The following is a 72,089-nucleotide window of genomic DNA, read 5'->3' on the forward strand; positions in this document are numbered from 1 at the left end:
TCTGTGGCACCCCACTAGTTACAGCTTGCCATCCAGAAAAAGACCCATTTATCCCGACTCTCTGCTTTCTGTTGGTTAGCCAATCCTCTATCCAAGCTAATATATTACCCCTAACTCCGTGTGATCTTATCTTGTGCATTAATCTTTTGTGTGACATCTTATCAAAGGCCTTCTGGAAGTCCAGATATACTACATCTACAGGATCCCCATTATCCACTTTGTTTGTCACATCTTCAAACAACTCTAGCAAATTAGTCAAACATGATTTACTCTTCATAGAACCATGCTGACTCTGATGGATTGCATTTTGACTTTCCAAATGCCCCATTACCACTTTCTTAATAATGGATTCTAACAATTTCCCAACGACAGATGTTAAACTAATTGGTATATAGTTTCCTACTTTCTACCTCCCCCCTTTTTGAATAAGGGTATTATATTAGCATTTTCCCAATCCACTGGAACCTTTCCAGAATCCAGGGAATTTTGGAATATTTTAGTCAATGCATCCACTATCTCCGCTGCCACTTCCTTTAAGTCCCTGGGATGTAGGCCATCAGGTCCTGAGGACTTGTCAGCCTTTAACCCCAATAGTTTACTCAGTACTTTTTCTCTAGTGATGATGATTGTTCTAAGTTCCTCCTTCTCTATACCCTCAGCACTGCCTGTTTCTATTGGGCTGGTACTAGTGTCCTCCACCGTGAAAACTGAGGCAAAATATTGATTAAGCGTTTCTGCCATTTCTGCATTCCCTACTATTAACTCTCCAGACTCATCCTCCAAGGGACCAACATTCACTTTAGCTACTCTCTTTCCTTTTATATACTTGTAGAAGCTTTTGCTATCAGTTTTTACGTTTTGCGCTAGTTTTCTTTTATAATTTACCTTTGATCATTTTATTATTTTTTTAGTAACTCTTTTTTGATCTTTAAAAGTTTCCCAATCTTCCAGCCTGCCACTGACCTTTGCAATTTGGTCTGCCTTAGTTTTTGCCTTTATGTTATCTTTAGCTTCCTTGCTTAGCCATGGATGCTTTTTCCCCTTCTTACCATCTTTCTTCCTCTTTGGAATATATTTTGCTTGGGAGGAATTGAATATCTCTTTAAATATTTGCCATAGTTCATCAACTGTCCTACTGTCCAGTCCACTAGGGCCAAATCTGCCCTCATGCTTATGTAGTTATGTTTGTTTAACACCAGTACACTAGTATGGGAATCAGGTTTCTCGTTCTCAAACTTAACTTGAAATTCTAGCATGCTATGATCACTCTTCCTTAGAGGATCCTTTACTGTGAGATCATTAATTAATCCCATCTCATTACACAAAAACAAATCCAGAATATCCTGCTCCCTGGTTGGTTCCACAACATATTGCTCCAAGAAACAATCTCTAATACACTCTATGAACTCTCCCTCGAGGCTACCCTTGCCAATTTGATTACTCCAGTCCATATGAGTATTAAAATCACCCATGATTATTGCCATGCCTTTCTTACAGGCTCCCAGTATTTCCTGGTTTATACTGTGCCCTACTGCTGAACTACTGTTCGTGGACCTATAGATTACACCCACCAGGGACTTCTTTCCCTTGCTATTTTGTATTTCTATCCAGACTAACTCTACATCTTAAACAAAAACAGAATTACCTGGAAAAACTCAGCAGGTCTGGCAGCATCGGCGGAGAAGAAAAGAGTTGACGTTTCAAGTCCTCATGACCCTTCGACAGAACTTGCCAACATCTTGCTCTGCAGTGACTATACCATTCTTCACTATAGCACTGATCTCTTCCTTTACTAACAAAGCGACACCACCTCCTTTTCCTTCCTGCCTAGCCTTCTGAAACACTGAGTACCCTTGGATATTCAACTCTCAAACCTTTTTTCCCTGTAACCATGTCTCAGTAATCGCCACCAAATCATACCTATTTATCTCTATTTGTGCTGTTAACTCATTAGTTTTATTCCAAGTGCTACACGCATTCAGATACAAAGCCTTTAAGTTTGCCCTATTGTCAATTTTTCCTACTCTTATATGATTCTTTGGTGTAATATGGCATTCACACACTCTGTCCCTTCCTTTCACTTTTTGGTAACAATCAGCCTCGTCACTAACCTGCACTCTTACCCTCTCAAACTTTGATTTTTTATATTTCCATGCAACTGAACCGTCCCCCCAACTATTTAGTTTAAAGCCCTATCTACAAACCAAGTTATGCGATTCACCAGGACACTGGTCCCAGCATGATTCAAGTGGAGCCTGTCTGAATGGATTAGCTCCATTTTTTCCCCATACTGGTGCCAATTTCCCATGAATTCGAATCCATTTCTCCCACACCATTCTTTGAGCCACACATTTACCTTTTTAATATTTTTGATCCTGCGCCAATTAGCTCGTGGCTCAGGTAGTAATCCGGAGATTATTACCTTTTTGGTTCTGCTTTTTAATTTAGCCCCTACTGCTCATATTCCCTCAGCAGAACCTTTTTCCCTGTTTTACCTATATCATTGGTATCTATGTGGACCACGACAACTGGATCTTTCCCCTCCCACTCCAAGTTCCTCTGCAGCCCAGATGAGATATCATTAACCCTGGCACCAGGTAGGCAACACAGCCTCTGGGACTCTCGAGCCTGGCTACAGGGAACAGTATCTATTCCCCTAACTATACTATCCCCGATTACAATTACATTTCTCTTTTCTCCCCCTACTTGACCATACTTGATCCCTGTACCACAGTGCTATGATCAGTTTGCTCATCTTCACTACATTCCCTGCTCTTGTCCACACAGAGAGCAAGAATCTCAAACCTGTTGGATAAGGGCAAGGGCTGAGGCTCCTGCAGTGCTACTCCCTGGATCCCTCTACCTGCCTCACTCATAGTCACATACCCCTATCCCTGACCACTGGCCAAATTTAAGGTAGTTAATCTAAGGGGTGTGACTGTCTCCTGAAACACAGCGTCCAGGTAACTCTCCCCCTCCCTAATATGTCCAAAGCTCAGACTCCAACTCATCAACTCTGAGCAGGAGTTCCTCGAGCAACGAACATTTGCTATAGATGTGGTCACTAGGAACCACAATGGGGTCCACCAGCTCCCACATCGTGCAGCTACAACACATCACCTGGCCCTTCATCTCTATTTTATTTAATTAGTTTTTCAATTTGTTTTTAAATTTCCTACTGATTTTTAGTTTAATAATCTGTAAAATATTTCTCCTATTTACCTTTAATCTGAAAGCAGGTTAGAATAGACATTCAAAATACACTTTTTAAAATCAACTGGATCTCACTCACTCTTCTGAGTTGAAGCTGAAGTGTTAGGACTCCGATCCTGGGCTCCAGTAGTCACTGGTAAACAGAAATCAACTTAGAATATGTAGTTCAAACTCATTTGGATCTCTAGTTTGGATTTAATAGCATATCAATGCTTTCAAAGAGCATTAACTGACCAGCACAGTGGTCATCTTCTCTGGCCAAGATGCTTCCAGGTCCACTCAAGTCATTAACCAAAATCACTACTTTATTTCTATACAAGATATTTGTAAAAAGCTGACTAAATGATACCAGCTCCAGGTGGAATTTTAATGATAGACGTTCAGAAAACTGAACCATCAGATTCTCTGTAGCAGATTGACCTAATTGGAAGTTAAGATACAATTAAATGTATTATTTGAATGACAAGAGAGAATGCATTAGAATTAAAGTGTTGGTGTTCATCCTGATGGAACAAGAGACAAAGATATCACATTATGGCTCATATTGTTCCTTGTGATATAAATTATCTCAGTTTGCTCCAGAATGCAATGCTATCTATATGTAAATTTGTGTCATTTTGTGCTGCGGGTCGAGCCCAAAAGCTGTTAATAAGAAGTTGTGCACTTAGTTGGAGGCAGTTGGAGGCAGTGTAGGCATGGCTTGAATAGAACCAGTTCAGGTTTAACTTATTAAAAAAAATAATTCGCAAACTGTATACTAAGATTGATGATTCAATGTTTATCTGTGAAATTAAGGGCAAAGCTTTCTAGATGTAAGAAATTACAAGACTATCACTGGGTATTGATTGATGATGTTTTAACCTTCAAACAACATGCTGAATATGTTGAGAAAAAAGGAAATGTCAGAGGTTATATCTGTTTGATTAGATAAGGCGCTACCTCCCTCTCAGTTAGACAAAGATCTTCTCTAATACACATGTGTCATCCATCTTCACATACAACATATCTACGTAAGGGATCTTCAGCAACATACAACTTAAAGAACACCAGGGGTCCTGGTGCTGTACAATACAGATATAAATCACCAACACTTTGAAATGTTTACACAATGTTTGAGGCAATATTTGACCATGGGGAAAGTGCTGAAGTCTGACTTTGTTTAGAAAATGCCATCAAAACAGGCCATGACAATAAGGAAACAACACTGCAAAATCTAAGCATCGAACATGAAGCCAATCATATGTCTGAACATGTAGTGCTGAAGTTCAGATCAAAATTAGAACACATTAATTTCTCTAAGGGTAAATTCATACTACAACTGCAGCTTCTGCACAAAACAATTTTGCACCTCATCAGTGCTGCATTTGGAGTCTAAATAAAGCCTGGATCCTGAGTCAGGACCCATCCTAACACTGAAACTCCCTACGTTGATCACTGAAGGGAGTTTAAAACTACTTTATACAGAAGTATAATAGTGTGAATGCCTCATATGTTATGAATGATGAACTTTATGAGGTAGTTATGTTTTAAAATGTCTCCTTTTAATTTATCATGTCTCCTTATAGAAAGGGTGATGGTGAGATCATTCTAAATACCTCCTCTCAGAAACAGGCTTATGAGAAAAGCTCCAACAGAAACTTACTAAAATACTAAGTAAAGGTTTCCACACCTTTCCACAGTGACTGACAGGAACAAGACAGCTGCTTTGTGAGACACAGGGGGAGAGAGAGAGACAAATCAACTATTGACGTGTGGAGAAAAAGAGCAGCTAATGCTGTGAAGGTAGGGAAGGACTGTTTTGTGTTAACAAACAAGCAGGATGCTGGTGAGAGTTTTTTTTCTATTCAAAAGGAAGGGAGAAGAACAGATGGGGCTCTTGGAGTCTTAAGGAACAGGAAGGTGTCATGGTGGGTCTTGCTCAGTCTCTGACAACTGCTATTACGACTGTAAAGTGCTGGCACCAGTATGTGGATGTCTTAGAGCCAAGTTGCGCATACCCACTGTCTCTGTACTGGTGCTAGGTGCTGCACAGGGATGTGATGCGAAACCCACTAAGGCTCCATCCTCCTCTTCCTCAGAGGTTAACGTTGCTCCCTCAGAGCTGGTGGCTGCAGCTGACAATGATTCACCTGTGGGAGAAGCAAACAAGGAGAATGAAGACCACCATCCTCATTTGAGATGACTTCAGGTAGACATGATTCCTAAAAACACACACTCGTGGCATTGGGAGATGGTAATCAGGCTTTGAACCCTAGGATTTCAACACTGAAGCACAAATCCTCCCTGAATTCTGCAAGCCTCTAACGTCAAAAGCAATCAGCGTTACCCCAGCCACCTGCCCCAGTTTCCAACTCCCCCAATCCCACCCCTTCCTTCGGCACTGTTTGCAGGAGAGAGCTATGCACTCTTGGAATCTTACCATCCTGGGGCTGTCATCCAACTTTGCCTAGCCCAGTGGTGCCACTGCACTGATTCGCTGCCAACTCCAGCACTTCCTCCTATTGGGGGGTGAAAATTTCCAATTTAGATTGATCAAATTGGGTCCTGATCCTCTCTCTGACAAAGTGTGCCCTCTTCTGCTCTTCTCCTACAAATAAAAAGAGACGTAATAAATCGCCAGTGCAAAAATAAAGCTTTCAAATGTGTGGCCAAATGTGCTGCCATGCACTAATTATCTCTGCTTTGGTTCACTGGGAGCTCTGCCAAATGACTGACTCCCTCAGCTAACCAATCCCTCAGCTCCATCCAGGTCCTCACCTCCAGCAAAAAGGACACTTCCTCCATTGAAGAGCTGGAAATAATGAGCCTGAAAGACCCATCACAGCGCTTACCCACACCCTCCACCAGCACAGAGACATGCACCTTGGTGGGACCTAGCCTATAGCAGGTTTGGATTCACAAACCTGGTAGTTAGTATACTGCTAAGTGTCCACAGCAGAAGGAGGCAGGTTCAGCCTAGCTACCTGGACATTGAAGGACTGCTGGGGAAGAGGCATCTGTGAGGTTCGCATCAGATGATGAGCTCTGGATTCGGCCTTCCAGCTCATCGTGGAGAGTCAGCAGAAGGCTAGGGAACATCAGACAGAGCAGTTGGAAGCCCTCAATAAAGTGGCATGTGAGTCGGAGGAGCCCATACGCCTGCTCTCTGATGAAGTGGTGCCCACATGTGCTCATATAGAATCTCCATGGGGAGGATGGCAGATGCCATGGAGATCCTGACCCTGCAGAACATAAGATGCCCGCAGACCTGCACTCCATGGTGTTAGCCATGGGTGAGTTCCTACAGTGGCAAAGTGATGAAGAAATGAGGCACCCCGATATCCCTCAAGGTGCTCCTTCTCCTCAAGGAGTCAAGTCAGGGCCCTCGGGCACCAGAAGTGAGGAGGAGCAGCAGCTGGGCACCCCCTAGGTCTTTCACTCAGGAATCTCAGAGATTATCCAGTATCTCCGAGTCCCCTTTGCCTGTGACCCCCTCAACATCCTCCTCTGTCACCACAGAGGGAGCAACTGGCCCACAAGAGGACAGCCAAAGCAAGCTAGGATCCTTAAGACCTCAGGTCTCCAGAGCACACACGCTAAAGTCATCGGAAGCAACAGGGCCAACCACTATTCAGGCTATCTCCACCCTTGCTGCAGATGTCAGGGCAGCACCTAGAAGACATGGTAGGCCTAGAAAAATTAAGAAATTTTGATCACAAGTGGTTGCACAGGTGAACATATTTTGTTACTTTATAATCTGAAAACATATTCATTAATGAATAATGTGTAATGTTGTCTTTCATTTACAAGCTTTGCGTGTCTTTTCCCTGCATCCCCGTCCCCCCATGCTAGCAGTTCACCTGCATGCAGCCAGACCAGGATTGAATGTGGAGGGAGAATTGTGTGTGCGGCGGGGCTTTTCGGAACCTCATACAAGCATTCTCCCAAGCACGCAGAGCCTTCCTCCATCACGCTGATCTCAATGCCCAAACATTTTCGATGCTGCCTGCTGGGGTTCTCTTTCAGTTGTCCCTCTGAGCTGAGCTGCATCTCCGCCCACCCACTGATCACACTCCCATGCAGCACCTTGGTCTGTCCAACATGAGGCTCCGCTCACTTATGATTTCTGCGAAATGGTAGTTGTCAATTCTGAGATAAGCTCCCCTGTCCTTTTTCCTCCCCCAGTCGCCCATGTCTTTTCCCCCATCACAGTGCACCACCCATCATCACCTTTGACCTCCCCGGTATTACCCTATATTCCAAACCCTTCTCCTTCACGAATATCCAGGTAAACATGCATGTTCCCTTCCTTTCTGAACATCCCAACCGCATTACATTAACCTCCCCGACCTCCTCCTTCCCACCCATAGTGTCCACATTTGCCTCTGTGTCCTCACCACCCCTTTTACCGGAGCTGATGCACCATCATGCTTCCACCCTACTGGCTCCCTCTGCCCCCTCTCACACTCTCAATTCCATCCTACCACATCCAGCCTGAGTTGGCTCCCCAGGAGGCAGTCATTTACTCTACAGACCCCTCACTTGCACATTCACCTGGACATTCCACCCCACGCCCAATAACTTCCTCAATCCTTACTCCTTCTTGCCCTGTACTCCATCCTCTCTCCAGACACCTTCCACCCTCCAGACTCCTTCATCCCCCAGACACTTTGCCACCTCCGGACTTCTTCCTCCCTGCTGACACTTTGCCACCTCTGGACTCTCTCCTCCCCCAGGACAACTTCCTCCCCTCTGAACGCTCTCCTCTCCCCGGATACCTTCCCACACTCTGAACACCCACCCTTGCATGTTCCTCCCCTCTTACACCTACCTCCCCAGTTGCACCAATCTCTCCCATTACACCATCCTCACCCTGTACTCCCTCCTGCCTTGACACTCTCTGAAGCATCAACGGAGGCCATGGAAAATGGTGCGAGCCAATGGCGAAGTCTGTGAAGCTCCAAAGCCTCAGTGAAGTCAAAACTGGAGACCTCCCACCTTCCGAGAACAGCTCCGAGGTGGAGCCATGTCCATGATGATCTGCCCAGCATGCAATGCATGTGTTCCTCCAGGGTCTGGTAGCTATAGGCCTCCAGCATCTTCTTCTCCTTGGATGTCTGCAATCTGAACAAGGCCCTAAAGCTAAGTCCCGACTGCTGCATGTTATGCTTGTCCAGATGTGTTCTGCACTGGTGAGTTTTCCCGCCAGTGTATCAGTAAATCGGGCATGGGGGGGATGATTCTGGTTGGGCCTAAGACTACATCCTATTAGTGGGATGCAAATTTGGTTCACACCGGCCTCCAGGGGAATTTGGACAGCATCAGGTGATCCCGCTGAGATTTCATACTGGCGTGAAATGAATTTCTGCCCCTCCCACCAAATTCTTCCCCCCCTGCCCGCCATGAGGCCCGTCACAAACAGGAGTGGATGATTCCATCCAAACCCTTCATCCCAGGAATCAGCCTAGTGAACTTAATAGAAAGATCTGGTGCATACAGTGTTAAAGTGAGACTGAATACAGTACAATCTACACAGTGATGCAAGAAGTGCCTGTGTGGTGTTGGCCAGAAACGTGGTAAGACCTACAGTATAGTTGTATATAGTTGCAGGTAGTTAATAAAGACTTGGTGTTAACATACAGAAGACTATGAAGACCTCTAACAGGCATGTTCTGCAACCAACACGATCCCAACATGAACCTCCTCTGAACTGCTTTCAATGCAACTATATCCATCCTTAAGTAAGGAGACCAAAACTGTACACACTACTCCAGGTGTAGTCTCACCAATATCCTGTACAGTTGTAGCAAAATTTCCTTACTTTTATGCTCCATCTCCCTTGAAAGGCCAAAATTCATCTTCCTGATCACTTGCTTACCTCTATGCAAACTTCTTTAATTCATGTACAAGGACATCCAGGTCCCTTTGTGCTGCAGCATTCTATAGTCTCTCTCTTTCTATGTAAATAATTTAATTTAATTTAAATAATTTAAATAATGTGCTGCTTTACCATTCATCCTACATTTTCCTACATTATATCCCATCTGCCAAATTTTTGTCCACTCACCTAACCTATCTATATCCCTTTGTTGACTCTTTGTATCCCCTTCACACCTTGCTTTCCTACCTATCTTTGTAACATCAGTACATCTGGCTACAATACAGTTGGTCCCTTCATCTAATCCATTAATATAGATCATAAATAGTTGCAGGCCCCCACAAAGGGTTAACATCAGAAGCATACATGATGCTGATGTAATAATGATGTCAGATCACATGACTGAGAAGTAAGAGAGATTTAGAAGGAGGAGAAACTCCAAGTGTGTAAATAGCTGTTGTAAATAAAAAGTAACGGGTTTGAGAAACTACAGATTTGAGCAGCATACTTTGGGAGAATAGACAATCACCAAATCCCCCGTCCAGACCCCAACCACAAAATAAGACATGGTGGAAGCGATTAAACGACACAGCAGACCTTAAAAAGATACAGGGCTGGCAAGCAAAGAGATCCTCAAAGGAAGGACAAAAGAAACAAAAAATTAAGACTCAACAAGATGTTGGAATATCGCAGGAACAACAGATACAAGTTCAGACCACAGACTCAGAAACCGGAGAGCACTGAGCACAGACCCAAAGCAGCAAGCAAGAGGTCAACTCCAGGGCTCAGCAGAAGCACCAATCCAAACTACCGCCTCCCAAAACATTTCAGATTGCAGAAGGCGCGCAACAGGACCAGAACTGGGACAACAGGAGAGAGCAGATCATAAGGCATGGAACTGCTTCAGGGCTACACAAAAAAGATCAAAAAGACCAGATTGGTACACTACTTTATGCAGTAGGGTCTATTGCTGATAATACGATAGCAAGGCAGAGGGTTGACAAGATATTAACCTCTTATAAAGAAGTCCTACAGACTTTTGACTCTTACGAGCATACAGATATACAAAATAGGAGCAGAAGCAGCCATTTGGCCCCTCAAGCCTGCTCTGCCTTTCAATTAGATCATGGCTGATCTGTTTGTGTTTTGAATTCCACATTCCTATATACACCCTGGAACCTTTGATTCTCTTGCCACCGAGAATGTATTTCCCTCTGCCTTAAAAATATTCAATGACCCTGCCTCTACCTGCTTCTGAGGCAGAATGTTCGAAAGTCACACAACCCCCAAGAGAAAAGAATTTTCCTCATCTCTGTCCTACAATGGCAATCCCAAATTTTAAAAGAGTGCCCATTAGTTCTGGACTCACCCACAAGAGGAAACATCCTTTCCACATCCACCTTGTCAAGACCGTTCAGGACCTTATCAACTTTAATCAAGCTATCCCTCACTCTTCTAAACTCCAGTGGAAACAAGCCCAGACTGTCCAACCTATCCTCATAGGATAACCTGCTCAATCCAGGTATCAATCTAGTAAACCTCCTTTGATCCACCTCCAACGCATTTACATCCTTCCCTAAATAAGGAGACCAAAATTGTCCAAAGCATTCGAGGTATGGTCTCACCAAAGCCCTGTATAACTGAAGCATAACATTCTTACTTTTATGTTCAATTCCTCTCATAATAAAGGATAGCATTCCATTAGCCTTCTTGATTATATGGTGTACCTGCATACTAACTTTTTGTGACTTATGCGCTGGAGCACCTTGATCTCTCTGCATTTTTATTCTTCTTGCCAAAGTGAACAAATTCACATTTTCCCACATTATATTTTATCTGCTAGATCTTTGCCCACTCACTATAGGCAGTGAGGTGCTCATAGAACACCTACATCCATCTGCAAACTCCTTATGTCTACTTCACAGTATACTTTCCTACCTATCTTTGTGTCATCTGCAAATTTAGCTACCATAACTTCATTCCCATCATCTAAGTCATTGGTGTAAATTGTAAAAAGTTGAGGTCCTAGTAGAGGCCCTTGAGGGCCTCCTCTTGTCACATTTTGCCAATCAGAGAAAGAGTCATTTATGCATCTTCCCTGTTTTCTGCCAGCCAGCCAATCTTCTATCCATGCTAATATAATATCCCCAACATCATGAGCTTTTATTTTCCGCAATAACCTTTGATGTGGCACCTTACCAAATGTCTTCTGGAAATCTAAGTACAGTACATCTAGGCTCCCTTTTACTCCTTTAATGAACCCCAATAAATTAGTTAAACATGATTTCCCTTTCACAAAACCATGCTGACTCCTCCGGATTACCGTTAGTTTTTTCTAAGTGCCCAGCTATAGCCTGACAGACATCAAGCTAACTGACCTATAATTTCCTGTTTTCTGACTCCCTCCCTTCTTGAATAGAGGAGTTATATTTGCTACCTTCCAGTCTGATGGAACTTTTCCAGAATCTAGCAAATTTTGGAAAATTAACACTAACACATATGTAACCTCATTAGCCACCTCTTTTAAAACTCTATGATGTAGTCCATCAGGCCCAGGAGACATGTCAGGCCACAGCTCCTTCAGTTTTCTCAGTACTGCTTCACTAGTGCTTGTAATTTCACCAAGTTTCCCTCTCCCTGATTTACAGCTATTAATGTTTTTTGTATCCTTTCTGGTGAAGACAGAAGCAAAATGCTTCTTCATTTCATCCACCATTTCTTTATCTACTATTAACTGTCCATTCTCATTATCTAGAGGACCAACACTCACTTTAGTTACTATTTTCCTTTTTAAATACCTGTAGAAACTCTTGCTATCCGTCTTTATATTTCTAGTTGGCTTTTTCTCCTACTCTTATTTCTTTCTCCTGATTAACCTTTTTGTTATTCTCTGCCATTCATTATATTCTGACCAATCATCTGATCTGCCACTCATCTTTGCGCAGTTATATGGTTTTTCCTTAAATTTAATGCTCTCCCTAATTTCTTTAGTTAACCATCGTTGGTGGGTCCTCTCTTTAGAATTCTTCTTCATGGTAGAAATATACTTATCCTGTGTATTATGAAATATCGCCTTAAACGTCTGCCACTGTGTATCTATTGATCACATAGTTGCACTTATTTAAGTTTAAAATACTAGACTTACACCCACTGTTCTCCCTTTCATACTAGATGTAAAATTCAAACATATTGTGGTCACTGCTGCCTAGGGGGTACCTTTACTCTGAGGTCATTAATTAATCCTGTCACATTACACAATACCAAGTCTAATATAACCTGCTCTCTGGTTGGTTCCAGAATGTGCTGCTCTAAGAAACTATCTTGAAAGAATTCAATGAACTCCCCATCCAGACAACGACCATAAATCTTTTTTCAGCTTGTATGTAAATTAAAATCACCCATGATTATTGCTGTCCCTCTATCACAGGCACCCAATATTTATTCTTGTATACTTTGTCTTATATTGTGGTTACTATTAGGGGGCTTATAGGCCAATACCACTAGTGGCTTCTTTTCCCTCCTATTTCTCATCTCCACCCAAACCGATTGTACATCCTCATCTCATGAACTAAGGTCATCACTAATTATTGCACCAATGCCATCCTTAATGAACAGTGCTACCCCTCCACATTTACCTAGCTTCCTATTCTTCTTGAATGTCATATACCCATCAATATTCAGGACCCAATCCTTGTCATCCTGCAGCCATGTCTCTGTAATGGCTATCAGCTCATATTAACTTACTTCAACGCGTGCTATCAATTTGTTTACTTTTTTGTGAATGCTAATTACATTCAAATACAGAGCCTTTAGTTTTGTATTTTTGTTACATATGTAACATCTAGTCAATCAGAATTTAATTATAGAGTTGACTAAATCTAATAAAAGAGCAGAGGCCAGGTGAAAGCATGGAATCGTTCATCAATGATCTCTTTAGGCTGGCAGGGAACTGCAATTATGGAGCCTTAAAGGATGAGCTGATTCACAACAGAATCATAATCGATGTCCTAGGCAAAGCACTATCAGATCTCTTACAGGCAAGAGAGGATTTAACACTAGTAAAAACAGTGCAGATTGCAAGGTAAATGGATCTAAGGAAACTGAGTCAGGCATTTCTTCACAGGGAAGGGGAGATCCTGTGGAGAAGATTGAGTGAAACCATTCACTTTGTAGTCCATAAAACAGAAAGTGTGCCAAAGCCTAAGTCAGACAAAACAGGGATAAGCATAGAAACTGCAATTTTGAAATATCTTCATTGTGGCGGGAACAAACTGCATGAGTGAGAAGAACGTCCAGCAGGCGTGGGCCGGGGGGAAGACTGCGACAACTGTGGAAAAATAGGCAAACTTCAAAACTGTTTCTCACTTGAAAACAGTGACAACCTGTGAAAAGAGGGAGAAAATTTTAAAACAGAGCCACATTCAAGTGCACAGCCACAAGCAAAGGAGCCTCGGGGAGGTAAATGATACAAAAACAACTATTGGAGTATTAAGCTCCAAGTGGATGGGCACCCCAGAGAGTTTAAAACTAGAAACAGGAGCAGGGGTTTCTGTTTTATCAGATGAAGTCAAAAGGCTCAGACAAATTATCTTGTAACCCTCATCTATCAAATTACAAGTTCCTGGTGGGGCAACTTTAGAAGTGAAAGACCCATTCATGGCAAAGCTGAAATATAACAATTGAGAAATCTTCAAACCTCTCTGTGTCTTTCAAGATCAAGGGTGCTCTCTACTAAGCAGAAACATATGCATAAAACTGAAAGTAATCTATAAAGTGGATGAAGTTGTTGATGAGAATGATAGCAGTACATTTCAAAATGAATTTCCAATATTGTTTACAGGCCTAGGGAAACTAAAGACTGAGTACTACAACACCCTGTGAGCTGATGCGAAACCAATTTGCCTCTTTACACCAAGGAAAGTCCCTCAACCACTCCTGGACAAATCCAAGGGTGAAATTTAAAAGATTTAGAGCACAGGGTTATCTCATCAGGCACCATGCCAATAAAATTATGTTCAGGAATGGTCACAGTCCCAAAGTCAAATGGTTGCATAATAATCTACGTGCATTTAACTCAACTAAACTTATCAGTTGAACATGGGATCCATGCAATGTCCTCTGTGGATGCGAGCCTTGTCAAACTAGCCAAGAGTACTTTTTTACTGAATTCAATTTGAACAGTGGATTTTGGAAGTTGCCTCTAGCCAACGAATCCAGATTGCTGACCACATTTATAATGCAATTCAATCACTGATTCAATAGATATCCCTTTGGCGTAATGTTTGCTCCAAAAACTTTCCAGAGAACCATGTCTCCCACTCTAGAAGGCATAGAAGGACTGAGATACGATATGGATGACACACTTATGCATAGATCTATGAGAGAAGAACATGATCACAGGTTCAATGCAGCCATGAGAGTCTTACAGGATGCAGGCCTGACATTGAATGAAAAATGGGAGTTCTCGAAACCTATGATCAAGTTTCTAGGTCACATAGAACAAGCCACTGGAATCACAGTAGATCCACAAAAAACAAAAGTAATCAGAGGGTTTCCACAACCCAGGAACATACAACTTTAAAGGTTCCTCAGGATGGTCTACCAAGCAGAGACCCATGAGCTCTTGAGACAGTTGTTGGGACAGTGTTTTAATAGTGGTGTTGGAATGTGGACCAGCAAAATGCTTTCAAAAGGTTAAACAACTTTTAATCTCTTCTGATATCTTGGCACATTACGAACCAGAATTAGCAGCAGATGTATTGTCTATAGGTCTGGAGATAATTTTATTTCAAGTGCAGAGAGACAGCCAGCACTGACCAGTTTAACATGGGCTGAATTTTACGAGTTGGTGAGTGGGGGCGGGGTGCGCTCGCTGACACATAAAACAACGTGTGGTGACATCGGGGGGAACTAAAATTTTCAGGAAGGCGGGAGAGCAGCAAAATCAGCTGTGCGCCCCCCGACCTGTCAATGGCCAATTGAGGCCATTGACAGGGTTAATTAAGTAATTAAAGGACCTGCCTGTCCAACCTTAAGGTTGGTGGGCAGGCCAGGAGCCCCATGGGAAGTAGAAAAAACATGAAACCTCATCCATGGGCGGGATGAGGTTTCATGTAGGCTTTAAAACAGTTTAATAAAGATTTTGTAAAAATTATGGACATGTCCCAACTCATGTGACAAAGTCACATGAGGGGATATGTAAGGGAATTTTTTTATTTCTATTTTTAATTTTTATGAAAATTGAGCCGATCTCCCTGAGGTAGCACTTAGGGAGATGAGTGCGCTCTTTCGTGCACATGCACAAAAGAGCGCCCTCTCGATTTTAGGGATCATCCCCTGCCTGCACAGGGAGCGCATAGCACTCCCTGTGCAGACGTCACGCTGGGTGGGCCTTAATTGGAAGCACGCCCATACACACCCGCCCATCAACTTCCCCTCCAATGTGAGGAAAATTCAGCCCTATGTCTCTAGGGCACTAACAGAAACAGAACAACAATACAGCAAGATAGAAAAAGAAGCAATGCGGGCATGCAAAAATTTTCAAACTCTTGTCAGATTGCTCTTCAAAATCAAAACACACCATAAGCCACTAGTCACTCTTCTGAACACAAAATACTTTGTGAAGATGCTGCCTAAAATCTAGTGGGCCAGAATATTGCCGTCGGCGTGCGGGTGCTGGCCCGACACACCGATGCACAAAATGACGCACGATGACGTCGGGCGTGCATGCCAACATCATCGCGTGTCATTTGGATATTTCGCTCGGCAGGTGTGCAACAGAGGCAGCTGCGTGCCACCGACCTGTCAAAGGCCTTTAAAGGCCATTAGGAAAGTAACTTATATAAGTAACAGTGTTTCCCGTCCAATCTTAAGGTTGGCAGGCAGGCAAAGTGCCCAAGCGCCTTCACGTTTTTCAGGAAACCTCATCCATGGGCGGGATGTGCTTTCCTGAAGGTTTAATAAAATCAATAAATAAATTTTGATAAATTGACAAACATGTCCCAGTCACATGAAGGGACATGTGTAAATAATTTTTCCCTTTTATTTAAAAAATTCAATATGATGTGCCTCAGGGAGATTACTGCGCTCTTTCATGCGTGCACGCATGATTCTCCCTCCTCCCCCCGCCCGCACAGGTAATGCTGAGTGCTACGGAACGCATTTTACGCTGGGCGGGCCTTAATTGGCCCACCCATGTAAAATGGCAACACACCTCCGATTGCAGGCAGCGATCGGCTCCATGCCTGCCCTGCCCACTCCCGCCTGGCCCACCCGACATAGGTAAGTTTCTGGCCATGGTTCAGATAACAGTTGATGAGATATGAATTCATTGCATACAAAGATACTAATTAGGAGCAGGAATAGGCTACTCAGCCCCTTGAGTCTACTCTGCCATTCAGTAAGATCATGGTTGATCTGACTTTAACCTCAACTCCACATTTCCGCCTACCCCCGATAACCTTTTACCCCCTTGCTCATTAAGAATGTATCTAGCTCTGCCTTAAAAATATTCACAGGCTCTACTTCCATTGCCTTTTGAGGAAGGGTTGCAAAGACTCACGATCCTCCGAGACAAAAAATTCTCCCCATCTCTGTCTTAAATGGGCAACCCCTTATTTTTAAATAGTGACCCTTAGTTTTAGGGGTCTAGTTATAGATTCTCCCACAAGGGGAAACGTCCTTTCCACATACACCCTGTCAAGGCCCCTCAAGATCTTACATGTTTCAATCAAGTCACCTCCTACTCTTCTAAACTCCAACAGATATAAGCCTAACCTGTCCAACCTTTCATCATAAGACAATTCTAGTTCTAGGTATTATCCTAGTAAGCCCTCTTTGAACTGCTTTCAATGCATTTACATCCTTCTTTAAATAAGGAGTTCAATACTGGACACAGTGCTCCAGATTTGGCCCCACCAATGTCATGTATAGCTGAAACGAATGATGAGTGGAACGTCTTTTTGGCCAGCATCCTGTTAGTGGTGAATACCACTCATGTTGTTCCTGCATGGTAGCAGTATGAAACAGTTAGCCTCACCTTTTGCTCAAACTTTTGAGATGCCTTGCCGTTCCAGGGTAATCTGAGCTAGACTGGGCACTTTTCAGGGCCGAAAGTGGCAGTCTTAGACATGTTCATGAATTTGCGTGATATACAAAGCAAAATGATATGATCATGGTAGCCATTGTCCTGCAGGATTTGTATTCAATTCTCCTCACAATAACCGATAACATTCTATTAGCTTTCCTAATTACTTGCTGCACCTGCATATTAACCTTTTGCAATTCTTGCACTATTAATGAACCAAACAAGAGGTTTTGCACTTCATCGAAGAGGTGAAGCAGATGCATCCCTGATTACTCAGCACTTACCAGCTACTGCAAAAAAGTTGCAGAAAATAAAAGAAGGCCAGCAACAAAATGAAGAATGTCTCCAAATCCAAGAACATTGTCTGGAAGGATGGCCAGAATATATCTTCACTAATCTGGTACCATGGCAGCTCAAGCACCTCATAGTCATTGATGACTTACTACACTTCAACGAGAGAGCAGTCATACTGAGAACACTTCAGCTTGATATTCTTTAAAGATTTCACCAAGGTCATCTAGGAATAACAAAATGTTATGCATGAGCACAGCAATCAGTCTGCTGGCCAGCCATTACTCAATCTATGGAAGAAATGCTTTCTAACTGTCTTTCTTCTGCCATAAACAGCCAAGAACAAAAAGAATCACTCTTATCTTCTACTTTTCCATCAAGGCCAAGGGAGCGCCTAAGACTTATTTGAATTTAGGGGCAAAACCTTCCTCATTGTCATTGATGACTCTCATGATGGATTGAAGTAAACAGATTGCATAGTATCACAGCAGAAGCAGTCATCCAATCCCGCAAGAGAATTTATGCAACACATAGCATGCCAGACATCGTAGCACCTGACAATGAGCTGCAATTTGCTACTGAGCTATTCCACAATTTCACAAATATTCATGTAACCAGTTCACCTTGCTATCCTCAAGCAAATGGAAAAGCTGAGAGTTTCGAACCATCAGAAATTTATTCAAGGAAAATAAAGACCTAAGGTCTTTATTTTCTAAGCTCGTTCTGACTTATTGAACTCACCACTACAAAACAGTTCGCGCCATTAAAGTTATTAATGGGTAAGAGATTGAGAACACAGTTTCTGTCTCTTACACAAAAACTCAAACCCAATATCACCACGAATGACCACAGCGGGTAAAATGCATGAGGAAGAGCAGAGAAGCAGACAGGCTTGGAATTTTAATCAAAGGCATAGAGCATGTGAGTTTCTAGTACTGTAGCCTGGAAAGAGAGTATGGTTCTGAGATCAACAGAAGGAAGGCACAATCATTGAAAAACTCCATAACCAAGATTGTACAGGACTGAGATAGACCCTGATATCAAAAGGAGAAACTGCAGAACCTTAATATCCTTGCAGAGGAAGCCAATAGGGACTTGGGCTTACTACTCAGATCCTGATGAAGAAGGAGAAAGGCTTTCTACAAACTCTACAGTCACCCAGGAGAAGGACATTCACATTGACAGAAGGGACAGTACGCAATATCCTTGACTTCAAAAGGAGATCAAAATGAGATCATGGAGATTGGTCGAGGCACCTCAGAGATGAACCCTGTGAAGTCTGAGACTTTGTCATGGAGATGTAGAGTTAAGAGTTAACATCAAAAGTATGCATGATGCTGTAGAATAATGATGTCATATCACATGACTAAGAAGTAAGAGAAATCTGGTAGGAGGAAAAACTCCAACCTCCTGTAGAGGTCCAAATGTGTAAATAATTGTTGTAAATAAAGAGTAATGGTTTTGAGAAACTACAGACTCAAGCAGCATACTTTGGGAGAACAGATAATCCTCAAAATTCCCATCTAGACCTTGACCACACAACGAAACAAGCATTGATCCTTGCGGCACTCCACTAGTTACAGTTTGCCAACCTGAATACATCCCAACTATATATTTCATGTTAGTTAGCCAGTCCTACATCCATGCCAACATATTGTCCCCAACATCAGGAGCTCTTAACTTCTGCAGTAACCTTATATGTGGCACTTTATCAGATACCTTTTGGAAATCCAAATACACTACATTTATTGTTACCCCTTTATCCACCCTGTGTGTTATAGTCTCAAAGAACTCTAATTAATTTGTCAAATATGATTTCCCTTTCACAAAATCCTGTTGATTCTGCCTGATGGTATATGATTTTATCGTTGTCCTACTACTACCTCCTTAATAATGGATTCTAGCATTTTCCCACTGACAGATGTTAGGCTAACTGTCCTATAGTTTCCTCCTTTCTGTCCATCTCTTTTCTTGAACAGAGGTGTTTTATTTGCAGTCTTCCAATCTGCTAGGACCTTTCCAGAATCAAGAGAATTTTGGAAGATTACAGCTAATGCATCTATCTCTGCAGTCACTTCCTTAAAAACCCTAGGATGCAGGCCATCAGGTCTAGGGACTTGTCAACCTTTAGTCTCATTAGTTTTTCTCTAGTGATGGTGATTGTTTTAAGTTCCTCTCATCCTTTTGCCCACAGCTTTCCTACTATTCTAGGGATGTTTTTTGTGTCTTCTACTGTGAGAACAGATATGAAATATTTCTTCAATGTTTGCTGTTTCATTGTCCGATGAACTCTGAGATAGCTGACAAGTCCAATACTCGATCTGCAGTTCTACAGACAATAAGTAATGGGTGCAGCACAAGCAAGTTCTCCGGGAACAAACTCGTTCATGAGCTCATACAATCTTGAGCTCTTTTTTCAAGCTTTCCAGCCAGTGAAAGTTGTAACCTTTGTGCTAATTTAAGGTTGGAATATGACCCTGAGTTTGCTCGTATTTAAAATAAAAACCTCCTAATAACTCATGACTAAAGCTAAGGAGCATTGAGCAAAAAAAAGGACAAAACTGCTTTATTCTTTCTTGCATAACTTATAGCCTTTGTGTGAATAACAAAGAAGTAAGCTATTTGTTTTTCCCTTACTTATGGCATTTAACATAAAGAGCAGGGCCATTATCCCTATTGCGTGGCAGTTAACGTGCATCGATTACAATTCTTCTTGTACATGCATTGTATTCTTTTACATCAGCAAGCTTGATTTATTGTACAATGTTGTAGCTCACAATGAGTCACCTACTTTAAGCAATGACAATTTCCTGACTGTGAAATTCCCATCAAACAATTCCATTGTACTGTCACACTTTTTACTTTCCTCATCTATCTGGTTGAAAATATAGGACAATCCTCTGCTCTATCATCCATACCGTAAATCAATGTATGTACTAGTCCAATATTAGCTCTGTTAGAGCTGATGCTTTTCAATAATATTGAGTATTTCTTTTCAAATTTAATCATCCCTCAGATTTAGAAACCTTAAGTTTCACATTCCAGTACCAGTTTATGTCATACTTAATTTATTAACTCAGTGTGAAACATTCTGCCAATGTTCTGCCTGCAGCTCTCCTAAAATAGATGTTGTTATTTGATAGTCACATAGACTTTTACTTGTTTTTCCCTCTCCACTGGCAATATTTCAGCAGCATTAATTAACAGCTTTTTTCATTTTCCGTGGTGACGAAAAGCATCATCTAAAGTTTCAGTGATACACACAGTCATGCTTATTGCAAATTATATTGCAACAGGAAGTTCCTAACTTTATTTGAAAGGAAACAAATTGACGACAGAATTAGATAAAATGAGCAGATCAGAGGCACAGATTCAAAAATAGAGATCCCTTCTTAACAGCACTGTAGGTATAACTACACCAGATGGAGTGCAGCGGTTCAAGAAGGCTGTTACCAATACCTTCGCAAAGGCAATTAGGGATCAGTAACAAATGCTGGCCTTGCCTATAAAAGAAAAAACTCCTTGAAGGTTCTAACTGGAAGAAACTCCAAGGCTCCCTTCATCTGCAGCCTGAATTCCATTGAAAACCCTACTCCCATCCAAACTCTATGAGCCAAAGTTTAAGAAGATGGTTCAGTCTGACTGAATGAGCCCTATTTGAGGCTAAACTAACACACGGCTTCAAAAACTGGTTCGTGTTCTTGGGAATTTCTAAAAATGAGTAATGTCGTCAACAGCACATCCATATTGGTTGGCATTCAACAGTACACTCTCCAACCAAATAGCTCCTATAAGAAACAATGCCATTCCTAAAGCAAACTTTAGGACAGAGAAAAAGGGAAGTCAGGAAAACTAAATGGGAGGATATGCAAAATAAAACATTCTCTTTTTACAAACAATTTACAGACAACTAATGGTCAGAAAATTAATAAAATCTGTATTTTTTTATTGTTTAATGGGATGTAGGCTTCACTGGCTGGGCCAGCATTTATTGCTCAGTCCTAGTTGCCTTTGAGAAGGTGGTGGTGAGCTGTCTTCTCGAACTGCTGCAGTCCTTGTGGTGTAGATACACCCAAAGTGCTGTTAGGGAGGGAGCTCCAGGATTTTGACCCAGTGACAGTGAAGGAACGGCGATATATTTCCAAGTCAGAATGGTGGTGACTGGAGGGGAACTTCCAGGTGGAGATGTTCTCATCTATCTGTAGCCCTTGTCCTTCTAGATGGCCGTAGGTGCTGGAAGGTGCTGTCTAAGGAGCCTTGGTGAATTCCTGCAGTACATCTTGTAGATGGTACACACTGCTGCTAACGTGTGTCAGTGGTGGAGGGAGTGAATGGTTGTGGATGTGGTAACAATCAAGTGGGCTGCTTTGTCCTGGACAGTTCTTGAGTGTTGTGGGAGCTGCACTCATCCAGACAAGTGGGGAATATTCCAACACACACCTGACTTGTGCCTTGTAGATGGTAGACAGGCTGTTGGGAGTCAGGAGGTGAGTTACTTGTCACAGGATTCCTAACCTCTGACCTGTTCTTGTAACCGCAGCATTTATATGGCTCATCCAATTCAGTTTCTGGTCAATGATAACCCCCACGATGTTGATAATGGGGGAATCAGTGATGGTAATGCCATTGAACATCAAGGGGCAATGGTTAGATTCTCTTTAGTTGGAGGAGGTAATTGCCTGGCACTTGCGTGGCATAAATGTCACTTGCCACTTGTCAGCCGAAGCCTAGATATTGTCCAGGTCTTACTACATTTGGACATGGGCTGCTTCAATGTCTGAGGAGTCGCGAATGGCACTGAACATTGTACAATCATCAATAAACAACTCCACTTCTAGCCTTATGATGAAGGAAGGTCATTGATGAAGCAGCTAAAGATGGTTGGGTCTAGGACACTACCCTGAGTAACTCCTGCTGTGATGTCCTGGAGCTGAGCTGATTGACCTCCAACAACCACAATTATTTTCCTTTGTGCTAGGTATGACTCCAACCAATGGAGAGTTTTGCCCTTGATTCCTGTTGACCCCAGTTTTGCTAGTGCTCCTTGATGCCACACTCCGTCAAGTGAGGCCTTGATGTCAAGGGTAGTCACTCTCACATCACCTCGGGAGTTTAGCTCTTTTGTCCATGTTTGAACCAAAGCTGTAATGGGGTCAGGAGCTGAGTAGCCCTTGCAGAACCCAAACTGGGTGTCAGTGAGCAGGCCATTGCTAAGCAAGTGCCACCATTGATGACTCCTTCCATTACTTCACTGATGATCGAGAGTAGACTGATGTGACAGTAATTGGCCAGGTTGGATTTGTCCTTTTTTTTGTGTACAGGACATACATGGACAATTTTCCACATAGACCATAAGACATAGGAGCAGAAGTAGGCCATTTAGCCCATCGAGTCTGCTCCGACAGTCAATGAAATCATGGATGATCTGATAATCCTCAACTCCACTTTCCTGCCTTTTCCCCATAACCCTTGATTCCCTTTCTAATTATAAACCTGTCTATCTCAACCTTGAATATACTGAATGACGCAGGCTGTACAGCCCTCTGCAGTAAAGAATTCCACAGATTGACCACCCTCTGAGAGAAGAAATTCCGCCTCATCTCTGTTTTAAATAGGCACTCCCTTACTCTGAGATTATGCCCTCTGGTCCTAGATTCTCCCACAAGTGAAAACAACTTCCCAGCAACCTCTCAGTCAAGCCCCCTAAAAGTCTTAAATGTTTCAATAAGGTCGCCTCTCATTCTTCTAAACTCCAAAGAGTACAGGCCCAACCTACTCAACCTCTCCTCATTAGAAAATCCCTCCATCCCTGGGATCAACCTAGTGAACCTTCTCTGCTCTGCCTCCAATGCCAATGTATCTTTCCTTAGATAAAGGGACCAAAATTGTTCACAATACATAGTTGGGTTGATGCCAGTGTCGTAGCAGCACTGGAACAGCTTGGCTAGGGGCATGGCAAGTTCCAGAGCACAAGCCTTCAGTACTATTGCCGGAATGTTGTCAAGGCCTATAGCCTTTGCAGTATCCAGTGCTTTCAGCCGTTTCTTGATAGCACATGGAGTGAATTGAATTGGCTGAAGACTGACATTGGTGATGCTAGGGCCCTCTGGAGAATCTCGAGGTGGATCATCCACTCGGCACTTCTGGCTGAAGATTGTAGCAAATACTTCAGCTTTATCTTTGCACTGATGTGCTGGGCTCCCCTATCATTGAGGATGGCGATCTGTGTGGAGACTCCTCCTCCAATGAGTTGTTTAATTGTCCGCCACCATTCATGGTTGAATGTAGCAGGACTACAGAGCTTAGATCTGATCCATTGGTTGTGGGATCGCTTGGCTCTGTCTATCACTTGCTGCTTATGCTGTTTGGCATACAAGTCGTCCTGTGTTGTAGCTTCAGCAGGTTGACACCTCATTTTTAAGTATGCCTGGTGCTGCTCCTGGCATGCCCTCTTGTACTCTTTATTGAACCGAGGTTGATCTCCTGGCTAGATGGTAATGGTAGAGTAGGGGATATGCTGGGCCATCAGGTTATACATCGTGCTCAAGTACAACTCTGCTGCTGCTGATGACCCACAGTGCCTCATAAATGCCCAGTCTTCAGCTGTTTGATCTGTTCAAAATCTATCCCATTTAGCACAGTAATAGTACTACACCTCACTGTTGTGTATAAAATTGTAAAACTGTAAAAATTGTTTAATATCTGCCAAAAATCTTATATATCCAAAAAGAGTGGGCTGGATTTTAGCAACCTTCTCGGAACAGGCTGGGAAGCATGTTGGTCCTTGCAAAATGGCAAAGGAATGTGGGAGTGTTAAGTGCCCCTCAATTCCTGCCATCATGGCACTTTACCAACGGTGGAGAAGAGTGCAATTGCACCACTTAAATGGCCAATTAAGGACCTCTTCATGCTGCCACTTGCAGGGGGTGGGCTCTCCGCCAAGTGGAGAGACTACCTAATGAGCCCCCCCAGCAGGATTTTGGGGATGGGTGAGGAGGCCCCCTAACAGGGAATTCTGTAGCCCATGAGTTGTCAGAAAATGTGCCCAGGGGTCCCAACTCCACCAAGATGAAGTTACCCTGGCTTTTGGACTCATCATTTGGGACCCTCCACACTGTCAAAATTCTGGTCAGTGTAACCAAAACATAATTGCAGGGGAAAAAAAAAAACATAAAACAAATTTTGCATCTATAACAAATTAATTTGTGTGTAAATTTTGAAATGTTTTGGTCAGTATTCAAACTAGTAAAACCTTTAATTTGGTGAAACATGAAGTAATAGTTTAACTTTTAAAAGTTCTTCCCTCGCAGTGAGGAGGCTGGCTAGATGGGATTATAGATCGTAGACAGGGTAAGAACACTTTAGGGATTTTTGTTAGAACTCAATTCAAAATATGATCATTGGCTTCAGTTATTTGAATATCAAATACTGTGTGAAAGATAGCCTCATAATGTTGGGGGCGGGCCTATAAATATTCATGCTGGGGCTTATATTTATGCCTGTTTAAATTAATAAGATTTGACATTAACTTTTCCAAAAATGGACGAGTGAAGTGGATCCATACACAAAGTCAACAACATGCAAAAATCACAAGCACAATATACTAGACTTTCACTATTGCCAGTGTGTTCTCAAACAATGGCTCCCATAAAGCAGAAGAGTTGGTTAGCTGGAATTTCCACATGGGTCCTTCAACAGGAAATGGGCAGAATCTCTGGAAAAACATTGTCAATGGTGAAAACAAGCCATTCTGTTAGGGAGGGAGTTCCAGGATTTTGATCCCGTGACAGTGAAGGAACGGCGATATATTTCCAAGTCAGGATGATGAGTAGCTTGGGGGTGATCTTCCAAGTGCTGGTGTTCCAATGTGTCTGTTGCCCTTGTCCTTCTATATGGTAGCAGTCGTGGGTTTGGAAGGTGCTGTCTAAGAGCCTTGGTGAGTTCCTGCAGTGCATCTTGTAGACCGTGCACACTGCTGCCACTGCACATCGGTGGTAGAGGGAGTGAATGTTTGTGAATGAAGTGCCAATCAAGCTTTGTCCTGGACGGTGGAAAACTTCTTGACTGTTTTTGGAGCTGCACTCATCCAGGCAAGTGGCAAGTACTCCTGACTTGTGCGTTATAGATGGTGGACAGGCTCTGGAGAGTCGGGAGATGAGTTACGCAACACAGGGTTCTTAGCCTCTGACTTACTTTTGTAGCCTCTGACTTACTTTTGTAGCTACAGTATTTATATGGCTAGTCCAGTTCAGTTCCTGGTCAATGGTAACCCCCAGGATGTTGATAGTGGGGAATTCAGCAATGGTAATGCCATTTAATGTCAAGGGGCAATGGTTATATTCTCTCCTGCTGGATATGGTCATTGCCTGACACTTGTGTGGCATGGATGTTACTTGCCACTTGTCAGCCCAAGCCTGGATATTGTCCAGGTCTTGCTGCATTTGAACATGGACTGCTTCGGTACCTGAGGAGTCGCGAATGGTGCTGAATATTGTACAATCATCAGCGAACATCTCCACTTCTGACCTTATGATGGAAGGAAGGTCATTGATGAAGCAGCTGAAGATGGTTGGGCCTCAGACACTACCCTGAGGAACTCCTGCAGTGATGTCCTGGAGCTGAACTGATTGACCTCCAACAACCACAACCATCTTCCTTTGTGCTAGATATGACTCTAACAAACAGAGCATTTTTCCCTGATTCACAATGACTCCAGCTTTGCTTGGGCTCCTTGATGCCACACACAATCAAATGCAGCTTTGATGTCAAGGGCAGCCACTCTCACTTTACCTCTGGAGTTAAGCTCGTTTGTCCATGTTTGAACCAAGGCTGTGATGAGGTCAGGAGCTGAGTGGCCCTGGTGCAAGCCAAACTGAGTATCAGTGAGCAAGTTATTGCTGAGCAAGTGCGGTTTAATAGCACTGCTGATGACTCCTTCCATCACTTTACTGATGATCAAGAGTAGACTGATGGGGTGGTAATTGGCCAGGTTGGATTTGTCCTGCTTTTTGTGTACAGGACACACTTGGACCATCTTCCACACTGTTGGGTACATGCCAGTGTTGTGGATGTAGGGAAACATCTTGAATAGGGGTGTGGCTAGTTCTGGAGCATAAGTCTTCAATACTATTTGCTGAAATATTGTCAGGGCCCATAGCCTTTGAAATAAAGTGCCTTCAGCCATTTCTTGATATCTTGATATCTGTCATGTTGCTCTGTTGAAGTTACATGGAAGATGAGGAATGATAGAAGTGTGTTGCTTGGAATGCGGGGGGAAACTTTTTATATGCTAGTCACACAAAACAGGCTGATAGCAAATTGACAGACGGTTTTACAGTGCTCTAGATTTTCTTTTATAAATAATAATGAATTGGGCCAGGAGAAGTCACCCAATGCATGAGAAGAGATGTGGGAGTCAGGCATTGATCCCCTTAGCAGGACCTCTGTTGGGCTAGAAGCCCAAAGTGCTTTCTCATCAAATGTACAAATGTTTCATTTTAATATGTTAATAGATTTTAATCAACCCCTAGCATGACTTCTCTATTTATGTCATAATCATGCTGTGCACTCTGCTTGCCCATATGGAGAAAGTAAAATTTTATGTTCCATGTGTAAAGCAGCATTTACAAGAGCAGGATTTTTGTTTTTGTTTTCTTTATTTGAATTTTGTATTTCTTCAATGTTTTTCAAACACTGGTTTGTGTTTTTCTTTATTAAGCAAATAGGAAATGTTCATGTTGAAAGAAACACAAGTGATTATTGTTTGACACATTTACAAGAATGTGGAACACAAAGAGGAAGGGAGTTTGGCAGTTCCTATTTTCCATGAATACAAAGCTCACAGTGAACCAAGTCCACACCAAGAATGAAGAACAGAACAACTACTTCACTCTACTTCAGGGGTCAACTTCATTAGAAGGGCTGTGGAAGCCCCAGAAAATTGTACTAAGATGGATCCTTGGATAAGATGGATATCTTGGACTTAAGGCATGGGATTTGGTTCTTAGACTGCAGACATACTCTGGTATCTGTTTAACATTTGTTAATTAGTACAACAGGTTACATAGTAGGCATGTTGTTCTTAGATTTGGTTCCAACCTCTCTCTGAAGAACTTAACTCATGACTGACTGATGTCAGTGGTACATCATCATCTACGTCATACATTAGCACACTCCATCTGTTAACCATTTACACTACGAAAATCATTTTAAACATCTGTGTTCAGGATTTTCATAATTTTCCTATAAAAATTCACAAGAGATGAGCAGGAAAATCTTTATAGCAATTAATTCCCACAACACCAGACTAGAATTGACCATTGATGAAAAATGAAGAAACATTTAATACACATGCATGACATTCCCCTGTCCCTATATTAACAGAAGAACTAGCCTGTTTATTTTATATAGGTTGATTTTGCTGTTGAAATAGGGATATTGGACAAATATATTGAGGTTTGCCTGCTGTCTTCACCATCAATTATTTCTAGCCTCTTGGCCAATTTTTTGCCTTCAGTTAAATGTTGAACCTCAGAATAGCATACAAACATAGCAACGGTAATAGGCTATTCAGCACCTTGAGCCAGCTCCAACGTTCAAGTAGGTCATCACTAATCTGCACCTTTAATTTACCATCTTTAATCCAATTCCCTTAATATCCATACATTCAAAAAATCTATCAATCTGAGCCTTGAAAATTCCAATTGACCAAGCATTCAGAGCCTTTTCACAGAGCCCAGAAGGAGGTAAGTTGGTCCATCATGGCTGTGACTGCTCTGCATAGGAGCAAGTTACCTACTGCCACTCCCCCATATTCTTCCATTAACCCTGAACATTCTGCCTTTTGAGATGACAATCCAATTCCCTTTCAAATACCTTGATTGAACCTGCCTTCATCATGCTCTCAGTCAGTGCATTCTCAACATTAACCACTTGCTGCATCAAAACGTTGTTCCTCATGTCGCTATTACCTCTTTGGCTGATTACCCTAAATCTGTGTTCTCCTATCCTCAATCCTTCCACCAATGAGAACATTTTATTTTCCTATCTACTCTGTTCAGATTCTTTGCGCTTTTGAATATCCCTATCAAATATCCTCTCAAACTTCTTTTCTCCAAGGAAAGCAGTCTCAACTTCTCCAAACGATCTACGTAATGGAAGTTCTTCATCCCTGGGACCATTCTTGTGAATCTTTTCTGCATTCTCTCCATTGCCTTTGCATCTTTCTTGAAGTTGGCTCCCAGGACTGGACACAATTCTCCAGCTGAAGCTGAAAAGTGCTACATACAAGTTTAATATAGCTTCCTCTCTTATAAACCCAAAGTCTATATTAATAAAGCCCTGAATGCTCTCTAAACCCATCCTGCCACCTTCAATGATGTATGCGCATATGCACCCAGGTTCATCTGCTCCTGCACCCCCTTTAGAATTGTACTCTTTATATTGTCTCTCAGTGTTCCTCCTACCAAAATGAATCATTTAACACTCTCTGCATTAAATTTCATCTGTTAGTTGTCCACCCATTCTACCAACCTGCTTGGGTCCTTTTGAAGTTCTGCACTATCCTCCTCACAGTTCAAAATGCTTCTAAGTTTTGCATCATCTGAAAATTTTGAAATTGTGTCCTGTACACTAATGTATATATCAGGAAGAGCAAGGCTCCCAAAAATTGCACTGGGGGAACTCCACTACAAAGCTTCCTCCAGTCCGAAACATATCCGTTAACCACGACGCTCTGTTTCCTGTCACTCAGCCAATTTCTTATCCATGTTGCTGCTGTCCCTTTTATTCCATGAGCTATAACTTTGCTCACAAGTCTGTTGAGCAGTATTCCATCTAACTCCTTCTGGAAGCCCATTTACACCACATCAACAGCTTTATTCTTATCAACCCCCTCTGTTATCTCACCAGAAAACTCAAGAAAGTTCCGAACATACGAACATAGAAATTAGGAGCAGGAGTAAGCAACTTGGCCCCTTGAGCCTGTTTCGCCATTTAATAAGATAATGGCTGATCTGATTGTAACCTCGACTCCGCATTTCCACCTATCCACGATAGCCTTTCACCCCCTTATTAATCAAGAATCTATCTAGCTCTGCCTTAAAAATATTCAAAGACTCTGTTTCCACTGCCTTTTGAGGGGAAGAGAGGTCAAAGGACTCACGACCCTCTGAGAGAAAACATTTCTCCTCATCTCTGTTTTAAATGAGCGACCCCTTATTTTCAAACAGTAACCCCTAGTTCTAGATTCTCCCACAATAGGAAACATCCTGCCCACATCCACCCTGTCAAGACCCCTCAGGATATAATGTGTTTCAATCAAGTCACCTCTTACTCTCCTAAACTCCAGCGGATACAAGCCTAGCCTGTTCAAACTTTTGTCATAAGATAGCCCTCCCATTCCAGGTATTCATCGAGTAAACCTTCTCTGAACTGCTTCCAACGTATTTACATCCTCTTTAAATGAGGGGACCAATACTGTACACAGTTCTCCAGATGTGGTCTCACTAATCCTTGTACAACTGAAGCATAACCTCTTTACTTTTGCATTCAAAATTAGTTAAACATGATTTGCTCTTAACAAATCGGCCCTGACTTTCCCTACCTAACCCACATTTGCCCAAGTAACTATTAATTTTGTCCCAAATTATTGTTTCTAGAAGCTTTCTCACCACAGAGTTTAAACTGAATGGCCTGTGGGTGCTGAGCTTATCACCCTTTTTTTTTAACATGGGTGTAACATTTGAAATTCTCCAGCCTTCTGGCACCACGCCCGAGTCTAAGGAAGACTAAGGAAGAATTCAACATCTGCACTGCAGCAGGTGAATTGCAAAGTTAAACTACATTTGATTTAATTTACAAACTTTCACAAATTCCTGAGCAGTGCAAGAAATGTGACAAATAAGACAGAGATGTTCCTTCTGATTTTTGCTACTCTGTATTTTGTTATCCCAAAGACTGATTAACTTATTCATCAGTGTTTAGCTACAGAAATGGAAGACAACTTTTAATTGATCAAGATTTTTGCACAGATTACCTATTCTGATGTAGATGGCCATCATTTATAATACAAACGCAAAAAGCTCAGAGAACTGCAGAATTTAATCCCTTGTGTTATGAAATTAAATGGTTATGCATTGCAGGGATGTCTATTTAATGCTTGAATTAAATGACCATTATCATTTTTAACTGATAGACACTGAAGGACACTGTGAAATGACTCTTTATAATCAACATTTCCAAGCAGGTGACACACACAGCTGAAATTTGCAGTGTTTTGGGCATCCACATAAAAGATTGGGGAACAATCAGTTTATACCAAGCACAAGCAAGTCTGCCATGAATTGTTTGGCACTTTTATTTCCATTTATAAACAAATACCTTTTTACAGTTCAAAGTATCTTCAGAACTATTTGCTCCAGGATCAAATGGTTTAAATGTGAGCTTGTGTTTAATAAAGGTGAATTACGAAACACTAGTGTAGGAAAATCACACTCTCAACACTTTTCCTTTGTACAATTTTCTTTATTGAAATTAAAACTATAATTTCACAGCAAATATTCAAGGTGGTGGCACAATCCAACCATGGTATGCAGTTAAACATTGAGTCAACGTCAGGGATGATAAGGCTCAATTTGGGCCAGATTTCCTTCTTTGAGATGGGAATTGCGGGATGAACCATTCCACTTCCTGCCCGACAGTGCCCTCCCGCGCTATCTTCATGGCGGGCTGGCTGGACGTACTGGAGTCGGGGGGCCACTGCCTCCTGAAGCAGGCCTGAGGCAGAAACAGAGATGGGTGGATCCTAAGGTGGACAGTTTGGAAAGCTCGCCTTCATTCTCTGGGACATCAGCGTAATTTGGTAGATGGGTTTGAGGCCCCTAACCCTTAGCCCCTACTCATACATCCCTGACCCATTCTCCATACCCCAAAACCACCCATGCCCCCAACCTCATGCCTCCCTTCCCTCATATCCCCCTCACTCCATCAACCACCCCATACACCCCATTCCTCACGTACCCAACATAACCCCTCATCCACATATCCCCTCACGACGATGCCCACTCACCCAGTATCCAATATATACATAACCCATAAACACACAATATTATTGGGAATTCTTTGAGATGTTTATGAAACTGGATGCACATGACACTTGGAAAAAACATAATCCTATTAGATTCCCATAAAACTGTCAAAATAACCATGCTCAAAGTCCTTGTGACATCTGTGTCAACAACCCCTGGTGAACTGTATCCATTAGAGGATTTGGAGCTCAAAGCATTCATAATGAATTCTACTGGGTGGCTATATTAATAACCGCTGGTGAACTGAACTCATTAGTGGGTTTGAAGTTCAGCCAAGCATTCATAATGAGATTCCATTGCACAACTATGTCAACAAAACTTATGAGCTGAATGGATTAAAGCCACTGGAGACATTCAAAGAGCTCAACCATCTTTTTAAGCTTTGAAGCAATGAAACAGATGTCAGTCAATTAGTTCAGTCATTTTTTCAGGCTTTGTAACAGGGAAACAGATGTTTGAGCTACCAATAAATGAAAATATTAAAACACTGGATACACTTAACACAGTCAAATATGAATTTCAATATTGTTTAACGCGTAAGAGCACTTTATCCAGTGGATAATGCACTCTAATATATCTGAAAACTTTCCCACTTTCATTTTAATGCTGGTCAATTTAATGGTCGCTTACCTTTTAAGAACAAAGCCCTATCATCAATCATTGCATTCAAAACATATTTAACTTGTTATACCACATTTCACTTGACACGCAAAGTTAGCAGCACTTTTTGAACTTACCTGTCAAAAGATTCCAAGCTCCAGAACAGGGCTCCCCCATGGTTCATGATACCTTTGAGCTGGTGTGAACCACATTGCCTTCAGAAGCCAGCCCGGCTCTGTCAAAATGTTGTGGGTCTGAAATACCTACTCCCACAATGGTGCCAGCGACATTAGGACTGCTGGATGCAGGCTTGTTGCCTACATCCTTATCCAATACTGCTGAAAATTGCCAGCAACAGAAGTGGGGGCTGGAATCCTGGAATCTGGTCATACCCACCAATTAAAAAGCTCACCTGACATGGGTTGGCTCAATAGTAGGATGGGAAAATCCAGCTCAATATCTCAGATTTTATCGTGTTAGTGATGGCAAATCTGTCAGAGGCTGCTACCATTACTTGATAGCAACTTTGGGAGCTTAGACACATGCAGAATAATGCAGAAAGACAGAAGTCTATGTTGATGACCCTATACTCCACCATGCAGCATGCTGTAGAGATTCCCACAGACTGCAGTCTCCCTTGCAATAATGAATTGATAAGAATTTCTGCCTAATGCTGTTAGCATTGCTGTGAAAAAACATGGATAAAGCTATACCTTGTTTAATGAGGTGTAACTGGGTTCTCAACAGTGTACTAACAAAACAATTACTGCTAAACACCATTCCTGGCCAAGAAAAGCTGATTTTAAAGCCTTGTAAAACCAAATTTCCCACAATTATTAAAAATTCTACATATTTTTAAAAACTTTTTCTTCAGATTCTATATTAATACAGTTATTTCACCAACTGAAAATTTTAATTAAAAGTGAAAGATTTGTAAGTGCTTTCTGGCATGCTGTGCGTGAATACTTCAATTTAATTGGTTGCCTACCTGCTTGCTGACATCACTGCTGCTGTGCTCCAAGACATCCCTTTGATTTTCGGCCAGAGTAAAACTGCTCTGGGTAAATTCCTGCCACACAGATCACTAGATCTTTATAAGCAGTTTTCATCAAGGTTAGAGACAGCACCCTTGCATCATCATTGAATGCAAATTCCAGGTCCCTAAAAAATGATGTTTGATCACATCCTAAAATGATACTTTTCCCCACATTAAAAACATTTTCATGTATCAGTGAATTCACCTGCATGCGAAAAGTTGAAGGAGATAACAAAACAATTACATGACATTTTTGTAATCACACTGGGGTCTCCAGTTTGTCTCCTAAACATTTTAAGCAAAATGAGTTTTAACCTGTTGGTGGAGAAAGCGGTGAGGCAAAAAAAGACAAATGCTACAAATTTGTAAACACATTTCTTTGTTCTCTGACACTGGAAAAACCACATTTGTTGTCCTTCCCTGGTTGCCCTGAGAGGTGGACATTCTTCTTGAATCACTGAAGTTCTTGTAGTGATGGTGCTGTCACGATGGCATTAACCAGGATATCAACCTAGTGACAATAAAGAAAAGCAATGTATACGCAAGTGTGTAACTTGGAAGTGGTAATATTCCAAAACATTGCTGTTCCTGTTCTCAGTGGTACAGGATGTGAAGGGGAGAGCTGTATGCTGTAGATCATACATAATGCAGCCACAATGGGTGAGTGATGAAGTGGGTGAATACTGAGTTCAGTCGAGAGGGCAACAATTAAGTGAAATAATCTATCCTACATAATGTTGAGCTTCTTTAGTGTTGTTATGGTAGTACCTACCAGATGAGCACTCATAATTTAACTACATCCCTGAAAAATTTAGTCCGAACAATCAAACAATAGGAATGGAAACAGGCCTTTGGGCCTCTAATGTGTTATGTTTCACATGAACTTCCTCGCACTCACCTTCATCTAACACTACCAGTAGAACCTTCTATTTCTTTCTCCCTTATCTGTTTAGTTGGTTTCCCTTAAATAATAATGGTGATCCCAAAAAATGCAGATATTGCCTGTTGTTATTATAATTATAGTATTCATTTAAAAAGGAACCTAATATAAATGGAATACTTTATTATCTACACCACACTCGAGGGACTGAGATGACTTGCCTTCAACAGCCACAACTGTCTTCATTTGTGCTGGATATGACCACAACCAGTGCAGAGTTTTGTGTGATTCCCATTGACTTTAATTTTGTTAGGTCTCCTTAATGCCACACTCGTCATGTGCTGCCATGATATCAACAGCAGTCATTCTCATCTCACTTCTGCAATTCAACTCTTATGTCCATGTTTGGACCAAAGTTATAATAAGGCCTGGAGCTGAGTTGCCCTTGCAGGACCCAATGTGAGATTATTGGTGCGAAAGTGTTGCTTTATAGCAGTATCAATGACACATTCTATCACTTTGCTGATAATTGAGGATAGACTGATGGGAATAGACTGATTAATTAGCCGAAATTGATTTGTGTTGCTCTTTTTTGGACAGGGCATGCCTGGGCAATTTTACAGATTGTCGTGGAGGTGCCAAAGTTACAGCTGTTCTGGAACAACTGGGCTAAGGGCATGGCTAGCTCTGGAGTACTAGTCTTCAGTAATACAGCTGGCATATTGTCAAGACCTATAGCCTTTATTATATCCAGTGCTTTCAGCCATTTCTTGATATTATGTGGAGTGAATTAAATTTTCTGACGACTGGTATCTGCGATGCTGGGGACCTCAGTGGGAGGCTGAGGTACATTACTCAATCAGAACTTCTGGCTGAAGATAGTTGCAAATGCTTCAGTCTTTTCTTTTGCAATAATATACTGGACATTGATGATGGGGATGGCTGTGAAGCCTCCTCCTCCAGTTAATTGTTTAATTGTCCACTACCAGTCATGACTGCAGAACTTTTTGCAGATCAATTGATTGTGGGATTGCTTGCCTCTATCACTTGCTGCTTTCACTGTTAAATATGCAAAAAGTCCTGTGTTGTAGCTTCACCAGATTGGAACCTAATTTTTAGATATGCCTTATGCATGGAAGGTGGAAGATTGGTGGGGAGGGTTTTAGAATCATCAATCTTCCAGGCAACAAAGTTATGAATGAAGGTTTCGGCAGCAGATAAACTGAGGTTGGGGAAGTGTTGAGTGATGCTATGGAGGTGGAAATATCCAAATATTCGTTATTCATTTCAAGTTTCTGGCAGTCACAACATTTTAATCCTGCAATAATAAGTGTGCATATTATTGTGCAATATCATCTATTGTGGGTTCATTCCTCTCACAATACAAAACAGAGGTATTTAGAGGCCTAAGGAGATCATATCAGAACAGTCACTCTTCTGGTTAAAAACTTTCAGGGTTCATTTTATTGGTCATGATTTGATTGGTTAGGGTTGGATGAGAAGTTAAAATTTAAAAAATTTTAATCCACCTTGAACCCACTCATGTCTGGTTCAAATGGAGGAAGGATATGGAGCAAGAGGGTTGGGTGTGTGACTAATCCACTTTCAGGAGGTGGATCAGTTGGTAGCAGGTTTTCGGGAGCTGTGTGTGCCCAGTTTAATTGAATTTTGATTGAAACTCATTTTAGCTGGGACTAGCAGGTAAAAGGAGGTCAGAAGGGCTGGATCCATAAGGCAAGTATCTTTATAGCAATGCTTGTAGGCCAAGAGAAACAGGAATGTTTTCTCTCAGCCCAGCAAATATACCTGTTTCCAGCTCCAGGATCACTAATCCCTCTGATTTCCACCTCACCTTCATGATCTTTCCTTATCCCCTACAATGTCACCCACCTGCTGCCCCCCACATCTGTCCACAAGACCCAGCATTACTCCCACCCTTCCACAATTAAACTTCATCCCTAGTTCCCGATCTGTTCTCTGCTTCTTAGCTGCAGCCTTCTGCCACAGACAAGCAGCCAGTCTGTCATTAAGGGTGGCTGTTGAGTGGGAAACTTACAGAAAAAAAATTAAAAGCCGTCCTGCTGTGAGCATATATTACTCTGAATTTCCTGTCCAGAACTCCACCTCCCACCTCTGTCTCTCCCCTGTAAATATAGAGCCATTATGATTCTTTCCAGTTTCTCTGAAAGTGCTCCTCATGATAGAGGGGTGGTCATATAAATTGTTCAAGTTCTCACAGGAAGTGTGAAGGCTGAAAAGTGATATGATGTTTAGGGTTCTAAAGTAACTAAATGAAAAAGTATACTGCTATTGCTTGTCCAGAACGTAGAACAGGAGGACATAGCATGCACTGAAACACGGGCAAATTCAAAGCAAATCTGTGGGAACATAGCAATTAATTCAAAAAAATCTGTGAAAGAGGCTGCCTCAAAGGATGGTAGAAGCAGAAAGTATTTATTCAATTAATTGTAAATTTGATAGATTTCTCTCAGAGAATAACACTTTAGGATACAGTACATGATTAATATCAGACATGACATTTGTTTACTATAGTATGCTTGAGAAGTGACTTTGACTCCATGGTTTCCAAACCTTTCCACCACTGAAGTATTTTTCTCTTATATCTGGGGGTTTTGTAAATTAATTGATAGAGATTGATTGCCATGATTAGTCAACAGCTCCATTATTATTGTATCCTGTGGCTACCTGGAAGGTAGAAGGTGAGCTAAAGTAAGTGAGTAAAGCTAGGGCTGGAATTTTCCACTCCCCTTGGCAGCGGGCTTTATTGCTTGCGGTGGGGGAGGGGTGTGGTGGGGAAGAATGTGGTGGGACATGCAGCAATCAGTTTCACACTGGCATGAAATCACAGTGGGATCATCCGATGGTGCCCGCCATGGTGTATCGCGAATCCCGCTGAAGCCAGCGTGAACCTGATTTGCATCTTGGTAATGAGATGCAAACTAAGGCCCAACCGGAATCTTCCCCCCAGGCCTGATTAACCCTTATGCCAGCGGTAAAACACACAAGCCCAGAACAAGCGTGATGCGCTGAAGTTGGGACTTACCTTTAGGACCTTGCTTGGATCACAGACACCCAAGGAGCAGAAGATGCTGGAGCCCTACAGCTAGCTACTGGACCCTGGGGGATCATGTGTATCGCATACTGAATGGAACCTCATGCACACGGCTCCACTGCAAAGCAGTTCTCGGAAGGTGGGAGGTCTCCACACAGCAGCTTTGACTTTGCTGAGGCTTTGGAACTTCACGACTTTGCCAAGGGCTGTTGCCGATGATCAGTGAGAGAGTGGGGAGAGGAAGGTCTAGGTGTGAACAGGAAAGGAAGGCATACCTGGGGTTGGGGATGATGAGGTTGGAAGGGCATGGTGCAAAGGTGTCAGAGGGCGGTGAGGTTGGGGGGTGTGAAGGTGTTGGGGAAGGTGAGATTCGGGGATTCAAAAGTGTCAGAGGGGGTGAGATTGGGGCAGTGGTCAAAATGGCCGAGGTGATGCGGCTGGGAGTTGGGTGGGCGAAGGTGCTAGGGGTTAAGGTTGGGAGTGAGGTGGGCATAGGCGTCAAGGGAGGTGAGGTTGGGAGGGTGAAGAAAGGTGACCAGAGGGAGGTGGGAGTATGGGGCGGCAAGGGTGTAACAGGGGAGAATGGTGCAAGTAGAGAGGTAGGTGTAAAAGGGGAGGAATGTGTAAAGGAGTGAGTTCAGAGGAGGAAAGGTGTCCGGGGGAGGGGGGAGTTCAGATGGGGAAAGGTGTCCAGGGGGCAGGAGTGTGTTTGGAGGGGGGAAGGTGTCCAGGGGTACGAGAGTGTTTGGAGGGGGGGATGGAGTATGGGGAGGTGGATGGAGGGAGTAAGGATGGAGGAATGAATAAGGGTGGAGGAAGGAATGAGGGTGGCGGAAGAGGTAAGGGTAGAGGAAGAAGTAAGGATGGAGGGAGGTTTAAGAGTGGAGGAAGGTCCTGGGGAGGTGGAATGTCCAGGTGAACGTGCAAGGGAGGGATTTCTGGAGTCAATGACTGCCTCCTGGGTAGCAAACTAAGGGTGGTGGGGTAGGAGGGAATGGTGAGTGTGAGAGGGGGCAGAGGGAGCCAGTAGGGTGGGAGTGTGAGGGTGCGTCGGCACTAGTAGAAGGATTGGCAAAGATGATTGATAGGGACACAGAAGCAATCATGGACCCCATGGGGGTGGGAAGGAGGAGGTCAAGGAGGCCAGTGTGGTTGGATGTTGGATTTTCAGCAAGGTAGGGATTGTGCACGTTCAGTTGGACAATGTGGAATGACAAGGGCTGTACAGTAATGGTGGGGAGGTAGAAGGTGATGACAGCGGGGTGGACTGTGATGGCGGAAAGAAGCTCGTGACTGAGGGAGGGGAAAGGACAGGGCTGCTCATCAAGAACTTAATGACTACCATGGCTGTGCAAATAGAAAATGAGGAGAGTTTTATGGTCACAGGTGCTATATGGGAGTGTGATCAGTGGGTGGGCGGAGGTGCAGCTCAGCTCAGATGGACAAGTAAAAGAGAACCCCAGCAGGCAGCCTCGAAAATACTCAGGACATTGAGATCAGTGTGATGCATGAAGGCTCCACGTGCATGGGAGGGTGCTTGCACGAGCGCCAAAAGGCCTTGCCACACACACAAATTCTCCCTCCAGATTCAATCCTGGTCTGCCTGCATGCAGCTGAACTGCTAGTGGGTGGGTTAGGGTGAGGGGGATGCAGAGCACTTGAAAAACTGTAAATGAAGCTAAAAGACAACATTACACATTATTCAGTGAAAGTGAGTATATTTTCAGATTACAGAGTAACAAAATGTGTTCACCTGTGCAAACACTTGTGATCAGAATTTCTTAACTTTTCTAGGCCTACCACTTCTTCTAGGTGCTGCCCTGACATTTGCAGCAGGGCTAGAGACAGCCTGTGAAATGGTTAGCCCTGTTGCCTCTGATGCCTTTGGCGTGCATCCTCTGAAGAGCCAAGGCCTTGTGGGTCCCGGCTTGCTTTGGCTGTCCTCCTGTGGGCCAGCTCCTCCCTCTGTGGCGATAGACGCTGAGGTTGAGGGGATCACAGGAAAAGGGGATTCAGAGGGAGTGGACAGCCTCTGAAATTACTGAGTGGATTACCCTTGGGTGCCCAGCTGCCGCTCCTCCTCCCTTCAGGTGCCTGAGGGCCCCAGCCTGACTCCTTGAGGGGAAGGAGCACCTGGAAGAACATGGAGGTGCCCTGTTTCCCTGCTGCATAGCCACTGCAGGAACACACCCATGGCTACTGCGATGGACTGCAGGTCTGTGTGCATGTGTGTGGTTTGAACTTCATGGAAAATTATGAAAAAACTGAAAAAAAAGGAGAGCGCAGGAGAGGCTATTAAAGTCTCCAGAACACAAAATAGGACAGAGTGTTTGGAAAGGGCTAGGAATCTAACTTCAAGCACATCAGATAAAGGGACGACAATGAGAAAGGGGACGGGAAATACAGGACTGAAGGTGTTGTATCTGAATGCACGCAGTATACAAAATAAGGTAAATGAGCTTGTGGCACAGATTGAAATTGGCAGGTAAGATGTGGTGGGCATCACGGAGACATGGCTGCAAGGGGATCAGGACTGGGAGCTAAATATCCAAGGATATACATCCTATTGAAAAGATAGGCAGGTTGGCAGAAGGGCTGGGGTTGCTTTGTTAGTAAGAAATGAAATTAAATCGATAACAAGAAATGACGTAGGGTCAGATGATGAAGAATCTGTGTGGGTAGAGTTGAGGAACCGCAAAAGTAAAAAAACCATAATGGGAGTTATGTACAGGCCTCCGAATAGTAGTCAGGATGTGGGGCACAAGTTACACCAGGAGATAGAAAAGGCGTGTAAGAAAGGCAAGATTACAGTGATCATGGGGGATTTCAATATGCAGGTAGACTGGGAAAATCAGGTTGGTAGTGGATCCCAAGAAAAGGAATTTGTGTAATGTCTATGAAATGGCTTTTTGGAGCAGCTTGTGGTGGAGCCCACTAGGGAACAGGCAATTCTAGATTTAGTGATGTGTAATGAGGCAGATTTGATAAGGGAGCTTAAGGTGAAGGAACCCTTAGGAGGAAGTGACCATAGTATGATAGAATTTATCCTGCAATTTGAGAGGAAAAAGCTGGAGTCAGATGTAACGGTATTACGGTTGAATAAAGGCAACTACAGAGGCATGAGGGAGGAGCTGGCCAGAATTGACTGGGAGATGAGCCTAGCAGGAAAGACAGTGGAACAGCAATGGCAGGAGTTTCTGGGAGTAATTTGAGAGACACAGCAAAAATTCATCCCTAGGAAGAAGAAGCATACTAAAGGGAGGACGAGGCAACCATGACTGACAAGGGAAGTCAGGGACAGCATAAAAGCTAAAGAGAAAGCATACAATGTGGCGAAGAGCAGTGGGAAACCAGGGGATTGGGAAGCCAACAAAGACCAACAGAGGACAACTAAAAAAGAAATAAGGTGGGAGAAGATTAAATATGAGGGTAAACTAGCCAGTAATATAAAAGAAGATTGCAAGAGTTTTTTTTAGATATATAAAGGGTAAGAGAGAGGCAAAAGTGGACATTGGGCCGCTGGAAAATGTTGCTGGAGAAGTAGTAGTGGGGAACAAAGAAATGGCGGAGGAACTGAATAGGTACTTTGCATCAGTCTTCACGGTGGAAGACACAAGTAACATCCCCAAAGTTCAAGAGAGTCGGGGACAGAGGTGAGTATGGTGGCCATTACCAAGGAAAAGGTGCTAGGAAAACTGAAAGGTCTGAAGGTGAATAAATCACCTAGACCAGATGGATTACACACCAGAGCTCTGAAGGAGATAGCTGAAGAGATAGTGAAGGCGTTAGTGGTGATCTTTCAGGAAACACTCAGGTCAGGGAGGGTCCCAGAGGACTGGAAAATCGCTAATGTAATCCCCCTGTTTAAGAAGGGAGTGAGGCAAAAGACAGGAAATTACAGGTCGATTAGCCTGACTTTGGTCGTTGGTAAGATTTTAGAGTCCATTATTAAGGATGAGATTTCAGAATACTTGGAAGTGCATGGTAAAATCAGGCAAAGTCAGCATGGTTTCATCAAGGGGAGGTCATGCCTGACAAATCTGTTAGAATTCTTTGAGGAAGTAACGAGTAGGTTAGACAGAGAGCCAATGGATGTTATCTACTTGGACTTCCAGAAAGCCTTTGACAAGGTGCCGCAAAGGAGGCTGCTCAGTAAGATAAGAGCCCATGGTGTGAGAAGCAAGGTACTAGCATGGATAGAAGATTGGCTGTCTGGCAGCAGGCAGAGAGTGGGGATAAAGGGGTCCTTCTCAGGATGGTGGCCGGTGACTAGTGGAGTTCCGCAGGGGTCAGTGTTGGGACCACAACTTTTCACTTTATACACTAATGATCTAGATGAAGTAACTGAGGCCATTCTGGCTTGGTTTGCAGATGATACAAAGATAGTGGAGGGACAAGTAGTATTGGGAGGTGGGGAGGCGCAGAAAGATTTGGACAGGTTATGAGAATGGGCAAAGAAGTGTCAGATGGAACACAATGTGGGGAAGTGTGAGGTCATGCACTTTGGTAGGAAGAATAGAGGCATAGACTATTTTGTAAATGGAGAGAGAATTCAGAAATCTGGAGTGCAAAGGGACTTGGGAGTCCTAGTCCAGGATCCTCTTAAGGTTAACTTGCAGGTTGAGTCGATAGTTAGGAAGGCAAATGCAATGTTGGCATTTATTTTGAGAGGACTAGAATATAAAAGCAGGAATGTGCTGCTGAAGCTTTATAAGGCTATGGTCAGACCACATTTAGAATCTTGTGAGCAACTTTGGGCCCCGTATCTCAGGAAGGATGTTCTGGCCCTGGAGAGGGTCCAGAGGAGGTTCTTGTGAACGATCCCAGGAATGAAAGGCTTAACATATGAGGAACGTTTGAGGACTCTGGGTCTATACTTGATGGAGTTTAGAAGGATGAGGGGGGATCTGATTGAAACTTACAGAATACTGAAAGGCCTGGATAGAGTGGACGAGGGGAATATGTTTCCATTAGTAGGAGAGACTAGGACCTGAGGGCACAGTCTCAGAGTAAAGGGAAGACCTTTTAGAACAGAGATGAGGAGAAACTTCTTTAGCCAGAGAGTGGTGAATCTATAGAATTCATTGCCACAGAAGGCTGTGGAGGCCAAGTCATTGAGTGTATTTAAGACCGAGATAGATAGGTTCTTGATTGGTAATGGGATCAAAGGTTACGAGGAGAAGGCGGGAGAATGGGGTTGAGAAACTTATCAGCCATGATTGAATGGTGGAGCAGACTTGATGGGCTGAATGGCCTAATTTATGCTCCTATGTCTTCTGGTCTTATCTCTGCATTCTGCTGGACCAGGGTCTCCATGGCATCTGTCATCCTTCCCATGGAGACCTCCATGCGCAGACATGTGGGCACCACTTCATCAGAGAGCAGGCAGAGGCACTCCTCTGACTCACATGCCACTTTATTGAGGGCTTCCAACAGCTCTGCCTGATGTTCTCCAGCCTTCTGCTGATTCTCCATGAAGAGTTGGAAGGCCGAATCCAGAGGTTCATCACCTGACTTGAATCTCACAGATGCCTATTCCCCAGCATTCCTCCAAGTGCCGGGGAGCTCGGCTGAACCTGCCTCCTCCTGCTTCCAACACGTGTCCATGCGGTGACCACTAGACTCTGAACCCAAGCCTGCACTAGATATACAGCACCTGGGTATGTGTCTCTGAACTAGTGGAAGGTGTAGGTAAGCACTGTGATAGGTCTTCCAGGCTGATTATTTCCAGCTCTTCAACGGGGGGCATACATGTCTTCTTGGCTGTTCTTGGTGAGAACTTAGATGGAGCTGAGGGATTGGCTTGCTGAGGGCGTCGGACACTTGGCAGAGTTCACGGTGAACAAAAGTAGAGATAACTGGTGGATGGCAGCAGAGGCAAATGAAGGAGAGAGAGCACTCATGCTTGCGTTGAGAGAGGGATAATGTGGTGCAGGATTCACATGTGGGGGTTTGCTGCCCACCTTGGCATCGCCGCAGGCACAGTCCCCATCTTCACCTGCCAACGTGATGGCATGTTCTTCAAAATGAGTGAGGGACCTATTGCGGGCCATTCTGGAACCTCTACTTGCTGATGTGAGCCAGCTTCCCCTGCATGAAAACTGATGAAGTGAGTGTGAGCAGGACACATGCCACTGCATGGAATGTTGGTGTGGTGAGTGGAGCCATGGATGAGATGAGGACATGAGCTCCAGAGGGTATGAGTCTGACTGAGATGTGAGGGTGGGTGTGAGAGTTAGTGGTGTTGTCCTTTGAGGTGTGAGATCCTTGTGGATGTGTGATGGGTTTGTGAGTGTCTGAGTTCCGAGTGTTGAGATGGTTGACTTACCCTGGCGGAATGGATGAGATCATTCATCCTCTTCCTGTGCTGGATGGCTGACCTCCTCTGTGCTCCTGTGGTGCTGAACGCCACTGCAACTACCCCCCAGTCTGGATTGGTGACTCTGGTGGACCTTCTGCGGCCCAAGCTGGGGTAGAGGAGTTCACGGTGGCCCTCCATTGCATCCAGCATGCACCCAAGAGACCCCTCACTAAATTTGGGGGCTGCCATCACCATTGCTTTTGGGGCCACCTGTTGCCTGGAGCAGTCCTGGTCTGTAGACATGCAGTAGGCTGTGCTCTAGTGGCCTTTAAATATGGCGCATAAAGTGAGGAAGTGCTGAGGTTACGGCTTGGTGGGCAAATCCGAGCCTGCCCACCAGTGATCCGGCATGTTTCCCATGAATGTATTATTAATGAGGCTGGGAAGGGGACAGTACAGTGTGAAAACCTGCCATTGCGGGCAGCAGGTAAAACATCGTTTTTCATGCTCACTACCGCGCTTAGCACAAATCTGGAGCGATTCCGCTCTAGATTTTTTTATATCTAGAAATTCTTGTGCACTTAGCAGGTCATAGGGTTATAGCATCATTATGACACAGAAGGAAGCCTTTCAGCCCATCAAGCCCATGCCAACACTCTGCAGATAAATCTAATCAGTCCCATTCTCCTGCTCTACCCCTGTAGCCATGTAGCTTTATTTCACTCAAGTGCCCATGCCATGTTCATTCAAAAGCTGCTGAATCACTTACCTCAGAAGTGGGTTGTGATCACAGTTTTACTGACAGCTTTAAGAGATTATTGAAGGATTATCTGTCTTTAATGTGGTATTTGAGTAAGTGTTTGTTTGTTTTTGCAACAGGTTGGCTATTTGGAGGGGATTTGAATTTTTTGAATTGCTTTTATGAATAAGAGATTTTTTTCAGCATGAAGCGTGCTTGAATGACAGCTCTATTAGATTGTTAGAAGTCACTTGTTTTAAAAATGTCAGTTTTCAAAGACACCCTGAGGTCTGCTGACAGTGGGTTCTGGATGAGTGACTATGAAGGATACATGGGGGGCATGGCAGAGCCTGGGGGCTATGAGGGGGCATGGGGAGTATGAGGGGTCATAGGATTTGGGTGGGGGTGAAATTTAGGGGCATAGGAATGATGTTGGGAAGTGGGTGGGGGTGAGGTTTAGGGGCACAGGAATGATGTTGGGGGTTGTGTGGGGTTGAGATTTAGGGGCATAGGAATGATGTTGGGAGTTGGGTGGGGATGAGATTTAGGGGCATAGGAATGATGTTGGGAGTTGGGTGAGGGTGAGATTTAGGGGCATAGGAATGATGTTGGGAGTTGGGTTGCTGTCCTTGAGAACTGAGGCGATCCTTCTAACCAGACCACCTCTGCATCCTCACTCCTCCAACATTGCACCCGGCTTGCAAAACCTGAGTCTACATCTCTCGGAGACAAAAATATGGCAGGAATGGGATTTAGAGGTGGCTACTCACTGGAGGGAGTGGTCTAAGTCAATAATTTGAATGTATTTAAGGGGAAACTAGAGATGCATGTGAGAACGGAGGGAATAGATGGTTACAACAGTACATTTCAATGAGAAAAGGTCAGAGGAGGCTTGAGTGGAGCATGATCTTGATGGGCTGAATGCCCTATTTCTGAGCTGTATATCCCATGTAAGCCTATGTAAAAAGCTAATGGTAGCAGCGAAGTGGTCAAGTAGTCTCAGTCCATTTTCATTTATCTTTTCCATGCCACAATACCGAAGCAAGTGGGCATGCTTCATGGTCTGTGCCTATTCTTGCACTGAAATCTCCTAGTAGGTTAAGTATTCTGTCTTAGGTATTTTGTGGTTAGCAATGTCAGTCTTCTTGCAGAACTGGTTTTTCAACTCTTTAGTGGAATGCAGTTTTGGCGTATAGATGCTCATGAGGTTAGCTGCCATGTTTGAGTTGGAGGCAGATAGAGAGAACATGTTCTGAATTATTCGTTGGGTGTTCTTTCATCAAGAGCAGCAAGTTTCTTACAGTGAAGCTTACACCATGCTCATGCTTCCTCTGAACTCTTCCCCTGCCAGATGAATGTGTAATGTTTTTATTTCAGTGATCCACTCAGTCTTCTCTCACCCTGCCAAATCTGATCTGGGAACAAGTGAAGGTTCCATTTCCTGGCACTACATCTATCATCTTGATGGGGGCAACTTTATTTTAAAGAAGCCCTTGTGAATTTGATTTTACTGCATTATGTTATATGGTGTTTAAATTAAAGTCTTGGGAGCTTAAGTACTCCATTTTGACTTGAGGCTAATTTCACAGCAATGAATCAAATAATTCCATAATTCCTCTTGAGTATTGTCATGCTGCTTATCATTTCTTTAAAAAACAAAATACCACAGTACATGTAGCGTATAACATGTGTTTTCACTCTAATGACTATCAGTTTTCCGTAAAATCATATTGCTGAGTGAAATGAATTTCTATAAATATACATAAAATAATTGAGGGGCTTTTGACACCTCAAGAAAAACTTTGCACCAACTTATCCGGCAAAATAAAAGCTAAAACTCAAGGTGTACAAAATAATCAAATTATATAAATAACAAATGTTATAAAGTGAATGAGAAATGAGATCAATGTTTATGCATCGTATATTACCTGACTCTCACAATGTAGAAAATTGAAAGTTATTTAAAGCACCTGTCTCTGTGCAACACTTCCTGCACTTCATAGGTATTTATCTTTATTTGAATCAATTGCAATTTGTTTTATTCTTTAAAAACTGATGTAATTTGTCACATTTCCTTAAATGTCAACTGGGAATTGTGCATTGACAATGTGTTAAATCAAGGCTGGATTTCTGTTGCAAAATGGGTCATCTTTTTCCTGACCTAAACCTGTCCCGACAACCTTAATCAGGAATATAAACAGGTTTCACTTGGAACAATCAACAGCTTTTGGGTTCCATTGGAGGCAGTCACAAGTGTTCAACTCAAAGTATGAAAAAGTCCATCGAAAACTACTTTTAGGTCAGGTTCTCAACATTTTCATCATGTTCCTTGTATCTCTGTGTGTAAGTTCTTTAAGTTATATGAGCAAAACTGTTAAGAAAATGTCTATGTTCTCCATTTGAAAACAACAAGTGGAGGGCAGCCAAGGTGGAAAGAGTGCTTATGGTCACTGAGAAGTGTATGGCTCAATTATCGAGTCGGGAAAGGGTTGCCAAACATGAGATAGGAGCCATTTCCAAGGTTCTGGTATGTGTTTCTCAATTTATTGGTCTCTTTAAAATGTGTAAGAAAATCACAGAATCATTGAATGATGCAGCACAGACGGAAGCCTTTTGTGCCTCTGCCAGCTCTTTGGAACAGCTACTCAATTAGTCCCATACCCCTGCTCTTTTTCCATAGCCATGAAATTGTTCCCCTTTAAGGATTCATCTAATTTTTTTTAAAAGGTTTTTATCCAATCTCCTTCTACTTCAATTTTAGCTAGTGCATTCTAGATCATATCAGCTAACTGTATAAAACATATTCCTCATGTTACCTCTGGTTCTTTTGACGGTGTTCTGTAAAGTAATACAGTATAACATGGCTATATTATTTATTATCTGACACAGTAACCATCAGTAAACATAACTCTTTTTTATGTCTGTTCAGACACATAAAAAGGGAGATTACAAGACTTGTTTTCCACGCAGAGTTATTGGAATATGGAATGCTTTGTTATGAATAATGATTAATACCGAATCCATTAACACATTCAAAAAGGTTTCGGATAATTCGCTTGACAAGGAACAGGTTCAATTTCCTTAAGGCTTGCCTCGATTTTTTAAAGTAAGTTCCACAGATACAGTGACCCTGAACATAATGTTCAAATGGATCTCTGCAGTTTCTGAAGATGTTCTGCTCAAGTCATACCAGGTGATTGGGAGACCCATGTGGAATGATAGAAGAATACTAAAGGCTATGGGAAGAAAGTAGGAGACCGAGACTGTGGGAAAATCAGCCACAAGATGGTCCAACATTCAGAACAGGAAAAAGTAATTTGCTGTTGCTATGGTAACAAAGCTGGAGTGAGATCTTCTGAGTCAAATTTCTTTCTCCATATATGTTGATGGTCTGGAAATTTCAAAAAATTCAATAGAAAGCAAAGCTTGATACCAGAATAGAGAATGTAACTCCTGCAGCAAGAAACTCTAAAACATTGCCATCATGAGAACACTTCATTGGTACAGAGGCCATGATATCAGCAAGGGAAAAAGACAAAACTGTAAAGTCATTCAAACAAAATGGATTGAGAGAATGGGGTGATGGACTAGATTTACTATTAGACTAAACTGAAAAATATATTTTAAAAACTGGGTTGCATGTTCATATTTGACAACATATGATGTGTTGAGTAAATTTAAACACTTTTCGCTTGATCACTCCGTTCATCTCCAATACGATGAATTGCTGAAAAGAGACATTTTTTGTCAAATTGTCCTGATGAGTCTTGCATTCATTAGGCCAATTCACAAGAACATACCAATGTCAGGGGAAACAACATATTTATATTATATGAGAAGAGAGTGCTGATTGGTTGGCAAGTGGATTTTGGTTGGTAGAGGCACTGCCATGGATAATGCATCAGTTGAAGGTGACTGACAATTAACTGTCACGCATTGTTTGAAATTCAAAACAGGCAGCTTGACTTTTATTGGTCAAGGCTTTGCCCTGGGGAATGAACCAGTGAGTGGCTGTCACAATTTTTTTTAGCTGAAACAGACATAATGTGTGTACATGTTCTTTCTGACTGCAAGGAACAGGGCCCTGTCCATTAAGATACGTAGCTTACAGTACATGTAAATGTGCAATGCTGTGAACCCAACTGACAATCTTAAATTGGTTGTTAGCATAATGTGGTAATTGCAAGTAAATCCTGTCATACTGTTATGGGGATCATGTGACTGTACAGATGAATCAGCCCTAAGTGCGGGTAATATTAGGCGTGGAACTTTCTAGCCTTGGTCTTGGTACAAGTATGTAGCTTCATCAGGAACTCTGTAAAAAAAGTTACTGTTTCTTACAAGAAACCTGCACTGTACTCCAAGTTTACTACAATTGGCGAAGAGGAGAAATAGTTACAATGCCACACCTCAGCTCTTGGATGTGGATATTTCAATTTTTAAGCGAATAAAGAAAATAATACTCACCAGTCACACCATTCTTTGGCAAAATTGACCCGTACAACTCATCCATCGAGGACTGGAGTCAATACATAGAGCACCTCAGTTTCTGCTTTGTGGTGAACAAAATAACGGTGGAGGAGAAACAAAAGGCAATTCTTCTATGTGTCTGTGGGAGCAAGATGTATAATCTAATCCATAGACTGACAGCTCCGAATGAGGCAAATTCCAGATCCTTCAATGACCTAGTAGACCTCATGAATGCACATTTTCAGCCTAAACCATTGGTGATCATGCAAAGATTCAAGTTTAACTCTAGAGCAAGGGCCCCTGGTGAGTCGATCGCATTGCACATTGCGAAGTTAAAATGGAGCACTGTAACTTTGGTGATATTTAAACATGTTGCAAGATTGTTTGATTTGCGACATACATGCCGATGCCATTCAGCGCCGTTTACTTGCAGAAGCTCATAAAAACCTGAAGCGTGCCATGGCACTAGCAATGGAGAGTGCTGAGAGGGGCTTGCAGGCTTTGCAGAGTTTGCAACATGGCATTATTCTTCAGTTAGGGCGGGAACCTACCGCCAGTGTGGTGCGAAAAGCAGGGAGATAACTGTGAAGTGGGACACAGTACCAACCACTCGAAAAGCAAAAGAAAACTTTGGAAGCATCTCACCAGCGATTCAGAAATTAGTTTGTTACCGATGTGGGGGTAACCATGCACCAGAAACCTGTAGATTTAAAGAGGCAGAATGTCACTACTGTCACAAAGAAGGGCATGTTATAAAACAATGCAGTGCAAGGTCATGTCAATCATTCAGACAGCAGACCATGTTGAATGAAGTGCACAATATTAAAGAACCAGAAGCTGCTGATACTGATATCTATTCCTTTTGCAATCTTAAGGCCAAGAAAACTGAACCAATCACCGTTACCCTTCAAATATATGGGAAGCCTCTAGTCATGGAGGTTGACACAGGAGCATCAACCGCAGTGGTGGGAGAGCACATCTTTAAGTACCACAGTGAAGGTACCCAGCCATTGAGTTTGGAGAAAACCACAGCACAGCTAAAAACATATACTGGAAAGGCAATATAGGTGAAAGGTGTTACCTTTGTACCTGTATCCTACAGGCAACAGACAGCCCAGCTGTCAATAATTGTTATAACAGGTAAAGGACCAAGCCTTCTGGGCCATGATTGCTTGAAACAAATTAAACTGAACTGGTCAGGAATTTTTCAAGTCAGACCAGGAGGAATTCCTGAATTGTTAAAAAATTATGACAGAGTATTCTGAGATGTGTTGGGAAAATTAAAGGCCTACAAGCTAAAATATACATGGATTCTGAAGCAATGCCTCAGTTTTTTTAAGGCAAGAACTGTGCCTAATGCCCTAAAGGGGAAGGCGGATGCAGAATTCTGCCGCTTGGAGAAGTTAGGAATGATCCAGCCAGTCCAATTTTCAGCACAGTTCCAATTTCCAGCCCATAGTACCTGTGATGAAACTATATCAAACCATTCACATCTGCGAAGATTATAAAAGTAACTGTGAACAAGACTGTGAAATTAGACAAATACCTAATCCCAAGGATTGACGATCTGTATAATAAACTTGTGGGAGGAAGATCTGACACTAAAATGGACATAAGCCAAAAGTAACAACACATCAAGAGGGTATGTCATCATAAACATGCATGAAGGCCTGTACTAATGTACATGCCTACCCTTTGGTGTGCCATCTGCCTGTGCGATTTTTCAAAGAACCATGGAAAACCCACTACAAAGACTTCCCCGAGTTATAGTGTACCTGGATGACATCCTGACCACAGGGTCAACAGAAGCCGAACATTTGGCCAACCTGGAAGAGGTTCTGAAGAGATTTTTGGAGGCTGGATTATGTTTGAAAAGCGTACTTTCCAAGCGACTGAAGGCACATATTTGTGACATCGAGTGGATGCCCAATTATTGCATCCAGTAGAAGAGAAAGTCAGAGCAATCAAGGAAACACCCTCTCCTACCAGTATCACTGAGCTCAAGTTTTTTTTTTGGGCATGGTAAATTATTACAGTTGATTTTTGCCTAACCACTCTACAGTGTTAGCCCCTCTATACTTACTATTGAAGAAGAAGCACATGGTAAAAACATGGTACCTAAAAATGGACTACATAATCTATATGTAGTCTAACCAGGGTCCTGGAAGTCATAGCAAGAAGAAGCCTATAAAAGTCAAGAAACTTTTGCACTCGTCATGTCTGCTAGTACACTATGACTCATCAAAGGAATTAATACTAAATTATGATGCATCTCCCTAAAGAGTGGGAGCAGTATTGTCACACAAGATGGCGGGTGGATCTGAAAGGCCAATAGGACATGTCTCCAGAACCCTCTCTGCAGCCGAGAAAGGTCACTCACAAATTGAAAAAGGAGGTTTATCTGTAATATTTGGAGTAAAGAAGTTCCACTGATATTTCCATGGTCGACACTTCACCATTGTGTCAGACACAAGCCACTGTTGGGTTTGTTTAGTGAAGATAAGGCCACCAATAGGCTCTGCTAGAATTCAAAGATGGGCTTTAATTTTATCAGCATATGAGTACACTTTTTATGCACCGTCCGGGTGTGCATATAGCAAATGCGGACACCCTCCGACATCTTCTTTTTGCCAAATAGCATTACACATGCTCCTGTACCTCAAGGAGTTGTACTTGTGTTGAATTTCCTGGAATCCTCACCGGTCTGTGCAAAACAGACAAAGAATTGGACAAACTGGGATCCAATTTTAATCAAGAGTCCAAGGTCCGAGAACAGGTATTGCAAGGATCATTGAATGTACAAGTCTCTTAAGAGATAAAACCATTCTATGCTTGTAAATGTGAAATAAATTGTCAAAATGGCATCTTGAGTTGGCGAGCAAGAGTCGTTGTTCCTCCTCATGGAAGAGAACCACTCTTGACATTGTTTCACAATGCGTATCCAGGCATTTCGAAAAATGAAGATGTTCACATGACGTTTTATCTGGTGGCCAGGTATAGACAGTGATATAGAGAAAAAAGTTAAACACTGTCTCCAGTGTCAGCAACAGCAGAAGTTGCCCGTTTCAACCCTATTGCATCTGTGGGAGTGGCCTGGTTGACCCTGGGTTAGACTACATATTGACTATGTAGGTCCATTTTTAGGTACCATGTTTTTATTGATCATCGACACGCATTCTAATGGATGGATGTGTATGAAGTGAAATCACTTGCATCGTGTGCAACTATTGAAAAACTGCGCCAATGTTTTAGTGTACATGCCTATCAGAAACTGAACTGGACTAGCCATATAAATGCTGTGGCTACAAGAGCAGGTCAGAGGCTAGGAATCCTGTGATGAGTAACCCATCTCCTGACCCCCCCAAAGCCTGTTCACCATCTACAAGGCACAAGTCAGGAGTACTCCCCATTTGCCTGGATGAATGCAGCTCCCTTAACACTCAAGAAGCCTGATACCATCCACGACAAAGCAGCCTGCTTGATTAGCACCATATCCACAAACATTCACTCTCTCCACCACCGACGCACAGTAGCTGCAGTGTGTACCATCGACAAGATGCACTACAGGAATTCACCAAGGCTCCTTCGACAGCAGCTTCCAAACCCACGACCGCTACCATCTAGAAGGACAAGGGTAGCAGATAGATGGGAACACCATTACCTAGAGGTTCACTTCCAAGTCACTCACCATCCTGACTTGGAAATATGTCGCCATTCCTTCACTGTCGCTGGGTCAAAATCCTGGAACTCCCTTCCTAACAGCACTGTGGATGTACCTACACCACATGGACTGCAGTGATTTAAGAAGGCAACTCACCACCAGGGGCAACTAGGGATGGGCAATAAATGCTGGCCCAGCCAGCGAAGTCCACATCCCGTGAATGAATAAAAAAAAAAGTAATTGTGTCAGATAACAGTACTGCTTTCACTAGTGTAGAATTCTAGAGATACATGAAACCAAATGGGATTAAATGTGTCAAAACAACACCGTATCATCCCTCTTTTAATGAGTTAGCAGAAAGTTCAGTACAAACTTTTAAAATAGTGATGAAGAAATAATCTGAAGGAACATTACAAATACAAATTTCAAGATTTCTTTTCCAACTATTGCACAACTCCACATGCAACTATGGGTTCAACACCTTATGAATTGCTAAGGAAACGCCACCTTCGTACAAGATTGAACCTTGTATTCCCTAATTTAGAGGGTGAGGTGGAAAAGAACCAGTGTATCATGATGTTCACGGTGGAGATTGGAAATTTCCTATGGGAGAGACAGTTTTTGTGTGAAATTTTGCAACTGGACCAAGATAGATCCTGGTACAATCATCTCTGAAACAGGACATTTGCCATATCAAGTGGAAGTGGAAAGCAGGATTTTGGGAAACACGTGGATCCTCACAGAAGTAAAAAGACACTCCAACAACCAGTTAATCCACCTGAAATTGAAGTCAAACCTTTGATCCTTGAGGTGCCAAATCAACAAGAAAATAGACATGCCTGATGTCTCTGTTGCAGTAAATAATTCTGAACTGCCATTGCCTAAGGATGTCCCTGATGCTACAGTTCCTGGTCAAGTGGATCCAGTGGAAGAACCTCAGGTTGTAGAGTTGCGTTGCTCAATCCAAATCAAAAAACTGGCTCAAAGACTATATCTATAATTGCATGAACTGTATATATTTGTATATGATATGGGTCAAGATATTTTTGTAAATACGAGAGGTAAACAAAATTAAATATGGAGGAATGTAGTAATTGTAAGTAAAACCTTTCATACTGTTTTGGGGTCATGTGACTGTACAGCCCTAAGCACAGATAATCTTAGGGGCAGAGTTTTCTAGCCTTGGTCTTGGTACAGGCATGTAGCTTCATCAGGAGCTGTGTAAATAAAGTTTACTGTTTCTTACCAAAACCTGCCTGGTACTCCAAGTTTATTACAGTAATTCTTATCACACTGAGGATTATTTAGCAAATGTTGTCCAATTGCGGAATCACATCTAACATTGGATACTGTGTTTTGAATTTTGCAAGCATGAGCTGGTTGAGCACAGCCTGTACCCTGCCCATTGCAAACAGTGGCTGGGATGTGCTGTTTGATATAATCTGCCAATCTTTGAGATGTACGACCTAAATACCTAGCATCACACTGGCACTGAAATTCATATACCATATTACTCACTTGCGTGATGGGCAGAAGGTCTTTTTGGCTTGACGGCAATACCATTGCTGGACAATACCATTCATATTGCTACTGCACAGTAGCAGCATGAAACAGCTCTCTTCACCTGTTGCTCAAATTTTTGAGATGTCTTGCCCTTATAGGGTAATCTGAGGTAGACTGGGCACTTTTCAGGGCTGAAAGTGATTGCTTCAGGCACGTTTATAAGTTTGCATGATATACTGCATGAAATGATCTGATCAAGCTAGTCACTATCCCACTGGGTGTCTTTGTTGCGCCGTATTTCAGTTTCATGCTTGCATGGTGAGCAAATGGCTCATGCTCTATTTACGTGGTTGCCGATAAGGCCAATCTTATAGCGTGTGGAACTGTAAGAGTCACAACTCTTGTATTGAACAGTGAAGGTAGGCTTATGGTAGAACTTGGTAGAGAACCCCTTGGCAGATTTCTCAACTAGTACATCAAGGAAAGGGAGTTCATTTGACTGCTCCATTTCAAAAATGAATTTGAGCGAAGGATGGAGCCCATTAAGACATGCAAGGAAATTATTTCATGCATATGTTATCTGCATTTCAGAAATATGCAAGGGATAGGAGGTTGGGCATCGTTCCAATGAAGACACATTTCTCATGGAACCCAACAAAGATGTTTGTGAGAGCTGGACCTGGAGGTGGTCTCATGGTAACACCATCTACTTATTCATACATGGTGTCATTAAAGCTGAACGCAACTGCATGAGTTGCCTAGTTCACAAGCTCAATGAATAGTGATTCACGCGATTGTGGCGGGTCTAGATTGCCATGATAAAGTGCTGCAGCACAAATATCTATGGCTTCCTTAAGTGGGACATTGGTGAACAGGCTAGCAATGTCAAATGAGCACATGTTCACAGTATTGCTATTAATATGCAAGTCCTGCATGGTCTTCGCAGATGTGAAGGAATCCTTCACTGTGTATCTGGAAAAGTTGTTCAAAACTGGTTGTAACAATTCACTTAATCATTTGGCCAATTCATGCTCTGCAGAACCAGTCATAGATAAGATAGGGCATAAAATGACTTCATCCTAGTGTGCTTTGGGCAGCCCAGACATACGCGCATGCAGCAGGTTGTGAGGACGAGCCCTGTCATATATATCATGTGGCAGCTCATCACTCTTACACAAGTCCAGCAAGCATTTTCTTTTAACTTACTTAAGTGGCAGGTCCAATGGATACAAATCTGGACCTGTCATTAAGAATGGTTGCACTTTGTTAACTGTCAGTCACCATTAACTAATGCATTCTCCATGGCAATGCCTCTCCAATCAGCACTCTCTTCCACTACAATATAACTATGTTGTTTCCCCTAAAATTGGTATTTTCTTGTGGAATGTCCTGATGAGTACAAGATGAAAAGCTTCAATAAAAAATGTCTCTTTTTCAGCAATGCTCAAATTCTGCACTACTAAACGACTCTCCAATACTATGTGAAATGTCTCCTTCTACATCTATTGATGATGATTGAAATTATGATCATCAAATCTAATCCTTTGAGACCCAGAATAAACCCAGACACATAATGTTCTGTGCAGTGGTATAAATACGAATACAGTGGTAATAGCAAGGTGGGAAAAGCTTAATCAATTCCTGAAATAATCAGCATGCTTAATATTTCATAAGTGGTGCCTATGGTGATGGCAAATGGTTAGCAACATTAGCACAATATGGGTGGCTGCCTATCTAAGTGTTGACACTATGGCCTGAATTTCTGTAAAGCCAGAAGGGCTCTGCACTTTAGCCAAATTGGTGACAGAGCCCAGAATCCAGATGTCTCACCCCCAAACCTGGCACCCATCATTTTCATGGGGGGATGGGAGAAGGAGGTGGGGGGGACATGGAGTTGGGAGGTATTTCACACAGCCACAGTTCATGGAGGCAACAGCAGATTTTGAAATACAGATGCCTTCAAACAGAAGCAATTTTGGTCCTTGAAGTTTCAGTAACACAACTTGTAGGCTTTAACTTTTGAAGAAAATGTCTAAACCCACTGGAATTCTTTGGAGAGGTAAGATACACCCCTGGGAGGGGTCAAAGTACCCATTTGGAAGAGGTCAGGTACACCTTTGGGGTTTTTAAACGTAGACATAAATATGTGTAAAGAATGGATAAGCTCTGTGTAAGTGTCACGCTGTCAAGTATTTAATTCTCTCATCCTTTAAGTTTTGAACAATAAAACAACCAGCCGGCAGTTGAAAAAAAAGTTGGCACTTGAAATTTCACTACATATTTGTTGACACAAGTCTGAATGCTATCAATATAGCATTATTTCTGCTTTACTGCCTCCATTGCTTATCATTATCACAGTGGGGGTCTGTAAGCTGATTGACAGTTCCAAGTGGTTAGAAAGAGATTGGTTGTCTTTGATGCGGGGCTATGAAAACAAATGTTTGTTTTCACAATGAATTAAATATTTGAAGAAAATGTTTATTTTTTTAGATGGGATTAAATACTTGCAGTGATTCAAATGCATTGAATGGTCTTTTAAGACTTGAGAGTTTGTTTTTTTAATAAAGTGAAGTCTATAATAGATACTTTATTTTATTTCATCTCAGGGCTACTGAGGTCTGCCCTGAGTGAATACTGGGTAAGGTGGCATGGAGGGTGTAAGGGCAAAAGATGGTGGGTGGGGGGCCATGGCTTGGGATGAAGTTGGTACTAAGTTGACATAGGGGCTATAAAGAGGGTGGATAGAGGGGCACAGGTTGACATTGGTAGGAACTATATATAGTTTAAATAAGTTGTGTTTGTATTTGTGGGTGTTAGTAATAAGCTATGCCATAAGCTTTTGCTTTAGGTTTAGGTAGGTTATATGTTTTACTTGTGCGTTAAAAGAGTGAAACCTGAGTTTTTGTTTTACTTTAAACTATGCCTCAAGTCTGTGGGTTTGTGTGTATACCTGCATCTTTAATGAGGTTTTATGACCCTTGTAGTAGAAAAACTGGGTTGTTGCCTAGCAACAGAAGACCCACAGACCACAGGGAGAAACAGAACAGCAGTTTTTGAGTTCAGTTGGTGATTATGCTCTCAGGTGAAGGAAGCAGTTTATGTCTCTCTGTTGATGGACATACAAATTTATTGCAGAGGAAAATAAATCTAAGAATCTTAGACGAATTGCTCTAAAGTTGAAGTAACAGTGAATGAGTAACAGTTGAGTGAGTTCTGGATCTCAAGGGAGATACCAAGTTGTCAACAGTCTACTGGGAGGGAGCTGCAGGAAGCAGATTTCCCAAAAGATCAGAAAAAAGGGGTCCCAAGAAGACCTCCTAGTCAAAAGAAAAGATCAGGAATCTGGAAAAGGTCCTCTTAAGTGACATTAAGAGTAAGGAGCAGAAAAAGGCTCCAAGTTTAAAGGGGGAAAGCTGCAGGATGCAGACGTAAAGCAAAATAGGCTTGCAAGAAGCCAGAAGATTCAAGGACACAGCCAAAGATTGGTGACTCCTTACTATGGGCATGTGAAGCAATGGTCTTCTGTTGGCATGGTTGAGTATCTGAGAGACAGTGCATGAAAAGTGAAGCTTGAATGCATTTGGTGATCCAGGGGAGAGGAACATTGGAAGGAAGTGCCTCCCAAACAGATGTTGTGGATCTAACATCCACTCATCCCAGACGCTTGCCACACCATGAGCCAGTCAGTCTCATGGATCTCTGTCTTTCATATGAGAGTTTCCAATCTCCACTCTCGAGTACATGATAGGGCATTGGATAGCTTTTGTAACTTGTGTCATCCTTACGAATCTGTACATATTTTAAAAGATATAGCTGTGGGTGAAGGAGTATTGCAATATAGTTAATATTTTCTTGTTTAATAAATGTATTACTCTTTTGTTAAAAGTTCAGCAGCTGACTCCCATAACTCTGTTCAGTAGCCACTCTCCACGATTCTAAACAAAAAAATAAAAGTTAGGATCTATCAAACTAGGTTCCACCCTGGGATATGGCTTGTCCAGTACCAACATCAACTGGGATTATCATTATAAGGTGGGATCTCTTGTGTGATTGGAAATCCTTCACTTTTGGTAGGGCATGTGAATCCTTAAAATATGAATATTATGGAGGAACTTGGGTACTGGACATAGGAATTGGAGTTGGTGTGAGGTATATGACACAGGTTGGAATTTGAAAAGACTTTGGAGATTGCTAACATCTTTTTATAGATGAAAGATGTAACCCTGACTGGTTTACAGAAATTAACCAAGAGTAAGCTAACGGAATTGATGGATAAGCTGGAGTTTGAATTAACTGTAGGGGTGAGGAAAGTGGATTTAGCTGAGATAATAGTGCAGCATCTGAAACAGGAAGTGAAAGAACCAGAGGAAGCTATAGAATCAGAAGGAGACAAGTTTACATGGGCATTATTTCAATTAGAATAGAAGAAGATGGAACTAGAATTTTGGGGCAAAGGAAAAGGTAAGGGAATGAGAGGAAAAGGAAAAAGAGAGAGCATTTCAAAGGGAGCAAGCAGAAAGGCAGGGCTGAGATAAGGCAGGAGAAAGAGAATTGGAAATGCGAAATCTTGACCTCCAGAGGGAGAAGTTAGCAATGGATGAAAGAGAGAAGGAACATGGCATGGAATACTGGCTTAAAAGGCTGGACTTTAAAAAAGAGGACTCAGATGTAGAAGAAGGTTCTGATGATGAAAAACATCACCCCCAACCCAAAGCCCAGTGGAGAGATGTTTAAATTTCTACATGCTCTCCCAAAGTTTGAGGAAAAGGATGTAGAGGCATTCTTTATTTCATTTGAGAAGGTGTCTAAGCAAATTAAATGGTCAACGCAAACGTAGACATTACTCTTACAGAGTAGGTTGGTGGGTAGAGCTTATGAGGTATATGCATCGCTGGCAGAAGAGGTAATTGTGGATTATGGTGCAGTAAAAATGATTATGCTTATTGCATATAAGTTGGCCCCTGAGGTGTACAGGCAGAAATTTCAGAATATAAGGAAATAGCCTGGGCAGTCCTATATTGAATATGAGAGAGTAAAGCAAAGTAATTTTGACTGTTGGATGTGGACATTAAAAGTAGAGATAAGATATGAAGCTCTTAGGGAAATAATTCTCTTGCAAGAATTTAAAGATTCCCTTCATCTGGTAGTTAAAACCCATGTTGAAGACCTGAGGGTTAAGATGGCTAGACAGGTAGCAGAAATGGTTGATGATTATGAGCTGGCCCATAGATCCAAACCCTTTTTCCATCGCCCCCATAAATTCGGGAAGGGTAGAAGATGGGAAGGTGAAAGGAAGGCAAATAGCCAGGGAAAAGAAGGGACAGTTGGGAATTCTCAGGAAATTTCTCCTCAAACCAGAAAGGAAGATATTGAGAGTGAAAGTGACATTTGAAGGCCTAGGTGTTTCCATTGTAACAAGGTGGACACATTTGGGCAGATTGCTGGAAACTAAATGGTAGACCTATTGCAGTAGCAGAAATGCCTAAGGAATCCTCAGGAAAGGTTGCTTCAAGAAAGGAAATGGTTGTTAAAACTGTAGCAGTGGTACAGGTGAATTGTGTTTTATGAAGTAAAAGGTTTTAATAAGAGGTATTAAAACGGGTTATTAATGGAATTTATGAACCTGCTTCTTTGTGTAAAGTCAACTAACAAAGTCATTTCATACACAGAATTGTTACAGTGGGTATTATTTCTAAATCCCCTATTGAAGGGATATGATTTGGAAGGTGAAGACAGTAATGTGGCAAATACTATACTGCAGCAGGCGACTGGTCATACTGATCTTAACCAACTTCCAAAAGGTACCGTGGCCAAAAATGAATCACTTAATATTGATAACAACCAATTGAAGGAAAACTTGATTAACGTGGAAAACCAACTTTCATGCATAAAAGAGGAGTTTGCTAATGAAAAACGAGAATTGGTGAGAGCAATTAAGAATCAGTCAGAGAGAACACTTGACTGAGGACTTGAAATGTCTAAATGGTAAACTCTTAGAAGAAAATTTAACAAAGGTTAATCTTCAGTTACAACTTGATGAACTTCAAGCATCAGAAGTCATTGTGAAATACATGGAAAATGCCTTGAACAAGAAAAGGAATTGTTAATAAATCAGAATAATTGGTTGAATGCAGAATTTAAAACCAAAACTAATGAACTGTTAGAACTTTGTCAGGAAAATAATAATGAGATTTTTGAACTTCAATGCAATTTTGAGAAAATGAAAGGGAAGATGTGTGCTATCGCGCATTTACAGTTCTGAAGTTGCTCCCGTGAATAAACACTCCTTGTTAAATTGTGGTCCAGTTGAGCAAACAACTGATCCAAATGGCATCACTGATTTATCAATTTCAGTAGTGGACAATAAGAAAACAACTGAAGTGCCTGCAGAATGGGAACTTAAGAACTGTCAATAAAAAGGACTGAAAGTGTAAAATGACCCTTCCAGGTTAATGACCAGAGACACTGATTTACAAATGCTTGCCGTTGCTAATACACAAAATACAGCAGTTGGAATCCAGCTTGCAAAAGAGCATTCAAAACCTGTAGAGGAGAACCATGATATAGTTCATGGATTATGCAAAAAAGTTGAAGGGTTAGAACAATCTATGAAACTCCAAAGGGAGAAAATAATTGACGCTGCTCAAAGTGAAGTGGCAATGACCTGTTTAAAATGGGATTGGAAGAAACAACAAGATCACAAAAAGTTTAAAGATCAAACCAAGCGCTAGTATGAAATCCTTTTGTATGAACATGAAAAGTATCTCAACAACATATTTGAAACATCGAATAGAGATTTTTATCAGATAAGAAATTAGATGTTAATGCACAAAAATGCCATTTTGACTCTGCTGAATGGAAATGAGAATTTTACCATCTTTGAGTTTGGAAAACGAGCTTGAAGATGGAATTCCACCTACAGCTAATGGAAAGTCTGTGGGCTTGAATGAAACATTATTTGCTGAATTAAAGACTCGGAATAAGAGGAAGAAGGAATGCAAGGGTTGAGTTATGATAATGCTATAATGTACAAATTCTACTAATCTTGTTTTATGTGTTTACTTTGTTTCACTTAAATCTTTACAAGTGCACGATATAATGTGCAGTTGTGAAATGAGACGGAAAATTTATTTGTGTAGTATATAATAAGCTATTGTTAGAGGTTTATGATGTTAAGTTTATGTGAGGCAGATGTAAAGACATTGCAAAGAAACCTTCACTGTTGTGAAACTTTCTTTTTTCAAGAAGTAAGGTGTTAGGAACTAGATATAGCTGAAGTTAGTTGTGTTTGTACTTGTGGGTGTAAGGAATAAGCTATAGCTTTAAGTTTAAGTAAGTTATTTGTTTTATTTGTGAGTTAAAAAAGTGAAACCTGAGCTTTAGTTTCACTTTAAATCTATGCCTGCAAGTCTATGGGTTTGTGTGTATACCTGCATTTTTAAGTAGGTTTGATGACTCTTGAAGTAGAAAAACTGGGCTGTTGGTTAGCAACAGGGGACCCACTGACACAGGGAGAAGCAGAACAGCAGTTTTTGAATTCAGTTGCTAATTATCTTCTAAGGTGAAGGAAGCAGATTAAATCTCTCTCTCATTGGATATACTAGCAGGTTGCTGAGGAAAATAAGTTTAAGAATCTTAGATGAGTTGCTCTAAAGCTAAAGTAACAAAGAATGCTGAGTGAGTTCAAGATCTCAAGGAAGGTACCAAGTTGTCTGCAGTCCACTGGGAGGGATCTGCATGAAGCAGATTTCCCAAAAGAACAGAAGAAAGAGGGTCCCAAGAAGACCTTCAAGTCAAAGGAAAAGAACAGGAACCTGGAAAAGGTCCTCTTAAATGAAGTTAAGAGTGAGGAACAGAGGAAGTCTCCAAGTTTAAAGAGGGAAAGCTGCAGGATGCAGACCTAAAGCAAAATAGGCTTGCGAGAAGCCAGAAGATTCAAGGAAACAGCCAAAGATTGGTGATTCCTTACTGTGGGCATATGAAGCAGCAGTGTTCTGTTGGCATGGCTGAGTAGTTAAGTGAGAGTGCATGAAAAGTGAAGCTTTAATGCACATGACAACCCAGAGCAGAAGAAAATCGGCAAGAGAGTTCAAAACCCTGTGGGTGGACCCTTGTGGAAGGTGTCCGAGAAAAAGTGTCATTTGGGAGAATATTCAAAAACGGGTTCTTCGAGAGTGGAGATTGGAAACTTTCTCATGAAAGGTGGAGTTCAGTGAGACTGGTTGGCTCATGGTGTGACAAGTGTCTGGGGGGAGTTGATGAGGGATCCATAGCATCTGTTTGGCATCTGTTACTTGGTTTCAGAGTGTGGTGCGCCTGACCACAGGTTGCCGATTAGTTTACATGGACTGTATACTAACTGTGAATATTAGAGTACAAGATGGCTTTTGAAACTTGCATTATCCTTACAAATCTGTATATATCTGTGAAGGTTTAGTCGTGGCTGTAAAAGTATCATAATATAATTAATATTTTCTTGTGTAGTAAATGTTTTATTCTTTTGTTAACTCCTGTGACTCTGTTCAGTAGCCACTCTCCACGTACCCAAACAAAAAAATAAAAGTTAGGAAAATAAATAAATAAATCAATAAAAATTGAAAAAATAAAAATATTAGTTGGGTTCCACCCTGGGATCTGGCTTGTCCAGTAGTAACATCAGCTGGAATCATAACAACATGCAGTTTATGAGTGACGATGGGGAGTGGGTAGAGGGACATAGGTTTGCATGGAGGGTATGAGGGACTTTGGGAGGTGGGTGGAGGCATGAGGTGGCAAGACTTGCTAAGGATAGGGTACGTAGATAGTGTGGAGGATGGGGGCATGGGGATTATTTTTGCTTTTACTGCTTTTATTACAACAGGAAATTCCAGAGCACCAAGCTGGGCCTTTTAACCAGCAGCACCTGGTGACCTCTGAATTCTTTCTGGCGTCAGAAGACCCGACTCCAGTTAGTAGACACTAGTCCCCTCCCGTACTTTCTCCAGAGTCGGGTTTGTGCAGTCGGGAATTTTCCCAACTCTGTGCTCTTGACTTGGAAGTTAAAATTCGGCCCTGTTTGTGGTCAGTTCTGTACTATTCAGGGGTGAAGAAATATTGAAGGCTTCTTCTACGAATTTTATGCGATGCTGGACAATGCAAACTGTCCATATTTTAAACTTTTGAGGTAACATCAGTCAATAGGGGCTAGAATTAAATCTGCAATATCTACACAGAAACAATGTCATAGTTTGACATTGTATAAATGAATAAGTGATTTTGATAATTGTGCTCATTTGCATTCTTTCCCTTAAAACGTAGTTGTTGGCATCCAGCTTTATCAGTGCATGATCTCTAAATTTTTGCACAATATTTGTTCCAGAGGAGGCTGCTGTGTGGCTGCACACTCATGCCGTTTAGTGGGAACATTTCTTTCGATACCACTCTGGAGAAGTGTTTGCTAAAAAACATAAAATTATTGTAGAGTCTGGATTTATGTTTATTACTGAACAAAATAATCAGGTTGGAGAGCCAATAGATGTAATATATAAAATGAAATATAAACAAATACAAGTCTTAAAGTCCTATAATGACTTCACTCAAAAGCAATATACAGCCAATTTACAAGTCTTTGAAGTGTAGTTACTCTTGTAATATAGGACTGGGATTTCTAGTCAGCAACATGGGCAACCCAGGTTCAGCTGGTCCCTGGACCTGCCACTTCAGGGTCATGGCCAGGCAGCTGTGGCATATTAAAACATATACAAAAAGAAACTTAAATTACCTTGGCCCTCACAGTTTCCATCTTCAGATTAGCACCTTCCACCTCATGGTGTGGGGTTGCCAATCTCTGAGTGCTAGAGGGCCTCTCATTGGCCCTCCAGCATTGGGAACTGGCCTGTCAGCCCTGATTATAGATGGTGACCCCATTCCCTGACTTTTAAATGGCTGAAGATTTCAAAATCCTCATGGCTCTGCTTAAAGTATGCAGTACAGGGTCGGGACTTGGAACTAGCCCCTATTTCCACTTCCCAATCCTGGATTGGAAATCTAACTCAGTGTCTTGGTTTAACATGTCATCTGAAACACAATACCTGCCTCCCCTCCCCACACCCTCAGGACCACTATACTTTCTCAGTACTGTATTGGAATGTTAGTCTAGACTTCAATCTTGAGTTTCTGAAGTAGAGCTTGATCCAATAACCTTCAGCCTCTGATACAAGTGTGCTGCCACTGAGCCACAGCTGACACCAGATATATTAGAAATACATTCTGTCCTGTTTTAGTCATCAATGCACTGAACTAAGTTCTAAGCCATATTAGTAGCTTTGTTATTGCAAAGGAATGATCTGATGGACAAATGGAATCGATATAAACACAACAGGAAAAGTGGTCCAACCATGGCTAATAAAATAAATTAAGGATAGTAATAGATCCAAAGAGAAGTCATATAAAGTTGTTAGAAAAAGTAGCAAGCCTGAGAATTGGGAGCATTTTAGAATTCAGTAAAGGAGGACCAAGTGATTGATTAAGAGGGGAAAAATACAATAAATGAGAGTAAGCCTGCAATGAACATATAAGACAACTGTAAAAGCTTTTATAACAAAAAAAAAACACAAATGCAGTATAACGTGGATAAGTGTGATGTTATCCACTTTGGTTAGAAAAACAGAATGGCGGAGTTTTATTCAAATGGTGATAGATTGGGAAATGTTCATGTACAAAGGGACCAGGGTGCCCTTGTACACCAATCATGGAATGTAAGCATGCAGGTGCAGCAAGCAGTTAAGAAGACAAATAATATGTTGGCCTTCATTGCAAGAGGATTTGATTATAGGGGCAAGGATGTCTTACTGCAGCTGTACAGGGCCTTGGTGAGACTACACCTGGGGCTGAAGCTTTGGCTCGGTGAGCGGGGGCGGGGCCCGCTCGCCGAGACGTAAAATAACGCATGGTGACGGGCGTGCATCTCGACGTGACGGGGACGTCATTCAGACTTTCAGTTCAGCGGGCGTGCACTCGAGTTGGCTGCACACCCGCCTAACTTTCAAAGGCCGATTTAGGCCATGTAACTTACGATTAAAATAATTAATGGAGCTGCCCATCCAACCTTAAGGTTGTCGGGCAGGCGAAAAGTCCAGGCAGCCTTCGCATTTTTCATGGGACCTCATCCACAGGTGGGATGAGGTTTCATGAATGATTTTAAATTTTGACAAAAATTTTTATCGAAATTAATGCACATGTCCCAGCTCATGTGACAGTTTCACATGAGGGGACAAATCCTAAAAATTTTATCGCCACTCTATGAAATTTTTTGGACTTAAAACTAATCTCCCTGAGGTACCTCTGTGAGTATTCTCCCTGAGGCACTCCTGACTCAGGCAACCCCTGCCCCACCCATACAGGGAGCGCACAGCGCTTCCAGGTGCACTTCATGCTCGGCAGGCCTTAATTGGACCGCCCACGTAAAACGACAGTGCGGACACAATTAGGGACGCCGATCAGGCCCACGCCTGCCTGTGCCCGCTCCTGCTCCGCCCGTCCGACAGGCAGGAAGTTCTGCCCCTAGAGTATTATGTGCAGTTTTTGTCTCCTTACCTAAGAAAGGATATACTTGCCATAAAGGGAGTGCAGCAAAGGTTCACCAGACTGATTCCTGGGATGGCAGGATTGTCGTGTGTGGAGAGATTGGGTCGACTAGGCCTGTATTCACTGGAGTTTAGAAGAATGAGAGGGGATCTCATTGAAACGTATAAAATTCTGACAGGGCTGAACAGACTGGATGCAGGGATGATGTTTCCTATGGCTGCAGGATGGGGGAAGGGGTCTAGAACAAGGGATCACAATCTCAGGATACAGGGTAGGCCACTTAGAATTGAGATGAGGAGAAACTTCTTCACTCAGAGGATGGTGAACTCTACCACAAAGGGCTGTGGAGGCCAAGTCAATGAATATATTTAAGAAGGAAATAGATAGATTCCTAGACTCTAAAAGCATCAAGGGGTATGGGGAGAGAGCAGGAATGTGAGGATCATATTGAATGGCAGAGCAGGCTCAAAGGCCCGAATGGCCTACTCCTGCTTCTATTTTCTATGTTTCTATAGAATGGATAGCAAATCAAACATTTCTGGAACTAGTTCAGCTGCCAGCACTCAGCAGTTACATCTCCATTTAACAAGTTCGCTTATCTACTAATGGTTATAATGTATATTTCAACATTGTTACGCTGAAATAGCAAACTTCAGGAAAATTAAAGCACCTAACAATGCCTTATTCTGTAATAACTTCTCATAAATATCATAATGAATTTATCACTATATTTTATCCCAGATTAGCTTGATTAAAGTGACTCGTTTTGGTAGGAAGAACAAGAAGAGTCAATATAAAATAAAAGATACAATTCTAAAGGGGTTACAGCAGCAGAACGAACTGTAAGTTTATGTGCACATATTGTTGAAGGGGGCTGGGCATGTTGAGAGAACGGTTAATAAAGCATAAAGGATCCTCAGCTTTGTAAATAGGACCACAGAGTACAAAAACAAGGCTAGGTGACATCCTTCCATCTGCTAGAGATGGTAGGAATGCAGCCCCAGAATTTAATGAGGTCAAATGTGATCATCTGCTGCATTTTTTTACGGCTGAACAAGCTGATTCTGGAAAGGCAAAGTGTGCCATAAGTGCCACACATAAAGTTGTTGCTTTAAGGTGGTGTGGAATAATATCTGCTGGCACCCTGTTTGCAAGGCTTGTTTCTGCTTTGGAGTTCCTGAAACATGTCACTGTGTGGTGAATACCTGCCCATAGCTGGTGTTGCCATTTGCATCAATCATCAGCAAGAGTTTCCTAGTTGTTATCATTGGTGCTGAGAGCTTTCATGTCTCATTTTGACCGCACCTTGAATCGGAGCTTTGGGGAGCTTGCTGGTGTCTTAACCTGGGCTGCCTCCCTGTATGGAATATCCTTGGGGATGCAGCCATTTTCCATTCTGGCCACATACGCAAGTCAGTGCAGCCTTCTTTGCTTGATTAGAGTTATCATGCTTGTCATGTTTGCCTAGAATGGACTGCATCATTCATGACTTTGTCTTTCCATGTGATGTCAAGGTTTCAAAGATGTATCATGGACACCAGTGATGAAAGTTATTGAGCTTTTTTGTCATGGTAGGTGTAGGTTGTTCAGGCTTTGCTGCCATACAACAACGTGCTATGGATGTGTGGAGGTACAATCCTTCCAGTTTGACAGGGAAAGTATAGAGAGTTGGACAGGGAAAATTATACTAAATAGAATAGGGACTAAGACAAAGCCTGTTTCACCCAATTCTTGATCTCAAAACTGTCAGGGTTGGAGCTGTCAAATTGAATGGTGCTGTGCGTGTTATTAGGGAAGGACCATATGAGGCTGTGAAGCTTGGGAGGACAGCTGATTTTCTCTAGTATCTGGTAGAAACCCATGCTATGAAATCCATAAAAGCAAGATAGAGTATGTTTCCTGCCCTCTGCCCTTCTCTTGAAGCTAACGTGGGGAGAAGGTCCTGTCTCCCATGGATCTGCCTGCTCGGAGCCCACATTTTGCCTCCGGGTATATTCTGTTGGCCATTCAATGGAGCCTTGGGGTGACTCTGGCAAAGGCCTTGCTGAGGAGTGAGATGTCCTGATAGTTTGTTACAGTCCTCTCGATTGCCTTTGTTCTTGTATAATGTGATGATGTTTGTGTCATACATTCCCTGTGGGACAAAGCCTTCTCTCCAGCAGAGGAGGAGGAGGATGTCATGGAGGTAAGGCAGCAGGTGGGGCTTTCCATACTTGAGCAGCTCAGCTGGTATTGTATCGTTTCTAGGTACTTTCCTTGATACTAGGGACTCAATGTTTTTTTCAAGCTCAAGCTATGAGGATCCTTTGAATGTGGAGGCTGGTCCCTGGGTGCCCCTTGACCTCACTTTTCATCCCACCATGCTTTGCATTCAAAGGGTCATCCTTTGCCATTTCTGCCAACTCCAGCATGATGCCGTCACCAAACACATTTTCCCCTCACCACCCTGTCAGCATTCCGTAGGGACTGTTCGACTGTGACACCCTGGTCCACTCCTCCATCACACCCAACTCCTCATCCCTTTCCCAAGGCATCTTCCCATGCAATTGCAGAAGGTGCAACACCCACCCCTTTATCTCCTCCCCCTTATTGTCCAAGGCCCCAACACTCCTTACAGGTAGAGCAGCGTTTCACTTGCATCTACTTCAATTCGGTTTACCGCATTCACTGCTCCCAATGCGGTCTCCTCTACACTGGGAAGTCTAAATGCAGACTGGGTGACCGCTTTGCAGAACACCTTCACTCAGTCCACAAGCATGACCCAGACCTCCCTGTCGCTTGCCATTTAACCACACCATCGCTCTCATGCCCACATGTCTGTCCTTGGCTTGCTGCAATGTTCCAGTGAAGCCCAATGCAAACTGGAGGAATAGCACTTCATCTTCCGACTAGGCACTTTACAGCCTTCCAGACTTAACATTGAGTTTAACAACTTTAGACCATGAACTCGCTCCTCCATCTTTACCCCTTTTTAAATCCATTTTAAAATTTTTACTTTACTTTCATTTTTTGTTGATCTTTATTTATTTCTTATTTCTTCATGTTTTATCCTTTCATCCCCACCCCCACAGAGCCATGCTTTCACAGAGCGCTGACCCTTGTTCCACTATTAGCACATTCTATCTTACATTTATGCCACTATCAACACCTTCTTTAGTCTTTAACACTACCATAAACACCCCATTTGTCTTGTGTTCATGACATCTTTGTCAACCTCTCCTGAACTCCCACCTATCCTTGACCTTCTAATTTGCTCCGCCCCCTCTTAAACAGTATAAAATCCATCACATTTCTACTTCTCTTTGGTCGTGAAGAAGAGTCATATGGACCGGAAACATTAACTCTGTTTCTCTCTCCACAGAAGCTGCCAGACCTGTTGAATTTTTCCAGAATTTTCTGTTTTTATTTCAAATTCCCAGCATCTGCAGTGTTTAATTCACTGCCACTTCTCTTCCAGAAATGCCAATCTTGGAGAAGTACTACTCTTTTCTCCAACAGGATTTCCATTTGTCTCTTTCACCCTGTTCACCTTCATTGCTTTCCATTTCCCTCCTGGTGTTTGACAAGGTGTTTACCAAAACTCGCTTTCGGGGCCAAATTTCCTTCCTCAGCGAATATCTCTGTATCCAACCTACCCTACGTGGATTCCAAATGAACTTCCATCCTTCATCTTTCAAAACCACCCAGGATTACAGGTATCTCTGGAACATACAATGTTCCTCAGGCTGCTGTTAACACTCAGTGCCATGTGCCACCTTTTGTATACATTTGACCTCTGTCCCGTGCAGCACTGACTCACCCTATCTCAAAGCTCTCCTTGTCCCCAGTTTCATTTTATTCTTCGTCTCATCTGATGCCTCAACAAGAAACTTTTTCTCTTCCTTCCAGTTGTTAAGGAACACAAGCTCCAACAATTTATTGATGCCAACATCAATCCGGGACCCTCAAGTCTTTCCTTTATCGCTGACCCCATCCCTTCTTCTAATCCCGACCTTTGTTGTGCATTCATTCTACACACTGACATTACCCTCTATGATGCTGAATGTTCTGTACTCAGCATGGACTCAGTTTCATACACTTATGCCCTCACCTCAGTGAATTTTGGGCTCGGCATGATGCTGAACTCTTCTTTCGTTGACGTTGTCTCCATGCTCACTTCTTTAGGCAGGAGTCCTACCCCCATTCAATGGATCCTTTCACCCATCTCCAGTATTCTTCCTCAAGTTGTGCCCTTCCCTCTGGCCTCTTGGTTGATCTTTCCATCGAGAACAGTCAGCATGACACCGGACGTCTTTATTCCTCTGCTCCTCTCACCCACTCCAACGTATTTCCTTCTGAACTTGCTGCACTTCATTCTCTCAGGTCCAACCCTGACTTTGCTATCAATCCTGCTGACAAAGGTGGTGCTGTTGTTGTCTGGCATACTGACCTCTACATTGCAGAGGCTGAGCACCAACTCTCAGACACTTCTTCCTACCTCCTCCTGGACTGCCAAACATCAGGCAATTGTTTCCAGGACTGTCACTGACCTCATCTGCACTGGAGATCTTCCCTCCACAGCTTCCAACTTCATAGTCTCCCAACTCTGGACAGCCCACTTCTACTTCCTTCCCAAAATCCATAAACAGGACTGCCCTGGCAGACCCATTACTTCAGCCAGTAACTGCCCCATGAAACTCATTTCTTCCTATATTGACTCAATTCTCTCTCCCCTTGTCCATTCTCCTCCCACCTACGTTCACCATTCCTCTGATGGATGCTCTATGTCATATCAACAATTTTCTAACCGCCTCCTCTTCACCATGCACATCCACTCCCTCTACACCTACATCTCCCAACAGGACGTTCTGAAGGGTCTCCACTGCTTCTTTGAAAAGAGGCCCAAACAATCCCCATCCACCACCACTCTCCTCTGTCAGTCTGAACTTATTCTCTCACTGAACAATTTCTCCTTTAACTTGTCTCATTTCTTCCAAATAAAAGGTGTGGCTATAGGTAGCCACATGGGCCCCAGTTATGCCTGTCTTTTTGTGGGGTACGTGGAACATTCCTTATTCCAGTCCTAATCAGGCCCCCTCCTGCAACTCCTTTTTTGGTACACCAATGACTGTTTCGGTGCCACTTCATGGTCTCATCTGGATCTGGAAAACTATCACTTTTGCTTCCAATTTCTACCCCTCTCTCATCTTCACATGGTCCATCTCTGACACTTCCCTTCCCTTCCTTGACATCTCTGCATCCATTTCTGGTGATAGGCTGTCTAACAATATTATAAGCCTGACTCCTACAGCTACCTCAAAAACAGCTCCTCACACTGTGCTTCCTGTAGGGACTCCATGCCAGTTCCTCTGTCTCCGTTGTATCTGTTCAGATGATGGTACCTTCCAAAATGACACTTCTGACATGTCTTCCTTTCTCCTAAACCAAAAGCTCCCCCCCACGGTTATTGACAAGGCCCTCAGCCATGTCCGACCTATCTGCCACACCTTTGCCCTCACCCCTCCCCTCTCACCCAGAACTATGATAGGATCCCCCATGTCCTAACTTTTAACCTCAGCAGCCTCCACCTTCAAAGGATCATCCTCCGCCATCTCCAGCATGATGCCACCACATCTTGCCCTCACCACCTCTGTCAGCATTCCATAGGAACCATTCCCTCCTTGATACTCTAGTCCACTCCTCCATACCTCGAACTCCTCATCATCTTCCCACAACACCTTCTCATGCAACCACAGAAGATGCAATGCCTGCTCCTTTACCTCCTCCCTCCTCACCATACAAGGCAGAGCTTCACTTGCACCTCCTTCAATTTGGTCTACTGCGTTTGCTGTTCCCAATGCAGTTGCCTCTACATTGGGAAGAATAAACGTAGACTGGGTGACCACTTTGCGGAACATCTTCGCTAAGACTGCAAGCATGACCCAGGCCTTCCTGTCACTTGCCATTTCAACATACCATCCTGCTTTCATGCCTACACGTCCGTCCTTGGCCTGCTGCAATGTTCCAGTGAAGCCCAAGGCAAACTGGAGGAACAGCACCTCATCTCCTGATTAGGCACTTCACAGCCTCCCGGATGTAACACTGGGCTGAATTTCCCCCCACCGGGGGCGAAGTTGAACGGCTGATGCGCACAGAAGCACTTCCAATTGGCGCCATTTTATGTGGGTGGACCAATTAAAGCCTGCCCAGCGAGTCATCCGCACAGGGAGTGCTATGAGTGGGCAGGGGGGTGGAGTGGGGAGGGGGGGGGAATCCCAAAATCAAGAGTGCACTCTTTCATGCATGCGCACGAAAGAGCTAAGTGCAGCCTCAACGAGATCAGCTGTAAATATGAAAAACCTAAAAATAGAAAAATAAAATTTCCCTTATATGTCCCCTCATGTGACAATGTCACATGAGTTGGGACATGTCCATAATTTTCACATAAACTTTATTAATTTTTTTAAAAACCTACATGAAACCTCATCCCGCCTATGGATGAGGTTTCATGCTTTTTCTAATTCGCACTGGGGCTCCTGGCCTGCCTGCCAACATTAAGGTTGGAAGGGCAGGTCCTTTGAATACTTAATTGCCTCTGTCAATGGCCTCAATTGGCCGTCGACAGGTCGGCGGGCACACAGCTGATTTCACTGCACGCTGCCTTTCTGAAGATTTAAATGGGGGTGGGGGGTGACATCGGGAGTTCCCCCGATGTCACCGCGTGTCATTTTACTCGCCGACAAGTAAT

Source organism: Carcharodon carcharias, chromosome 4, assembly GCF_017639515.1.
Source record: "Carcharodon carcharias isolate sCarCar2 chromosome 4, sCarCar2.pri, whole genome shotgun sequence".
NCBI lineage: Eukaryota > Metazoa > Chordata > Chondrichthyes > Lamniformes > Lamnidae > Carcharodon > Carcharodon carcharias.